Consider the following 62,876-nt stretch of genomic DNA (forward strand, 5'->3'; position numbering starts at 1 on the left):
AAAGGATAATAGAATATACCTTAGGATCCATCAGTATGAGCATTTGATATTTGGTTTGAGTGCGAGATGTAAGCGGTATAGTTTTTTCCGACAACGAAAACTTTTGCAGTCCAGTCAGATTCATCTTTGGTTATTTCAGGTATGAGTTTCTACCTAGGAAAATGACTGATATTAGCGATTACTTCATTGATCACAGAGCATAAATCATGGTTGATAGTGTTAAATGTCAAGTTGATAGATTTATGTGAAATAAATATATGTGCTTAGGAAAAAGAAAGTGAATGTAAAGGTATGCAAGGTTTTTTTTTAGAAATGGAAATAGGAAATATTCAAAGAAAAATTGACGTTAACCATCTCAAATTTTCCAGGTTTAGAGAAAAAGAAAGATTTAAAATAAAAACAAGGGATGATATTCTCTAAAAAAAATTTAAAAAAAAAGAAACAAGAAAAACAAGTATGATATTACCATGTTTAATACATGTAAGCATATGAGATAATTATATTATCATGTATTACTAAAATCAGGAACAAAATGTGTGAATTCTAAAAAAATATATATGTTATTCATATGGTGATTGTGTTTTTTTAGTTTACAAAGTAAGGAAACTATTTGTTGTTAATGTAAATTTGGGCCAGTTACTTAATGTAATCCAATTTTTAATCATAACTATGATGAACGTTGTGCCCAAAATGCATATTTTGAGGAATATAACATAGAAACCTAAAGAAATTGTTACAGGAGTTTGATAACATAAAGGTTTTGTTGAACGAACCTTGATGTATCCATGTTAGTCTGTTTTCAAATTGTCGGAAGCTCTTAATTACGTTTGATTTGTGTAAAAGAAAAAGTAGGTTATTTGTAAGAAGTGACAAAGTGTTACGCTGTGAGTAGGGATGGCAATTTCGTATTCGTATCGTAATCGTGTCGTGTTAATCGTGTTTGTATAAATAATTGTTAGAACCAAATCCGACCATTTATTAATCTTGTTTGAAGTTTAGATCCAAATCCGACCGTAAAGAGAAACTGCGTCACTCAGAGCGAGTCAATCTTCACCACCACCACCCTATCAAAATTCAATATATTAGTATTGCTCAAACTTATACACTTTTTATACATACACAGCTTAGGTTTTTAAATCAAATATAACTAAGAGCTAGATTGACACCAAACCAATGCCACCAAGAGCCTCTAATTGAAATGACGTGAACCATCACCACCCTATCACCAAGCTTGTAGACCAATGATACACGGTGATCATAAGAGACACGGCAATAAATATATAGCTGATTGGGATCTTTAATGAGATAGCTCAATGCTAAACCAAATACGTGGAACGTAAATTGTTTAGTAACCACAACGAACAAAACTAGCTATTAACTAAAATATGGCAAGTCTTCTTGTAAAAATAATTAAAACAACATAACCTCAGCAATCAACAACCACCTCAGAACAATCAGCAATCAATAATCAACAAACGAAAATTGGTAGCTTGATATATTGAATCATAGAATCATGTCGACAATCACCCAAAGCACAAATAATTACATAACCTCAGAGTATGAAGAAAGAAAAAACCTCTCAAGAGACAAATATTTTTTGAACTGCTGACCAATCTCCGGGATCGCCTCGAACGCCCAATATTGCACCGCGTGCAAATTCCCTGATAAGGAATACTTCGCCTCCTTCTGTAGGACATTCTCTTTGAGAGATTTCTCCTTTACTCGTTCGTAGTACCGCAACAAATTTACCGAGAGTGAAGACATCGTCTCAGCCCACGAGATGTTCCCCCATGGCAGAGAATAGAAGAACGGTAAATCTTCAACCATGTATAGGTACTTGTCGTTGATTGCCTTGTTGTGTTATAGTCCGAGGAGATATCCCAAGACAAACACATATAATCCAAGCTTGTACGCGTCGTTTGGATCTTGACATGTCTTGAACGCGCTAATCAAGATGTCGAACTTGGCGTTTGACACGCCGTTCAAGTAATCTTTAATGAGCTTATCGCTCCTCCGCTTATTCTGCTCCTCTTTCGATGGACCATCTTCCATGCTCATTCCGGTTATCAATGCGTATTCGAGTCTCCCGAATCTCACGCGTTTATTTCCTATTCCGAAATGAATCTCCCCCCTTTTTGTTGGGTTGATCTTACCTAGAAGAAGAGAGTGTAGAAGTACCGTAGAAAAGTTTAGTGTGCTCCCTTCGAAGAATTGAGCGAACGGACTCTCCGCGACCCTTTGAAGTAGACCGAGATCGGTGAATTTTTCTTTCACCGTCTTAAAATGCCCCAAACCACCATATGTGATTCGACCGGCAAAGTCGTGGTCGCATAAATACGTCAATTTATCCTACATATTTAATTATCACAAAATATTAATAGAATTAAACATAACTCCAAGAATTCATAATTAAAAAAAAAAAACAAACTTCATAACTCCAAGAATTCATAATTAAAAAAAACTAATTACATAAAACAACTAATTAGTATGGTGTTCATCATTTAAAAAACAAAAAATTGGCTACTTAAGCCACCTAAACTATAAGAATTGTAAATTAGTCAACCTTTGGTAAATAATTTGTAAATAGCCAACTTGCATACGTGACAGCCTATTAACTATCTAAAATATATGTTTGGTTGTGTTAAATAAGGCTTTTATTAATTTGTTAATAAGTTTACTTGGCTATTTACAAGAAATTAACCAAAGGTGGGCTATATCTCAATCCACTATATCCGTGTGACTATATAACTTAATAACCCTTTAAAAAATCTACTTACAAAAAACAACTAATTAGTTTGTTGTTCATAATAAAAAAAACAATTAATCATTAATTAGAAAAAAAACAACTATTTATGATGTTCATAATTAAAAAAAAAAACTAATCATTAATTAGACAAACAACTAATCATTAATTAGATTAATTATGTTGTTCATTATTAAAAACAATACAAAAAACTCTTTTTATTTATCTTAAATTATTTTTAAAAAAAAAAACTGTCGGAACTCGTCGGCCATCGGAGACTGTCGGAAATTGTCGGATCCGACAGTTTCCGATGAATTCCGATGGTATTCATCGGAAATTCCCAGAAATTAAAAAAAAAAAAAAAATTCACCTCAAAATCTCATTCAAATCAACCTAAAATAACTAATAACCACTCAAATCTTGTATCCTATCATTCCTACTCTAATCAACCCATGAAAAAACTATAAAAAACTAACATTTTTTGTCATTTGGTGAAGGTTGGAGCTATGGTGGTTTCGGTCTTTTCGGTCGGAGGTGTGTCGGAGCTTCGGTCGGAGGTGTGTCGGAACTCGTCGGAATGGGTGTGGTTGGCGTCGGATTTGAGGGGCGTCGGATTTGAGGGGCGTCGGAATGGGTGTGGTTGGAGAGAAAGTGAGAGAGAACTTGAGAGTGAGAGAGTGAGAATGAAAGAGATTAGAGTTTATTTTGAAATGAGGATATTTTTGTCTTAAAAGTGTCCAAAAGTCCAATTTTGAATATATTTTAAGTAACGGGTCTAATGGTGATATATTCATAGTTTTTGGGTCTATATCAAAATCTGTAATCCAAAAGATTTCTTTCCGGATCGAATTTTATTATTTTTGTTCAAGTCGTCGATTAGTCCAATCATGTTGTCATTTCTCTTCTCTTCATAATTTCATTTTTAAAGCAAATGTATATTATATCTGATATAATATATCATGACACAAAGCAAATGTATAGACTCCACTGGATGTATCACACGAGGCAGTACCGAGCAATGAAATCATTGCTTTGTTCTAATTGAAGACTATGCTGATCAATTTAGGCAGGGAAAATATGTGAAAAATATAACATACATAGTATCTCTCTCAATTGTCTTAAAAATAAATAGTATCTCAACTGAAGGTGGAATCTAATTAAGTGGCTGATATATCATAAGATCAAGCAAGGGCTAAGAGAACCAAACAGCAGGAATATGAAGATACTTGCACAAAAACTATTTATCTACCCTTCATTCTAGTTACATTTTATATACCTTAATAATACATAAACGTCTTTCTTTCGGTCCAAGAAACAACATTTCATCTCAAAAAAGCTTAATAGCCTTTACTGCTTCACACAAATCAATCACCATGTCCTATAAGGCTATAACTGCATCACACTAGTCAATCACTGTCTTTAATAATTCTCAACATATAAAAATCTGTAATCCAAAAGATTTCTTTCCTGATCGAATTTTATTTTTGCTAAAAGTCTTTCCCGGTCGATTAGTCCAATCATGTTGTCATTTCTCTTCTATTCATAATTTCATTTTTAAAGCAAATGTATATTATATTTATATCTGATATAATATATCATGAGTCCATGACACAAAGCAAGTGTATACAGACTCCACAGGATGTATCACACGAGGCAGTACCGAGCAATGGAATCATTGCTTCGTTCTAATTGAAGAGCATCTGGATTCGGCCTCGGCCAAATTGACGTGCTCAAAAAGTTATCTCATGCCTTGGTCATTTAACGGCTACTTCCATACTGATATTTAGATCATTCCCAACACTATGCTGATCAATTTAGGAAGGGGAAAATATGCGAAAAATATAACATACATAGTATCTCTCTCAATTGTCTTAAAAATAAATAGTATCTCAACTGAAAGTGAAATCTAGTCAAGTGGCTGATATATCATAAGATCAAGAAAGAGGCTAAGAGAACCAAATATCAGGAATATGAAGATACTTGCACAAAAACTATTTATCCAGCCTTCATTCTAGTCGCATTTTATATACCTTAATAATACATATACGTCTTTCTTCCAGTCCAAGAAACAACATTTCATCTCAAAAAAGTTTAATTCATATACGTGTGTTTTGAAACAGAGTGTTACCTTGGCAAGCAAGGCAAAAATTCAAAGATCCATGGCGGAGTCCTGTTTCCCAGTGATTCTGACGAATATGTCCTTGAGGTCCTCGTGGCAGAGCATCTGGTTGAGCACAGCGTCCTCGGTGGGCGGGCCAGAGGCGGAGGCGGAGGCGGAGGTGGAGGGAGAGAAGACGAGGTCGGAGAGCTTGCTCTTTGCCAGCTGGCGGCGGTGCTTGTCCTCCTCGACGGTGCCGGCGGCCACGAGGTGGTAGACGTGGACGAAGCGGGTCTGGCCGAGTCTGTAGGCCCGCCTCGTGGCCTGCCTCTCGACGGAAGGGTTCCACACGGTGTCCAGCATGACCACCCTGGAGGCCCCGACGAGGCTGATCCCCTCCCCGCCCGCCCGCGTCGACACCAGCATCACCCTCGCGGGCCCGCCCGCCGCGTTGAACCTCTCGATCGCCACCTGGCGCTCCCTCGCGCCCCGCTTCCCCTCGATGCACAGGACCTCGCTCTCCTCGGCCCACCCGAGCTCGGCCCTCAGCTGGGCGGCCACGAGCGAGAGCGGCTCCAGGTACTGGCTGAACACCAGGACCCTCTCCCCCGCCGCGGAGCACATCCGGATGAGCTCCACCGCGAAGCGGGTCTTGACCCCTTCCTCGTGGCGGGCGCGGCACGCCTCGAGCGCCGCGGACTCGGCTCTCCCCGGGAAGCCGGCCACCCCGAGCCCCAGGGCGAGGCTGGGGTGGACGGAGATGAGGGACTCGGCGCGCTCGCGGCGCAGCGGGTCGCGGCTGGAGCGCGGGACCCGGCGGGCCAGGGAGAGCTGGAGCGGGGTCGGGCGGAGGAGGACCAGGGACTCGCTGATCCCCGGGAGGCGGCGGTGGAGGACGTCCCCGCGGTGGACGTGGACGAACGGTGCGATGACCCTCTTGATCTGGGCCGGGGCGAGGGCCCGCCAGTCTCTCCGCCTCGCGATCCCGGGGCGGGCCACCTGCATCGTGTTGAAGAGCTCCTCGAAGTTGTTCTGGAACGGCGTCCCCGAGAGGACGACCCGGCGCCGGGTCCTGACCCGCGACACCACCTGCCAGATGAGGCTGCCGTCGTTGCGCGGGATGTGCCCCTCGTCGAGGACGAGCAGCCCCGGGGAGTCGAGCAGGATCCGGCGGACCCCTTCTCTGTCCCCGTCCCACTCCGCCGACTCTCCGGCGAGCTTCTCCAGCATCCGGTAGCTCACCCCGAGCACCCCGCGGCCCTTCCACCACGAGAGGAGCTTCGCGGCCCGGTCGCCCTTCGAGTTGAGGTTGTGGAAAGGGGCGTCGCAGCGCCACTTGCGGAGCTCGGCCTCCCAGGACAGGAGGACGCCGCAAGGGGCGACGATGACGGGGCGGGCCGTTTCCGGGCGGAGGCGGAGGAACGCCTGGATCAGGGCGACGGCCAGCCGCGACTTCCCCGTCCCCGGGGCGTGGGACACGATGCAGCCCCCTCCGCCGCCCACGTCAGCGGGGTCCACGTGGCGCCACGCGAACTCGAGGGCCTCGCGCTGGTGCGGGAACATGGTGCGCTTCGCCCCCGGGATGAGGTCCCACACCGTCTCCACGCCGGCCCGGGGCTCCTTCCGTGACCCTTCTTCTCCCCCGAACTCTTCTAAGAAAGCCGATGATGATCGTTTGCGGTCCTCGAGGTCTCTGTAGCCCGACCGCGCTTCCCGGTTCTTGCCCTGGTTTCGGGATCCCGCCAAAAAAAGAAAAGAAAAAAAGGAAGCTGCTTTACTTGACTCTTAGGCTATCTATCAACCGCTTAAAAAAGATGCTTTGGACTTACGAAAGGTGAGACAACGTGTTTGATACCGACGATGAGCTGCCCGCAGTAAGAGCACACGATTCCGAGCTCTTCGTCCAATTCCTCTTCGTGTTGTCCGAGAGCGCAGCGCATTTCGAAGTCGAGGCACTGATCTTCCTCAACCTGTGAAGTTCAGAAGAAAAAAAATTCATTTTTTTTTTAATTTCTGAGAGAATGATTAACTCGAAAACAGGACTTTACCTTGTTATCTGCGGCGGAGGATGTGATGTTCTTGGACTCCAAGGAAATAGCGCATTCGCGCCAGAGCTCGTCGAGTTCCGTCTCGGGCTCTGCCAAAGGTTTTGATATCGGCCGGAACGAGAACTTGAGAGGGAGCTCGGGTACGTCCTCCTCTTTCTTCTCCCCATCCTCTGCCGGGGCAAGACCCTCCGTGGAGTTTTTGTCCCCCAAGTTGGTCATGGAGTTTATCAAGAAATTGAATGCGCTGAAACCGTTCTCTTTCTTCTTCCTCGGCTCATTCTTCTTCTTCTTCTCTTCTTCTTCCGCTTGTTTTTCTTCTTCAGTCACGGCTTTCTTAGTCTCCAGAGTAGATTTATTACTACTACCCAGGGATGTTTCTTTAACGGGCGACTTATCCTCATCATCGTCATCTTCATGTCTCTCACGATCGTCATTATGATCACCTTCATAGTCATCATCATCATCGTCGTCATCGCTGTCGGTGTCATCTGTTTCTGACGAGCTTTCGGAGACAATGACACGAGGTTTATTTTTCTTCTTCTGCTTCTCTTCTTCCAAACTTTCAGCATTTGGCTTTTTCTTTCCCTTGTTCCTATTTTCTTCTTCTTCTTCCGAGTCCTTCACCATATTCTTCTTCTTCTTCTTCTTCTTCTTCTTCTTCTTCTTCTTCTTCATCACCATCTCTTCCTTGTGTTCTTCATCATCACCATCGTCATCGTCGTCATCACTTTCTGATCTGTCACTTTCCGACGAGCTCTCTGGTGAGACATCAACAATGGGTTTGTTGTTGTTGTTGTTGTTCTTCTTCTTCTTCTCCTCTTCCCCATAGTTCTTCACTCTAGGCTTGTAATTGTTGTCTTTCTTCTTTGCCGCAATCTCTTCTTCTTCTCTTTCGTCATCGTCATCGTCATTGTCGGAATCCAAAGAAATGTGGACCGAAACACCAGCGTTTGGTTTTCTCTTCCCCTTCTTCCTATTTTCCTCTTCTTCTTCTGAGTTATTCACCTTCTTATTCGTCATCTTCTCACTGCGAAAGTCGTCTCTCTGCCGATTTCTCTTCCGCACAAACGCAGTATCTTTCTTCTTCTTCTTCTTCTCTGTTTCCTTGTCCCAGCGATAGACTTTTTTCATTGTTGCCTTTTCTGCAAAGTAATCGGAAGAAGAAGAAAAGGGCTCTCTCTTCACCTTCATCTTTTCTGCAACTTTTCTTTTGCGGCCATTGGAAAAGCCTGGACTCACCTCGTCAGAGCTATCAAGCATCCTAACACCATCAGAAGAAGAAGACTTGCTTCTCTTTCTCTTCTCGTTTTTCATCTTCACAGCTTTGTCCCTGAACCGATTTCGTCCCTCGTCTTCCGAAGAAGAAGAAGAAGAAGAATAAGAATGATAACTTTTACTGCTTCTCTGTTGCCTTTTCGTAGCACTCTTTTTCCAATCGCTCACATCATCTTTATCAGAGGCTTTACACTTCTCCACTTTCTTCTTCATCGAACTTTTCCGTACGCCGATGGAGAACCGATCTGGTCCCTCGTCTTCCGAAGAAGAAGAAGAGGGCTTTCGGCTATTTCTCTGTTTCCTCACTTTAGCGCTCTTCGTCTCCGAGCCGTCATGGGAAGAAAGAGAAGACCTTTCTCTCTTTCCGCGTCGCTTCGCATCCGAAAAGCCGTTCTCTCCGTCTTCCTCGTCGCCGTCAATGCAGAGCGGGTTCTTCGAGCTCGAGCCACGTGGCACGTATCCGCGTTCTTTGCGTTCTTTGACCCCAGAAGAAGAAGAGCCGTTTCTCAGATTCCTCATCTTCGTGTGAATGTCTTTGAAGAGCTTGGCTTCATGAGAACGAGTTCTCCGAGCCACAGGGAGTGTGTAGTCCATTATTTGTCAAACCAAAAGAAAACCTGAACGCACGGCACCAAGAAAAGAAATAAAGAAATTATTACAAAACATTAATAACAGAGAGAGAGAGAGAGAGAGAGAGAGAGAAGGATTATGGAGAGAATATTTGCCGTGCACAGAAAAAAGATTTGTTTATCGGAAACGATGAGGTTTTTTCTGGCAGGAACAGTGTGAAGAGAAGTGGTAAAGGCGAGAGAGAGAGAGAGAGAGATAAAAGAGCGCGAACGTACAGTAATAGGCTATTGGTCTTTTCGGTCTTTATGGTCTTTCGATTTTAATTAGGTCTTTAGGTATTCTCTTTCCATATTAAACAAAGAAAGTAGAAAGTGGAGTACAAAAGGTCATCATAGAAAAGGTAATTATCGTAATTGAATTTGTAACCATCTCAATATTATTTTTCCTTTGTTTATAATGGGTAACCTGCACCTCTGCAGAAATATTTCTTATTGTGAAAGAAAATACTAATCTCGTTCATTATTGACAGTTTCTCTCTCTTGCTTCATTTACTCTAGTATTATAATCTTCTCTGCTTCTTAGTTTGTAAGAGGAACCCATATCGTCTGTCCACTAATGTTGTCTCCCTCTATGTTCCTCCATTGAAATAACGAGACGTTGATATCCCATCACCACATTTAATTTTTACTCTCCTGTTTATTAGCCCCCCGTTCACAATTTTTACACTTAAGTACCATATTGGGATTCCTTTTTTTTTTTTTTTTTGTTAGCAACCATATTGGAATTCCTAATCCACATTAAAAAAAAGAAATAGATTAAATTTAATATGACCATCTTCTCTCCTTCTAACCAAAGAAACATTTTCGGTTTTATAAAAAAATTATGATTATTTAAACATAAATTAATGTGTAAAGTCTCCAATAACCAAGATTTTGTGATCAATTTGATTAGAAAATATAAAAAATGAAACAAATTTTTATTACTAATTTTAGAATGAATGAATGATTAAAGCTAAATATAATTATGCATAATATAACCCTTCTTTAACTATGAGTTATGGCTCTGCGAATGGTTGCAATGGTTACGCGTGCCTCCTGAAAAAATCAAAGTTGATCTCAACCGATTAGGGCCGAGGCTCACATCACAACCTCGCTATAAATAAAGCGATTCGCAAATTCATTCATCCTTGTCACCCAGTTCTATCATGTAGAAGTAGGACAACGAGTTACGATACATGATTTGGTCGGGACGAGGGTGCTTTACATTTTTTGGGAGATATTTGGCCATTCAACTACAGTCCTATCGACATCCTATTGCCTGACGTCACATCTCATCTCATCGTCCAAAGGTTGATCAACATAACACACTTCTTATGCCAATAAAAAAAATGGTGCACTCATCACACTTGTGGTTAAAAAAAATGAGAATGAATGTGGTATGGACATCCTATCTCTATTTTATATTATTGTTATGCCGTCATTTTTCATAAGACAAAAACGACATTTCTAGAGCAAAAACGACAAGAAAAATGTCCAATGACTCAAACGGCTCTTAAGGCTGAGCCGTAAAATGGCTCTAGAAGCTGAGCCACAAATGACTTTGAAGGCCGAGCCTCTAACGGCTCTGAGCCCTTAATGTTCCCAGCAAAACGGTTCCAGAGGCTGAGCCACAAATGGCTCTGAAGGCAGAGCCCTAACGGCTTTGAGCCCATAATGTTCCCACAAGCGGCTCTGAAGGCTGAGCTATAAAACGGCTCTGGAGGCTGAGACACAAACAGCTTTGAAGACAGAGCCTCTAACGGCTATGAGCCCCTAATGTTCCCACAAGCGACTCTGAAGGCTGAGCCGCAAAACGGCTCTGGAAGCTGAGCCACAAATAGCTCTGAAGGCAGAGTCTTAACGGCTCTGAGCCCCTAATGTTCCCACAAGCGGCTCTGAAGGATGAGCTGCAAAACAGCTCTGGAGGCTGAGAAACAAACGGCTTTGAAGGTAGAGCCTCTAACGTCTCTGAGCCCCCAATGTTACCACAAGCAGCTCTGAATGCTGAGCCGCAAAACGGCTCTGGAGGCTAAGCCACAAATGGTCTTAGGCAGAATCCCTAACAGCTCTAAGCCCCTAATGTTCCCACAAGTGTGAAACCACAATCTGAGACAATTAACTCTCCCTATAAATACCATCCATGATGAAGAAGAGAAAACCCAAGTCTAAGGAAAAAAAAACTACCACTTCTATCTCTTTCTCTCCATCTCTCTCTATAGAAAAAACCCGATGCAAAAGCAAAAGATTTATTTTCAAACACCCAAAAAATTTAAGAGAAAAAGAACCACAAAGCTTCAAACACTCTCAAAGCACTCAATACGCCCAAAAGATGAAAAAACGATAAAGACGAAGATGGCAAAAAAATCAAGAAAAACACAAAGATGAAGATGGAAAGAAGAGAAGAAGGAGTCAAGACGAAGAAAAGATAACGAAGAGTAGGCGAGAAATCCGAAGAAAACAATGAAGTAGGCGAGAAGTATATAATCACCAATCCGGAAGACTCTCAAGAGGAAACAAGCCTTCACCGCTCTTCCGAGACCCGAGGAAATGTGACCCCGACAACACAAGATCCAGACATGTCGCAAGCTCGTACCCCGACGCGTGTCCCGTGAATTTTATCCGAGAAATCGCATTAACAATGATCATGCAATGATTTTAGATCCTAGAATTAGAATTAAATTTTATAATTTTTTTATATCTCAATGATAGCATGGAACTGCATTACAACCGTGTGATTATTTATCTATTTTTTCAAAATTTATATTAGATTAACTAATTTGTTATCGAGAAATAAAATATTTTGAATTTAGTAATAATATGAAATCTTTATCTTAACAATCTCTAAAATTATGTTTACAAATTCTTTGTTAGGTCAAATTCTTTGTTAAGTGAAATGAATTTTGTAATTATAAAACAAATCTTATTATGTTTACGAATCTTATTCTGAATCTCAACTCTCTCTCTCTCTCTCTCTCTCTCTCTCTCTCTCTCTCTCTCTCTCTCTCTCTCTCTCTCTCTCTCTCTATATATATATATATATATATATAATTACAAATTCTTTGTTAGCATAATAGCTCCATAAAAAACAATATTGTATATGTTTGTGCTATACAATTTGCTTGCAAGTTTGCAATTTTTAGTACTTTATTAGGTCAAATGACAGATAGACACAAAGAAATTTGCTTTGACTTGATGTTGTACTATATATAGGACTCATTTCCTTGTATTTGATTATCTCATGTCGAGGAATATATGCAATGCCAAATTCTATAGGCAAGTGAGAAAAAAGTGGTGTTTCACGAGTGTATATGTGGGTGAGGAAAAAATGGTGTTTCGTGAATTTTTGCATTAGCTTTGTAATCACTCCATTGATCTAAAAATGGTATGTGTTTTGTGTAGTGTTATAGCTGCCAAGCATACCGCTTATTGTGATTATAGCTTTATGTAGTGGCCTAATGTTTTTCCCACTGGTCGAAGATGCTTGGATAAATTTGCCTTTCGAGAATATGTTGGAACTTAATCAATGGTGGGAATTCTCAGATATTTAAAAAAAAAAAACTATATGCTCTCACGACATGCGACACCGGTATTTTGAATATTATGTTGTGGGACATTTGGTCTCGCCGAAATAAGCATATCCACGAGAACCAAAATCCTGAGATGGTTGGGGCCTTTGCAAAGGCGGTCTCCCACTCCGACGACTACAACCGCTACAATTTGGCTTTTCCTTGCCCTTTCAATCTCGTTGTTGTAGCGGTCTGGTCTCCTCTCCATTCCAAGACGTGGAAAGATCAACGTTGATGCTTCCTTTAACGTAAACTCAGATTAATGTGGTTTAGGTGGTTGTGTTCGCGATGCTTTTGTTGGTTTCCATCTCGGTTTCAGCAAACCCGCTCCGTGGCCTCAGTCAGTCCTCGCAGCGAAACTTTTCTCAATCCATGAAGGCATTATTCTGGCGTCCAAATTTGGTTTCCTCTAATGCGAAGTGAAATCAGACTCGAAAACAGCCATGGATCTTTTGACAAACAACAAACTTCATGCTAAAGAAGAAGGTCTATTGGTTGAGGATATGACGAGTATTAATTCTCTTTGTAATTTTAAGATTCTGTTTGTTCATAGACCCAGGAATTCTGTTGCTAATCGTTTAGCTTCTTTAGTAGTTAATATCAATCTGTCTTCGACGTTGTTTGATTCCTCAAACTGTATTGCAGGTCTACTCTTGACAGATAGTTCCTTGCTCCATGAGAGATTATACAGTTCCAGTTTTTTTTTTCAAAAAAGAAGGCATTACAATCGCTTCCATTATTCCTAAAAGAAATTCTTTTTATTTTATTTTAAAATGTTAAATAAGTGAGAGAAAAATGGAGTTTTAAGATTTGTAAACAACTGGCCTACTTATAGAGAGGACTTTTAAATTATAGCTCAACTATCTATTTATTTAGGGAAATAGCTCATATTTCTCTACTTCCAAAACTTCCCTTGGTTTCATAAAACTTCGTTCTTATTTGTTTTCTAATATCAAATTTTTTCCAGTTATTCATCATCGGATTTGAATCATGGAACTGTTCGCCACATCAGAGACATGTATTTTGCCTTTTCGAATGGTAAATAATATTTACTATCGAAAGATCGGACTGTAAATATTATTTACCATTAAAATTATCACGCGATTTGTAATCAGGATATTCGACGACTCATTTGGTATAGATGTTTAGGATCATCGATTTCATAGATGTTCTTCTATTGTTCTTATATTATCTGTTTGTCTAGGTTAGTCATTTAATCCTTCTTAGTTTCTATTTGTCTAGTGTAGCTATCTAGGTTCTTTGGTTTCATAAAACTTTGTTTTTATTTGTTTGTTAATTCCAAATTTTTTCCAGTTATTCATCATCCGATTTGAATCATGGAATCATTCGCCAAATTGGAGATAGGTATTTTGGTTTTTCGAATGGTAAATAATATTTATTATTGAATGGTCGGACTGTAAATATTATTTACCATTAAAGTTTCAGAGTTTTGGTGATGGTATTCTATGGGTTAATCAAATTGGAAATAATATTTACCATATTTTATAGTTAATCTAACAGAGAATTGATCAGAGATGTTGACTAGGGTTTCGATTATGGTGTTCTATGGGTTAATCGAATTGAAAATAATATTTACTTACCATTTTTTCCAAGTCTGAGCACGGGGACGTCTTCGTCGGTTTCGGAAGTGGCGAAATCAGAAAGTTGGTGGCGGAAAAGGATGTCGGAGGCAATATTGGAGGATTGAAGGACTCGAAATCGACGGAGAGTTCGGAGACAATATCGAAGGATTGAAGGATTCGGAGTCGGAGACGAAAATTTTGGTGTGTATTTGATGAGGGGTAATATAGGAATATAATATTGTTTGGTAGTGGATTGAGCTAGTTACCTAATTTAAGTGATAGTTTGGCTAAAATTTTAAAGGAGGTGACCAATTTGGGCAAGATACCTAACCGGCCCTTTAAAAAATTTATAAGAGTCGAAGTCAATAAAAAAACAATAAAAAATATATATACAACTCAATTATATATTCTAAAATAGATTTTGTCATTTTTATTAATCTGATGGTAGCCTTGAGAATTTGGAAAAATAAAATCATATGGACGTTGTCCATTTTTAGGTTTTAATTTAATTTAACCACTCATTCATATTCTATTTAGGTTTTATTAATATAACCACTCCTTCGTATTCTATTTAGGCTTTTAATTTAATTTATTTACTTTTCAATTTTTGTCCCTTTTTTTTCAAATTTGCCATAACTACAAAACTTTTCAAATAAATCCCTTAATATAACATTAAAAAATAATTATTTAAAAAAAATAGAAATATTGAATTTCATATTCCATTCCAACTAATTATTTTAAAAAAATAGAAATATTGAATTTCATATTCCATTCCAACTTTTTATGGAAAATAAATTATGAAATTCATAACAAGTTTGAACATAATCTTATAGGGAAACTTGATAAAGCAAGCTTAGTGTAGCATGTGATTTGAAAACCAAACCATATTTTGGTTCCCTTAGGAAAACCAAGCATATCACCATGTAAAATGTCAAAATTACCCTTAAATGATTTTTTTTTTCAAAATCAATCATTCACTCACTCCAGTTGTCTTTTTCAATTCAGAAACCAAAACAAAAGAAAAAAAAACGTGCAGCCCACAGCCAAGCACCTTTCCCTTTCAAAAAAAAAAGAAAAAAAGAAACCATCCTCAGAGCCACTCAGCCTAGCCCGCAGCCGTCGTCGCCACTCAGCCGTCGTCGCCACTCAGAGCCCTAGCCGTCGTCGCCAGTCTAGCAATCTCGCGAACCAACAGAGCCCTCCAGCCGAGTCGCGAACCAGCCGAGCCCACAGCCAAGCACGCCCATCTCCACGCTCGTTGCAAACCCCAACGCACGGCAAACCCGAAGATATATGGGTAAGTTTCGATCCCTAATTCGATGATAGTTTGAGTTCGTCATGTTGGATCCAGAAAAAAGTCCGAAATTGTTGTCTGTAATTTCGAAGTTTATAGTTGTTATTTCGATTTCATTTCGAAGATTTCGATTCCCAGAAAAGATTTCGTTTAAACTCAAATTTTTTGGGCCTTCTATGTAGTTAAACAGTTGAGAGAAGAAAAATGGGTAAGTTTCGATCCCTAATTCGATGATATTTTGCAAGAGAGATGTTTGATTTACTGAGAAAAAGAGTTTGAGTTCGTCATGTTGGATCCAGAAAAAGTTCGAAATTGTTGTCTGTAATTTCGAAGTTTATAGCTGTTATTTCGATTTCATTTCGAACTTTTTAACCTGTACAGATTTGACTTCTAATGTATACTTTTTAACTTCTTAACAGGTTCAAACGTTAATATATGTTGTTTATTTGATGGTACTTGGGTGAACAAAGGTACAAAATAGGAATATACTAATGAATCGCGATTCGAACTCCGTGCACTCGCGAAAGACATATCTCGGGCGGAGCTATTAATCGCTATGTACGAAGCTTTTTGTGTCGACGAGTCGTTATACGATTTGAAACTTGAAGCTGCGTATGTTTGGGCTGGAAGACCAATGCCTCCTCTCATTTTGGCATCGGACGCTAGTGTGACGGCATTTATGTTAGAGAATTCTGGTCAATCCAAGCTGAGGATTTCCTTATGCGTAACCCCCGTGAAAAGAAATATTGTTGATGCAGCTCTTGATACAACTCCAAGCAGGGCAGTTTCACCAACCCCAAATTCTCAGGTAGCATGCTTAGGTATTAGCGTCGAGGTGAATGATTTTCAGGCGCCATGCGATGAAAAGGGTGATGAGGAAGGTAAGGATGGTGATGATGAGGAAGATGAAGATGGCGATGATGAGGAAGATTTTGATGCAAGCGGATTCTATTGTGAGGATGATCCGGTTATGAATGATAATGATATTCCCATGTCAGAGCCAGTATCGGCGACGCCTCATAAGAAGTCAAAATTATGGGATGCACATGTTTCAATTCCCGATTCGGAGTAAAATGTAAGTACGCCTTCATCCACTGGCAGTTCTTCGGACATATGTGTTGGGCAAATTTTGATAATAAGTTTGATTTGAAAACTAAAGTTGCCATGCTTGCAATGAGAAAGAGCTTTCAGTATAGGGTCTTCGAAACAAGCAGGAGTCGGTGGGTAGTCAAGTGCAAAGCTGGTGATTGTACTTGGAAATTGAGAGGGAATAAACTACCAAACAGTGATATGTTCGAAGTGGGTGTGTATGTTTCTACACATACTTGTTCGATTGATGCCCCTGCTAGTGGCCAACTTCAAGCTGCACCATGGATTGTAGGACATGTTATCAAGCATAAGTATAGTCTTCAATCGACATCATATACACCAAGGAACATCATAGAAGATGTACGAAAGGAGTATGGGATAAATTTGAGTTACGAGAAGGCTTGGAGATGCAAGGAGACGGCAATTGGGTACATAAGGGGTACACTTGACGAGTCATACAAGCGGTTACCTGCTTACTTCTACGCATTAGAACAAAAAAATCCAGGTTCGGTTACTGACCTTGTTCTTGACTCCGGCAGTCGATTTCGGTACTGTTTTTGGGCCCTTGGAGCTTGTATACGGGGATTTGCATCATGTCGACCTGTGATATGTATCGATGGTAGTTTCTTGAGGACAAAGTACGGAGGGCAGATATTATCGGCGATTGCATTAGATGCAAATGACCAATTGTTTCCACTTGCATTTGCTGTTGTAGACACCGAAAATAATCACTCTTGGACCTACTTCCTTCGGAAACTGAGAGAGACCATCGGTTCCCCGCCAGATCTTTGTTTCATATCAGACAGGTACTTAATTTCGAAGATTTTAGTTTTGTTTCGACAATTTTGGAATGTTATTTCAGAGATTTTAGGTTTTCTGAGAAGTACATTTCGAATATTTTAGTTGATCTAATATTTATGTTTCAAACGCTTTGTTTTAGGCACGCGAGTATCCTTCATGCTATACCGGTTGTGTATCCAGAGTGTTATCACGGGATCTGCTACCAGCATCTAAGTATGAATGTTGCTCATGTGTTCAAAACCGATGTTTGTGGCCCAGAGATGTATGGCGCATGTTATGCTTGGAGAAAATCTGTTTTCCATGCTCAATTCGAGAAGCTAAGGCGTAAAGATCCAAACCTTGCTAAATATCTGGAAGACATTGGAATTGAAAGGTTTGCTCGGTCGTACTTTCCTGGAAAAAGGTAAGTTCACAAGCAGGTAGTACTTTATTTCGAAGATTTTGGTTTGTTTCTTAGATTTACAATGCGACTTCGAATATTTTAACAACAGGTACAATTTATTGACGAGTAACTACGCGGAAAGCTTCAACAAGAGGATAAAGGACGCTAGAACATTCCCAATTTGTAGCATGGTGGAATGCATTCGATTTACTCTTCAAGAATGGTTCTTCAAGCGAAGAGAAAAATCTGGAAATGCGAAGACCAAACTGAGTCCAAAATTTGATGAGGACTTACGACTTCAAGTTCAAAAGGGTCGCCATTTGCAATATTCGGGGGTTACGCAACATGAGTTCTTAGTACTTGATGGAGACGAGGATGGCACGGTAAACATGTTGATAAAAGAATGCACATGCGGGTTGTTTCAACTTCTTGGTCTCCCTTGCATGCATGCGACGTGTGTCGCAACAAAGCGTAACATCGATGTGTATTCATTGTGTCACCCTTTCTATCGAGTAGAAAGTTGGAGAGCAGCCTACATGGATGCTGTGTACCCTTGTGGTCCTGAACACGAGTGGAATGCTCCAGAAGAGCTGTTGAATATGGAGGTCAAGGTACCTGTTGCGAAAAACCCCGCCGGTCGGCCGAAGAAGAAGAGCAAAGGAGGACGGCACAAGATCAAACGTTTGCCGTCTCAAGGTGAAGTCATTGTTGTTCAGCGCAAATGTAGTATTTGTGGAGGTAGAGGACATAATAGGAAGTCGTGTACTTTTCGTCAGTAGTATTGGATTTCAGACATTTAAGTTATTTTATGTGTTTGATTTCAGAGTTTTCAGCTAATTTTTATAATGGATTTCAGACATTTCAGTTATTTTATGTGTTTGATTTCGGAGTTTTCAGTTAGTTTATTTGCTTGATTTCAGACATTTCAGTTATTTTATGTGTTTGATTTCGGAGTTTTCAGTTATTTTATGTGCTTGATTTCAGACATTTCAGTTATTTTATGTGTTTGATTTCAGAGTTTTCAGCTAATTTTTATAATGGATTTCAGAGTTTTCAGCTAATTTTTATAATGGATTTCAGATATTTCAGTTGATTAATTTCAGACATTTCAGTTATTTTATGTGTTTGATTTCGGAGTTTTCAGTTATTTTATGTGCTTGATTTCAGACATTTCAGTTATTTTATGTGTTTGATTCGGAGTTTTCAATTAGTGTATGTGCTTGATTTCAGACATTTCAGTTATTTTATGTGTTTGATTTCAGAGTTTTCAGTTAGTGTATGTGCTTGATTTCAGACATTTCAGTTATTTTATGTGTTTGATTTCGAAGTTTTCAGTTAGTTTATGTGCTTGATTTCAGACATTTCAGTTATTTTATGTGTTTGATTTCGGAGTTTTCAGTTAGTGTATGTGCTTGATTTCAGACATTTCAGTTATTTTATGTGTTTGATTTCGGAGTTTTCAGTTAGTTTATGTGCTTGATTTCAGATATTTCAGTTATTTTATGTGTTTGATTTCGGAGTTTTCAGTTAGTGTATGCTTAATTTCATAAATTTCAGTTATTTTATGTGTTTGATTTCGGAGTTTTCAGTTAGTTTATGTGCTTGATTTCAGACATTTCAGTTATTTTATGTGTTTGATTTCGGAGTTTTCAGTTAGTGTATGTGCTTGATTTCAGACATTTCAGTTATTTTATGTGTTTGATTTCGGAGTTTTCAGTTAGTGTATTGAAAGATCTCAGACATTTCAGTTATTTTATGTGTTTGATTTCGGAGTTTTCAGTTAGTTTATGTGCTTGATTTCAGACATTTCAGTTATTTTATGTGTTTGATTTCGGAGTTTTCAGTTAGTGTATGTGCTTGATTTCAGACATTTCAGTTATTTTATGTGTTTGATTTCGGAGTTTTCAGTTAGTTTATGTGCTTGATTTCAGACATTTCAGTTATTTTATGTGTTTGATTTCGGAGTTTTCAGTTAGTGTATGTGCTTGATTTCAGACATTTCAGTTATTTTATGTGTTTGATTTCGGAGTTTTCAGTTAGTGTATGTGCTTGATTTCAGAAATTTCAGTTATTTTATGTGTTTGATTTCGGAGTTTTCAGTTAGTTTATGTGCTTGATTTCAGACATTTCAGTTATTTTATGTGTTTGATTTCGGAGTTTTCAGTTAGTTTATTTGCTTGTTTTCAGACATTTCAGTTATTTTATGTGTTTGATTTCGGAGTTTTCAGTTAGTTTATGTGCTTGATTTCAGACATTTCAGTTAGTTTATGTGCTTGATTTCAGACATTTCGGGTTACAAACCAAAATATCATCCAAAAAACTAGTCTCCAAAGGGACCCCCTCCAAAACTACCAAAGTAATTATCAAGAAACATTACAAACCCAATTTTCATCCAAAAAACTAGTCTATGACAGTATCAAAGTAATTTTCATCACCCCCTTTTCAGGCTTTTAAGTTTGGCTGTGTTCAACGGAGTGTAATCATCATGCTTTATGGGCCGCTTGCTCTTTCTCTTCGAAACTACACAATTCAACATAAAATAATTAAAAAGCACATAAACCATGAAATATAGGCAAAACAGTTTGAAAATTGAGAACTTACCATAGACGCGGACAGATTCTTTCGCCGGAGGGTTGACGAAGTCGTCGTCGTCGTCATCGGGGGCTGCCACAGAGGTTCCCGTCTTGGGGGCTGCCACAGTTCTCGCCGTCTCTTTCGCCGGAGGGTTGACGAAGTCGTCGTCGTCGTCAACGGGGTCTGCCACGGTGGATGCCGTCTCGGGGGCTGCCACAGTTCTCGCCGTCTCTTTCGCCGGAGGGTTGACGAAGTCGTCGTCAACGGGGGATGCCACGGTGGATGCCGTCTCGGGGGCTGCCACTGTGCTTGCCATCTCGGGGGCTGCCACAGTGGTTTCCGTCTCGGGGGCAGCCACTGTGCTTGCCGTCTCGGGGGCTGCCATGGTACTTTCCATCCCTCCGTCTTCATCTTCATCGTCCTCACCGTCATCGTCTTCCTTGTCATCATCTCCATCGTTGTCATCGTCTTCATCTTCATCGTCCTCACCATCATCTCCATCGTTGTCATCATCTTCATCGGCGTCTTCCTCACCATCTTCTTCTTCTTCACCATTACCGATATCATCATCATCCGGATGGTCCAAAGTTTCGTCATGAATATTGACAGCTTCGTCAGGGTCAAAAAATAAACCTTCATCATTCTCCACTGCCCAAAATTATGTAACAAAACACCAAGAATTAATAACTAATCTTCGAAACAGTATATAACAAAAGCCATAAAACTCCGAAACCAGTAACAAAATACAATTAAAAACTACGAAATACACAGTTGAGACAGATTACCATGTGGAGATGGTGACCTCCGCCGTGGATACTGCTCCGGTGGATACATCTCTTCCTGTGTAGCGCTTCCCGGGACGACACTTACCAAATAATTGAGTTTCTCAGTCGTGTCTTTTTGCCACCTCATGATTTGCTTCCTCATGCGCTTCTGCTCCCTACACATTTTCTTAACATTATGCTCCACATCGGTCAAACGCCGTTCTAGCATTGAAAACTTCTCATCTCCAATTGGTGGGCCAACGCCCTCTTCGTTCACGTACGCAGACTTCTTGTGCGCTACAACAGAACTGTAACCCGGATATTCTGGTATACTAGATGGGTGTCTCTCGAGTATGGAGAGATACTTCTTCTCACCATCGGTAGGCTCAAGCGTCGGTGTTGCCTCCACCTATAAAACAAAACTTCGAAATTAATCATACATAATAGTTGTAAAACGTCGAAATGAAGCTGAAAATGTACATAAAATCTCCGAAGAAAAAAAGTTAGAAAACATACGCTTTGTCGGATTAACTTTTTTGTGAACCCCTTCTGTCTTGCTTGTTTCTTGCTCACCCATTTGAGCATTCTCGGAATGCTATCTCGCTCAATTTCTTGCCATACTCTACACCGATAAACTCTATGGCCTCGTACGCCCAAAATTGAACCGCAGGGAGAAACCCTTGGACCGCATACTTTGTGTCTTGAACCTTCTTCTGCTTCTTACCTCGATTCTCGTATAAGCTACGCAGGTGTTTCGGGTCCGTCGCTAGCAACCCCTCGAGAGTGGCAGCCCAACTAATGTGGCCCCACGGAAACGCCATAAAGTATGGGAGCTCATCAACCATACTCAACAACTCCTCCCAAATACCTTGCCAACTATCCTTTCCTCGTATGATGCCTTCCACAATCAAACACAGTCCGAGCTTGTACAAGTCTTCTTTGTTCGTGCACGTGTTAAAAGCTGCCTCTAAATCAGCAACAGACGGTGCCTTGTGAAGTTTTTTGTCGTTGTCATCAACGTGTTCGGGGTCAGGAAAATACGTCTTCAACAGACAGTTGCTTGAAAGGTGCTTCTTGAATTCTTCCGTTGATGGAAGCGTACTAAACTTTAGTCCGGTCATCAAACCAAACTCGTTTCTTCCGAAACGGATAGGATTCTTACCGATACCAAAGTAAATTGCATCCTGACATCTTTGCTGGATGCGTCGTTGGAGAAGTTGGTCTATAATCACACCATTAAAGTTGAAACCCGTAACGGAAGGGGAATCGATCCAACTAAATTGTGTGTCCTTCAACCTAGCATGTAATCCGAATACCATAAATCGTGTGCTTATTACCTTCAAGAACCCGCTGCCTCTGAAACTTATTTGACCACTGTACTCCTTACAGATGGGAACTAACAATTCATACTTCGGTGCCTACAAAAAAATGAGAAAAGTTCGAAATAAAGAATCAATCACAGAAAACTTACTGAAAACTCTGAAATCCTGTACATAAACTAACTGAAAACTCTGAAATCCATAAAAAAAAGATAACTGCAAACTCTGAAGTCCTTTACATAAACTAACTGAAAACTTTGAAAATCATTATATAAACTAGCTGAAAACTCTGAAATCCATTACAAAACATAACTGAAAACTCTGAAATCCATTACAAAAATTAACTGAAAACTCTGAAATTCATAAAAAAAATTAACTGAAAACTCTGAACTCATTTACAAAAGATAACTGAAAACTCTGAAATCATTTACATAACCTAACTGAAAACTCTGAAATTCATTACATAAACTAAATGAAAACTATGAAATCCATTACAAAAAATAACTGAAAACTCTGAAATCCATAAAAAAAAAAATTAACTGAAAACTCTGAAATCATTTACAAAAGATAACTGAAAACTCTGAAATTTATTACATAACCTAACTGAAAACTCTGATATTTATTACATAAACTAACTGAAAACTATGAAATCCATTACAAAAAATAACTGAAAACTAAATGAAATCCATTACAAAACATAACTGAAAACTCTGAAATCCATAAAAAAACATAACTGAAAACTCTGAAATCATTTACAAAAAATAACTGAAAACTCTGAAATCCTTTACATAAACTAACTGAAAACTCTGAAATCCTTTACACAAAATAACTGAAAACTCTGAAATCCTTTACATAACCTAACTGAAAAAATCCGAAATCTCTAATCAAAACTACATCCCAAACTTTCAAACCGATAATACCCAATATTTCATATCAAAACAATCTTATTCACCAAAAATTCATCGAAAACTCAAAACAAACTCAAAACAATGGGACACATGAAAACTCTGAAATCGTTTACAAAAAATAAATCCATTACATAAACAAAGCAAACTTGAAAGATCGAAAACTTCATAGCCAAAAAATCCGAAATCTCTAATCAAAACTACATCCCAAACTTTCACACCGATAATACCCAATATTTCATATCAAAACAATCTTAATCACCAAAAATATCATTTTCATAAACTTCAAACACTCAAACCCAAAATCTTCGAAACATATTCTAAACAACCCTAACAAGTCATAATCGCAGATTTTGAAATAATGTCATCTAAATAAATATGAAACCATTAACAAACCCTAAAACAATGGGACTCAAAACAAACTCACCATTTTCGTCTGGTTCGCGACTCGTCTGGACTGGCGAGGAGGGCTCGGTTGGTTCGCGACTCGGCTGGAGGGCTCTGTTGGTTCGCGAGGATGCTGGACTGGCGACGAACGACCGAGATGACGAGTAGGGCTGGACCGACGGGGAGAAGAGAAGAGAAGAGGGCGATGGATTTAGGGCGGGACGGGCTGAGCGACCGGGAGAAGTGAAGAGAAAGGGAATTTGGGGCTGGGCGGGTTTTTTTTTTTTTTTTTTTATTTATGTTTTTGAATTGAAAAGAGAAAGGCACGTGTGATTTGGGAGTGGAGACAAATAAAGGATTGATTTTAAAAGGAATTTTAACTTAAGGGTAATTTGGACAATTCAGGTGGCCAAACGCTTGGTTTCTCTAAAGGATCCAAAATATGGTTTGGTTTTCAAATCAGATGCTACACTAAGCTTGGTTTATCAAGTTTCCCATCTTATATCTCATAAAAAGTTAGGATTTTTTATATTTAATTTAATTTTTTTTATTATGGAATATGGACAAGTTGGATGCCCAAATGCTCGAGATTGGATGGTACCAACCAGACATTTATAAAAAGAAAAGTATAAGCACAACATTTCTTTTAAACACAAGGTATATATATATATATATATATATATATATATATATATATATATCTATAACATAGATAATAAAGAGGAACTCCCTCACAACTCTCATACACAGGCCGCCACGCGGCGGTTTTTTTTTTTTTTTTTTTTGCCTTTGTGCGGTTCCAGTTTTTTTTTTCTTTACCTTTGCATTTTTTTTCTTTTTTCTTTGCCTTTCTTTTTTTTTTTTTTATAGTTTTTTAATATTTTGTAAATTTTTTTTTTATTTATATTGGGTTTTTTCTCCCTCTTTCATCGATGTATTTTGTATAATTTTTTTATGTATTTTATAATCAAAATTACCGATACTATCAATAACATACATTATTTTGGCGGTATGTTAGTTTTATATTTTCTTTATTAAATTCTATTTCTTTTTCTCTTTGATATTTATTTCTCTTCACCTTATATGTGTCTCCATATTTCATTGGAAAGCGAATGCACGTCTTATTTACCAATGAAAGCCTAATCGATGTGCAAAATAAATTTTTTACATTTTCTTATTCGTTCATTATTTTTAAGGGTTTTTCTTAATTATACTATATCTTTTTTTTTAGTTTTTTTTTCAATCTCTTTTGTAAATTTTTTTTATGTATATTGTTTTTTTTCTCCCTCTCTCGTCAATATATTTTGTATAATTTTTTTTATGTATTTTATAATCATAATTACTGATACTATATTATACTATATCAATAACATACATTATTTTGACTGTATGTTAGCTTTATATTTTCTTTATTAAATTCTTTTTTTTTCTTTTTAATATTTATTTCTCTCCACCTTATATGTGTCTCCATATTTAATTGAAAAGCGAACGCAGGTCTTATTTACACAAGAAAATCTAATCGATGTACAAAATAATTTTTTTACATTTTATTATTCGTTCATGATTTTTAAGGGTTTTTTCTTAATTATACTATATCATTTTTTTTAGTTTTTTTTAATCTATTTTGTAAATCTTTTTTTTTAATGTATATTATTTTTTTTTCTCTCTCTCTCATCAATATATTTTTTTATAATTTTTTTATGTATTTTATAATCATAATTACTGATACTATATTATACTATATCAATAACATACATTATTTTGAGGGTATGTTAGTTTGATATTCCCTTTATCAAATTATCTTTCTTTTTATCTTTGATATTTATTTACTTTCACCTTATATGTGTCTCCATATTTCATTACAAAGTGAACGCAAGTATTATTTACCCATGAAAGTCTAATCAATGTACAAAATAAATTTTTTACATTTTATTATTCGTTCATGATTTTTAAGAGTTTTTTCTTAATCGTCAATTTCTTTGGTGCCCATTGTTTACGATTCTTGATAGCACAAATTAACCTCTACAAATTTTACTTGCTATTATCATTTATAATTAACCTCTACGCGCGAAAATAAAACTAGTATATATATATATATATATATATATATATATATATATATATATATATATATATAATTGTTGGAATACTGGGCCCTCCGAAATTTTTTTTTAATGATATTGAAGAAAATATTTTATAAAAAAAATTCATAAGATTAAAGGAACTATCCCTCTTCGATAAAATCCTAAAGGACTACATACAAGGGCGTTTAGAAAAGCTTCATGCAGCTGGTATCTACAAAGAAACAATCTAATTGATCAAGGTGCACAATGAGAGTCGTATACATACGATTTTACATTTTTCAACAAATATAATTAATTACCGTAGTCTATATATATATATATATATATATATATCATTTTCTTATTTTTAAAACATAGTGATTGTTGACGTGCGAACTCACCTCAATGCAGTCTCAATTATTCACGAAGACCAACCGATTTGAGGTTTGTTAATGGGCCTCTGCATCCCGTTATGAACTCGAATCCAATCTTTGGAAATATTGAAGTAACGAAATAATTTTGCTAGCTAGAACATAATGAACAATTGGCGCATAGCCTTTAATTGAATTGAATATGGAAAATAATGTTACGTAAGAACGAATATAAGCTCAAAAATATAAATCGACGGAGAACAATAATTGAATAGCTGAAGGATCAATGAGCTCAGAACAATAATCATGTGCACGTGTGTAAAGGGAAAAGATGCCTTATTTCTTCTCCATATTTATGGTAATCAAGGATGGTCAACTAGCTCCGATTCTTCAAAGGCACGTGTCTTGGATCAGTCTTCTTTCTATTGCCATGAGCCATGTATCACGTCTGACTCAGTCTTGGAAGAACCATTGAGAAGATCGTGTTTGACTGACCTTCAACGACCTCATCTTTAGGAAACCGTTTGAGAGAGTCTTCGTCGGACCCAGCCGAGCTAAGATGGCCTTAGTTCATAGAGTTGCTAATGACGAGCTGACTCGAAAGAAGCTCAGTCAACTGTTACTTAAAGACTTGGATGTCTCAGTTCAGTGGTGTTATCATGGGCGCCGTACCTTTGGACTCCGAGATTACGCTATAGGCTTAGATTGAATTCTTCGTTTGGGCCCGTGCAGATATTGATGAGGGACGAAGTCCAATATCAATAGTCATGATATTAAACAAAAAAAATAGTGTTTTTTCAAATGGTAAACAATTATTTAAATTTTTAAGATTTTTTTTATAGATGAAACTCACAATGTTAAACAAAGATAGAGCTCAAAATATTAAACAATTTTTTTTTAAACAGTTTTGTAAAATAAATTATTCTTGTGACAAAAAATAAACAATTTCAAACGTTGCCTATTTAGCAATTTCAAACGTTTAAGTTAGCTATTTTCCTAATTTTTTTGAAAAAATAAACGATATTCTTGCGATAAGTTTTAAAAATACACTATCAAATGCAATTTTCACATTTTAATTGTACATATAAAAGAAATTAGTTTAACAGGATATGTAAACAAATCATTATGCTATGGAAGTTATATCTCATATAGTATTTGAAATTTATTTAAGAATAATGTGTCTAAGATGTTTATAACATAAATAGTATTTTTTCAAGTGATAAATGTTTACAAATTTCTTTTTTAAAAAATGTGTTCATTGTTTTGGCCTTATGGTATGGAAGTTATATCTCATATAGTATTTGAAATTTATTTAAGAATAATGTGTCTAAGATGTTTATAACATAAATAGTGTTTTTTAAGTGATAAATGTTTACAAATTTCTTTTTAAAAAATGTGTTCATTGTTTTGGCCTTTTGGGCTCTATTTAACTTTATTTATTGTTTACAATTTCATTTAACAGAAAATAATCTCAAATAACTTCTTATTGTTTTTTTTTTTTTTTAATATTTTTCAAAAGATATAGAACAACTATTATTTTGTGCCGTCTCTATTTGGTACAAATAAATTTAGCACTTATTCTTAGTTCCAAACTGAACCTAATAGCATTAGCAAGTGTGTGATGTAAGGTAGAAAGTTGATTTGACCACAATTCTGGCACTATTTGAAACGGAAAGTTCCGATTTATTAAAGATAAAATTTTGATTCGGTCGAAACAAAATTTATGTTCCGACCCATTTGCCAAATTTATATTTAGTTATGCTCGATCATATGGTCTAACTATTAGTCAAACCGCAGATGCTCTTAATTGTTGATCCATCGCGCCCGTGATAAGTGAAAATTTTGTACAAATACGTGTACGGATGATTGAAATTCCATTAATTTTGAGCTACTTTAAAAAAATAAAAAATTAGCTACGTAAATCACCTAGAATGTAGAAATTGTAAATTAGCCAACATTTTATAAATTCTTTGTAAATAGTCAACTTGCATATGTGATATCCTATTAACTGCTTATTTTTTTTTACATGTTTTCCTTTTGTTGATTTCGGCCATGTGTTTAAATTAGGCAGTTTTTTTTTTTTAATCAAATTTTTTAAACAGATTAGGAAGTTTTTTAACTTGAGAATTTGAATTTTCCAGCAGAATTTGAATCTTTCCAGGCGCTTGTTTCTAGTTGATTTGTTTTCTAATTTCGGAAATTAGCAGTAAATAAAAATCAGATAATATTTTCCATTTATTGAAAATCTGTTATTTATTTTCGGCATATTTCTTGATCTTTTTTTTTTTTTGCTGCCAATTTGACATTCAAATTGATTTCCTTTTCAGCGTCCTTTCTCAATCCCAGAATTTTAGAACCTCCAAAATAATCCCAGATTTTTTTTTCAGTTTATTTACACGAATATACTGTAAATATGCTTGTATTTACAATTAATTTACAATGAAACAATTTGCTTTTACTGCATTAACTATAAATCAACGTCGTATTTACACTACTGATTCTAACTATTTTCTCTCCTTTTGTAGGCTCGTATACTGTAACCGAGACTGGACCCGATAGTACTTTTAGGTACTTTTTTCTTGCATTTGGTGCTTCGGTACAAGGATTCCAATTTTGACCATTTCTTTCCTACTGTGTACAGGATATCAGTACTTCCTGGAAAATAACATATCAATGCACGCATGCAAAGAAAATCCACAACATGTTAATTAGTAAATATCAAAAGTTTTTACAGTCATGTTATAACTAAAGACAAAACTGAGAAAAAATTTCAAGACCCAAAAAATTTCCAGATTTACAAACCCATATGGAAACAACATTTACAAAACCATTTAAATCTTCCATCGAAACTCATTTTCACACCTTTAAACGATCGCTTTTTTCGTTTTATCTAACCCAACACTAGAACCCACTTCCTGAAATAAAGAAATTTGTTTCCGATGAAAAAAAATTCTCAGACCACCAAATTTTTTTAAATAACGTTGTTGCATGTAAGTAAATCGTTAAGGCTTACCTAGTTTATGAGCCATCGGGTTAGAAATCCCCATCCGTTCTTCAATCGGCGCCAATTTTGTTTTTTGAATTCGAATCGCCTCTTAGGGTTTTCGTTTGAGAGGTTTTTTTTTTGGTTGCGTGAAGATTTGATTTTGGTCAGATGGTTGATTTATCATGTTAATTGTTATCCCTCGATTTGCGCAATATAGTTATGGTCGATAAATTTTATTTCCTTTTTAATTAATGGGTTGTAAATTTTGAGAGGGAATTGACTGAGTTATAAACGTCTTTTTCTATGCTGTAAATAATGGGCCCTGACTATTTACAGGACGTTAACCAACCACGGGTTATTTTAGAAAAATACTACAGCACTATGACTATATAGCTTAATAACCCATAAAAAACTCCAATGAAAATTTCAATTTTCATTTTTTAAGCATTTCAAAAACGAAACAACACTGATTTGATTATAACAAATACGAAATGTGTTATTAAAAAAATATTTATTAATCCAATTTATCAATGAAAAAACACTAGCAAATTCACTTTTATATAATAATAATTAATAATAATACCGAAAGAATGGTACTCTTCTGAATTTTTCACATAGCTGCTCATTTTAAGCAGAAGAATAAACCTAGTCACTGTTCTCTCTCTCTCTTTTTCGCTCTTCTTTCTAATCCAAACCCGTTGCCTCCGCCGCCTCCGACCTCATCTCCGCCGCCACGCGACTTCATCTCTCTCTCTCTCTCTCTCTCTCTCTACACCGCACTGGTCAGCGACGAAGGTGAATTTGATTTACACCTTCCTTTAATGCTTTAATTTAAGTGTCTTTTCCAATGAACCTCTGTATATTTTGAAATCACTGACACGATTGAAATTGTTGTGATTTTCATATATCCGAAACGATTTATTAGAATATTGAATTGTGACTTTTTGTTGTTAAGATTTTGGGGGAGTAATGGAACACGGATCATTCTCAGATCACTCAAAATCAACTTTCTCTCTCACAGACGAAGATCACACACTTGCTAATGCTATTAGGTTCAGTTTGAATCAAGAGTAAGTGCTAATTTTCTCATACAATCTTTTCTTTCGCAGAATGTTTAGCAAATGGTTCTAAATCAAAAGAAATCCTGGCCTTAATCAAATCGCTTTATTTTCTATGAAGTACCTTTAAGATGATCCTAAACGAGCTTTTTTCTTTTCTGTATAACTTCTATGTGAAGTCCTAGGGTTTCGTTCTGCGGATACAGCATTCCTCATCCTTCAGATAATGTAGTGAATATCAGAGTTCAGACCACAGGTACTCCCATAATTAAATATTATGAATGACTTTTGGTATTTGAGTATAAAAAGCTGACTTGTTGATTTTCGTATTGTTAGTTATCACTCATTGATAAAAGCTTAAGCTTACATCTGATCCTTGGGTTGTTTTAATGATGTTAATTGCTGATAACTGAGTTGATTCTCTATAATCTTAAGATTTTCATATTTGATTTGGACGTTCTAAAGCTTCCCAAATGTGACACAAATCCTTTATTTTTTTTCAATTTTTGTGTTAGTTATCAGTCCTTGATAAAGCTTAAGCTTACATCTGATCCTTAGGTTGTTTGAAAGTTGTAAATGGCTGATAACTGAGCTAATTCTCTGTAATTTTAAGTTATTAGAACTTGACATGGCGATTCCAAAACTTCCCAAATGACACACCCTTTTTTGTTTCTTCTTCTTTCCATTTTTTTATTGTTTCCGAAACTTTGCAGGTGCTCGGGCCGGAGATGTACTGAAAGACTCTTGCCAAGATCTAATGTCGATGTGCCAACATGTTAGAAGCACTTTCAACAAGGCTGTTGCGGAGAAGAAAAAAACAAGCATGTAAAAGATGAGTGTAAATTAGTATCTGAAGCCATCGAAGCTTAGAAGATGTCAGTTTTGTCAGTATGTTTTGTTGAAGATCAATTGATACACATTGCTCTTTTTGAAGGAGTGAGTCCAAGCTTTGTGTATGTATTCCTCTGCGTTTAGGCTAAATATCATTGGACCTTAGGGGTGTTGTTAGTATGGTGTGAACTTCTTTGTAAGAGTAAATTTTCTTGGAAATTATTAAGTGGTTTCCAGTGGGGATAAAGTGATGAGTAAAAAAATGTTTGAAATTGGTCGAAAATCGTATGAAATATTTGAAAAATAGTAAAACAACTTTTGAGAGAGGAACAAGGCTGGGGAAAAAAATTTCGGCGAAAAACACTCACAGTTGGGGAAATGGAGAAATTAGGCGAAGAAACAGGGAAATGCCATAAAAACTAGGGGTGTACATCAAAACCGCCAAACCGAACAACCTGATCATCCAAATCAAACCGCATTATTTTTTAAACCGCTCCATTAAAACCCGATGAAGTTTGGGTTGTAACCAACCCAAACCGCAATTGTTTCGGGTTGGTTTGGTTTTTTATAGTCGTGAGATTGGGTTGAACAAAACCAACCCGATAGTGTTAATTCTTTAATTTTTTAAGATTGAAAATACTTTATATGTACTATTGTTAAAAAAAATATCATTTTTCTAATCATATTATAATTAAATAAAAAAATACTCAATATTATACTTTATTATTTGTGACTACATGAAAATTGGGTAGTTAAAAATATGCGTAAATTTTATTTTAATATGTAAATTTTCTAAAGATAAGTTAAATTTTGATTTTATTTGACAAAACTTTTTAGATATAATATACGTATATGATTTTCATTCGATTTATAAAGTCATTTGTTGAGAATTATAATCCGAAAAAACCAATCCAAACCAACCCGATTATTTTCGGGTTGGTTTGGTTTGGTTTTACATCTCAATCGGGTTGGTTTGGATTTTAAAACTAAAAAATTAGTTGTAGCGGTTCGGGTTGATATCACATGAAAAAACCGACTAACCCAACCCGATTACACTTCTAATAAAAACTTTACAAACCTAAACCTAGAATAATATTTACAATGAACAACGGCGAGAAAGAGAGAATGATGAATGAAGGCGAGGAAGATTGGCTAGCGATGGTCAAAGCGCGGGCGAGGAAAGTTGGAGATGGCGACAACGAGTGCAAACCGAGGAGAAATTAAGGAGATTAGAGGGAAAATTATTTTTGAAGTTTTAAGAGTAGTTTAAATTATTTTTTTGAGAAATGCAGGGAATTTCCATTAGAAATCAGGTAAAATACGCAAAGATACAAGAGAATACATTTTGATACAAGGTGCATCACAGACCTAAGTCGGAATGAGTCTAACACTAAGAACAAGTGATTGCTCATCTTATGCATACTTCCGACAAATGGAAGAATAAAAAGCACAATTAAAATCGAGCACACATACAGCTCTTCTAGAATACCTATAATGATTGATGGAAAAATCCAATCAACTGATGTCCGATGACCATGAAGAAAACAAATCTTCAGCCTATATATAACATCTAACAGAAAATCCAAACTTGGATGGTGGACGACGGCTATTTCGTCTCCAATAAAAGACAAACCAAACAATACACAATGACATATTAAGTTGTTCACACATAATACAACCAAAACAAAATTGAACAAAAGTTGCTTAAATGAAAACTAATGGTAAAATCCAACAAAAAAACAGACCATCAAATTTACAATCTACCCAATATTCGTCAGTGTCTAAACTCCATCTCAGCAAGCAGAGGAATCAACAAGCAGCGTAGAGGATGAGATCCACCTTTGCAACCAGCGAAAGAACCAACGATTGCCGGAGATGAGGGAGAGGCGACCAAAAAATGGAGACTGGTGGCGGTGACCAGAAATGACGTCAGAGGCAGTAAGAGGATTGATGAACCGATGTCGAAGAAAATACCTTATTTCTTGATGAAAACAACAAAACCCTACGTTTCTATCTCTGGAGAGAGAGAGAGAGAGAGAGAGAGAGAGAGAGAGAGAGAGAGAGAGAGAGAGAGAGAGAGAGAGAGAGAGAAGAGAGAGAGAGAGAGAGAGAGAGAGAGAATTAAGTTAAAAGTGACATTATTTGTAGTTTGGACTTTTCATATGGGTGATAAGGTTATTTAAAATAACGCAATAGAGTACACTGTTTTGTCATTGAATGTTCCAAGGTGTAGAAGTTGTCCATGAAGAGAAAATTGTCATACAAACATCAGCATTATTACAACTCTGCTGATCATCCATGTATTTTAGGAATCAAATCAAAAAGAAAAAAGGAAACACAAAACATAGATTTGTGACACAGGAGCTGCGTTAATAGCATGAAAAAGAAGCCAAAATCGCTTCCGCATTTTGTCCGAAACCCATTGGAGAGAGCGCTACAAGGTGCGGTGCCGAGATATTTGTACACCAATTTGGTCAAGCATTTTTATTATTTGATTTAATATAGCATGTTTCTCAGCTTCATGTAAAGCTAGTTTCATCGAAGTCCAAGTGCCTTGGGTCGAGAAATCATTTTACTCGATCGCGGTACTTGGACAAATAAAACTCAAAGCAACTTATCAAAGCTTTTAATCTACAAAGACAATTCATTTAGCTAAATATACACGATGAGCAAGAGAATTTACTAGCAACCCGAGTACTGACACCAAAAATTGAAGAAATAAGTCTGCATGTTACGATATAAGAGATTGAATATTGAAACTTGCAACTTAGACACCGATAATTGATCTCAACGAAACTCAAAATTCCTTCAACAAACACAAAACTCAGTACACATTTCATAACAAAACCTTTGGGTAGCAGAACAAAGAATGACTCTAGCTTTGATGTTTCTTGGCAATTGATTGCTCCACAAGGTACCTATACATGGGAACCTCGGTTAGGATTGACGTAATACACCACACCAGAATTCGGGTGTTTCATGCATGGACAAAATTAATCAGGTTAAAATAAAAATCATTTTTCACCATAAAGACAGATTCACCAAAAAAAAAAAAAAAAAAAATTAACTTCCGGCAGAGACAGTCAACCAAACCAAGTAAAAACAAAGAAAAAAACAACACCAAAAACTAGTGCTAAAACGGTTGTTCCACTTCATCTAATGACAATTACTCTTCCATGTCATTTTTTTTTTTTAAGAAACAGCATTCAATTGGGATAAAAACAAAGATAATAGACCAAGTGATCAAGTCCAGGCAAAAAAAGTTCATGAGCAATAAGTGTAGGGCAAGCTATCGATATCAGGGCAAGATAATTGGAAGATTCAGAGCTAATACAAGAGAGACCTAAACATTAGGTAACTGATAGGAGAATAAAGCCTCTTCTTATTTTTTTCAGTAGTTTCTCAATTATTTAATTTAGTATTCTTATTTGTATTTGATGTATGACCAAGCTGTTACCCTTGTTGGGCCAGCTTGGGGTGTATTTTCGTCATTTCACACTGTTGTATAAGAAGGGATCGGGGCAGAATTAGAGGGCATTCATTGAGTGAGGTCATTAATCGGTACTCTCAAAAGGCCAGGTGACCCTTTGTAAACACCATTTTTTTATCAGTCAAAAACTTACTTCTCCTATTTTCTGTTTGTACTGGAATGATATAATATCACTACAGGTTTTTATCATTTTATAACCTTGTGAAGGAAGTAACAACAAAAAAAAAAGGTCTAACAAGCACTTACTTTCCCGTGTAGAATCCGGCAGAATACCACGCATTCAAAACATCACTAAGATCAGTATCCGAGCTAGCAGATTGTATCGCATCCTTCACTTCATTCTCTCTCCCTTCATTAGCTGCCCAAATTAAAACAAGTTTTTTATGATGAACATCAAATTGGTTAAAAAAAAAAAAGAACACCAATAATTTAATTCCTCTCAAATTATTACCTCCGTTGAGATTAGAGTCGTCCGCGATTTTCGTCCTCAGAGAAGATATCGCTCTCTCTGCGGCTCCCATTGCAGTCCCAACTATGTCCGGCTTCGTACCACTCGCGGGCCCACAAGTCGGAACCGAAGGGCACGGAGCGTCGCAGCATTGACCGACACAAGGGCAAACCAAAGGGAAGGTTGACCCGTTTGTCCACTGCGTCGCGGTAGTAGCAGAGTTATAGGCTCCATCGTTGTATTGGTAATTCCAGGCGCCGTATTGGTGGAGCTGATTGATGACATTTTGCCTCTGCTGCTCGAGCTCGTGATATTGATTCAGTAACTGATTGTAATCCTGCGAGCCTTGCGAGGCTTCGACGTGGGAATCGGAAACGAGTGGTTCTACGGATTCTACGGTTTGATTCTCTTTTACTAGAGAAGGGTTGCTAATTTCTTCGGCTTCTTTGGCAGCGTTTAGCTGGATGTTTTTCTTCTCGTTCTCGTCCTCCTGTCTTTGAAAGGACCAAAATGACAAAACTAAATGTATGTAGGATTGTATATAATACAATACAATTAAAAAAAAAAATTGAGAACTATAAACATTGATGGCAAACACTCTGCGATTTCAGAGCAACGTGATTGCTTCTTTAAAGCAGAACTCAAACATATACCCAACAAGACACGAGTAATTGATAAAAAGGATGCGGCGATAACGTAATTCATCTAATGGGTTTAGAATCCAACAACTAAATTCCTAAGATATATGCATACTATGAAAGTGAAACAGAACACATCAAAGAAAACGCTTTAAACCAAGTGAGAATGCAAACCTTGTATCTTCCTTATTCTCAACACTAACATCACAGATGCTTTGATCTCTGCTGACGATGTCATTCGACACATCACTCGCTTTCTTTATATTCATCTTCTGTAAAAAAAAAAAAAAAAAAAAAAAAGAAGGAAAAAAAAAAGAGAGAGAAAGTTTTAGGCAAAAACAACACACTACTCGGTGAATCATAACCGCAGCCCAAAAGTATGTATTAAGAATGCTTATGATCCAATCCTTGAAACAATTCTTTTATGCTTTGCTTATATATGCGACTCTTAAACTTTTCTTATATGTTCCGATTCAGTTATGAGTTCATCATGTGTTCTTAAACTACAAATAGACATTAAGAACTAAAAAGATGATTTTTGGGGGGAAAAAAAAACTTATGCGTCTCATCTCAATGTAAATAGACCCTAAAGCTGAAGAAAAAGTAGAGTCAATCAACACAAGTTTTTAAATATAGTTATATATATATATTTATATAAAAGAGAGAGAGAGAGAGAGAGAAAGAGAGAGAGAAGAAATCAGTTTCATTTCCGTCGCAGAGGCAAACCAAGAAAATTTTCAGATAGGGGATGATAAATAAGCCTCGAAGCATCCCCAAAAGTAACACAAGAACCAGAAGGGAAAAGAAACATAGAAAAAAGAAGCTTAAGAGAGAGAGAGAGAGAGAGAGAGAGAGAGAGAGAGACCTTGTAGGTAGTAATCGCTTCGTTGAAGGCAGTGACGAGAGCAGAATCGTCCCACAAATCGCCTTGCTTTGCCATTAATTTGTTTTTTTAGAGACCTTCGGGTTCTTGGAATCAGAGTTTCAGAGTCGAATAAAACGAAGTTAAAGCGAGTGACACTATGCTCAAAATTTAGGGACAATGAGTGTAGTAGCCCAATGAGCCCACCAATATTAGTAAAATAGCCAAACTTTGAATAAATTAAAGGAATAGCCCATTTAATAATTGACTGTCCAAATTACCCCTCGCACTAAATTTACCCAATCCTAAACCTAAATTCGTTCGGTCCTTGTCCTAAACCTAAATCCATTTCACGCCACCACGAGACCAATCTCCGCCGATCCAGTCCACATCGCCGCCGATCCATTCCACGCCGCCGTGTCGTCGTCGATCGTCGTCTATCCAACCAGCGCTTCTCTCTCGGCAACACGTAGAGCCCTTACGGTGATACTCCAATTGCGCGCTGACACTCTTCGCGAAGGTCAGATCGGCAACAAGGTCAGATCGCGAAGGTCAGATCGGCAACAAGGTTAGATCGCGAAGGTCAATCTCATTTGCAAATTCATCGAGGTCAGTCTCACTTGAGTTTTGAAAAATATTACAATATAATCGGGGGCGCGTATAGTCTCAATGCTTATTCTGTAATTAACTGCATATGTTAATAATAAACTGAATGCTTTGCTTAATGTAGGTTAATGAATACAATGAATAGGTTAATGAGTTATGGAATTGCTTTGCTTCGGTTGAGTTATGGAATTGTTCGCATTAGGTTAATCAATTAACTGAATATGTTAATGAATACACTGAATTGGTTAATGAGTGATGGAATTGCTTTGCTTCGGTTGAGTTATGGAATTGTTCGCATTAGGTTAATCAATTAACTGAATAGGTTAATGAATACAATGAATAGGTTAATGAGTTATGGAATTGCTTTTCTTCGGTTGAGTTATGGAATTGTTCGCATTAGGTTAATCAATTAACTGAATAGGTTAATGAATACACTGAATTGGTTAATGAGTTATGGAATTGCTTTGCTTCGGTTGAGTTATGGAATTGTTCGCATTAGGTTAATCAATTAACTGAATAGGTTAATGAATACACTGAATTGGTTAATGAGTTATGGAATTGCTTTGCTTCGGTTGAGTTATGGAATTGTTCGCATTAGGTTAATCAATTAACTGAATAGGTTAATGAATACACTGAATTGGTTAATGAGTTATGGAATTGCTTTGTTTAATGTAATGCTTGCATTAAGTTCATTAATTAACTGGATGAGTTAATCAATTAACTGAGTCATTGTGTTATGGATTTGATTTGCTTAATGTAGTGAACTGAATGCCTGCATTAGGTTAATTAATTTACTGAATGCTTATTAATTTATGAACTGATTTTATTATTCATTAGGTATTCAACTGATGAATCTGGCCATAGAGTTTATGAATCTGCCTGCATAAATCTGAAGGAAAATGGGGGTAAGCAACTGCGAAACCGGCAATCCCCTTGCCTCGAGCAACCGTGCATTCATCGATTCCGATATATTTGTTGTCATGATGCTGTAACGCTTTCCCGGGAAAAGTGCACGCGACCATCGTAAGGGGTCAGCATCTTCTAGGTACTTTTTGATGCCCGGATCAATTCTTTCCAACAAAGTCGTAAACTTTTCAAACTCTTGAGTTTTGTAAGCCTTTGCACATGTTTTGAAGAATGGCTCAATGGCGCCGTGATGGAACCTAGTCTTCAAATTGTTGCATAAATGCTGCATGCATATGGCATGTTTGGCTAATGGAAAGACATTTGAAACTGCCTTAGGAATGCTAATGTGACGATCAGATATGATTACCAAGTCGTCACGATCACCCATACACTCTTTGAGCTTAGAAAGAAACCACTCCCATGATGAATCGTTCTCCGAATTAACGATACCTAATCCAAGTGGGAATATGTGATTATCGCCATCCAAGGCAGAAGCAAGAAGCATTTGACCTCCAAATTTACTTTTAAGAAATGAGCCATCTATGGAAAAAACCGGACGACAATACTTCCAGCCGGCTATGGATGCACCAAAAGAAATGAAGAAGTACAAAAACTCTCCGCTTGGTTTGATCTGTAAATCAGTAAATGTTCCTGTGTTGACAAAAAGTAGGTAAAATAATTACAATATCTCTGTAAAAGAGAGAATAGTTTCTGTTTAGCATTGTTGTTTCAGTTAATTAATTAATTAATGAAGAACAGTAGGTTAATTAATTTACTGAGCCTGAATGATGTCAAATGGTTTACCTGGATTCCTTTCCGTCATCATCTTTGCAACAAGAGGAAGCAAAGAATATGACTCCTCGGGACAGCCTCTTATTTCTTTAAGAGCAAGTTGTCGAGATTTCCATGCCTTGTAATAAGAAATTTCGACTTTTCCCTTAACCAACATGGTTGAAATCACATCTTTCGGAGTAACATGACTAGCACTCCTATTCAATAACTCTGTTTTGATGCATTGACTGACCAAGGAAGAGGTAGCTTGAACATGACGATTAGAAAAGACTTCCATCCTATGATCCATAGAGTGCAGACTAGTGTACTTGCGTACAATCCAAAAATGACAATTCTTGGAAGACACCGCGTTCATCATCCATGGACAAGAAGGTGCACAACATATCAAATTGAAACGAGTACTTGAAGATCTAAGGACTTTGTACTCGAAATGATGTGTAATAGCATATAATTGCATGACCTTAATCATATACTCCTTAGACAAGAAAATATCATTCTCTTTGATATCAAATGACGTAGAGAAGTTGTCAAAGTTGATATCATCAATGATCGAAACCTGTTTTCCGATATCAACGGTATCAATTGAAGATCCACTGCCGGAAGAATCGTAAAGAATTAACCCAGCCGTGTTTTCTAAGCAAAAATTGAAACAAAAACAGTTATACAACTACAAAGAAACCTATATGGTTTTAGTTAATCAAATTTACTCAAACGATTAATTAAATTAAATGAAAACCTTGTAATTCATCGGATGCACTTCGAGAATGAGATTGTGATGCCATTAACGTTAGTGTACTGAAAAATATGAACACTGAAGATTTAATAAACATAAATATACAAACAAATACTAAACGAACAAAAGACACAAATAAGAAATCAGTAAATTAAATTAACTCATCCGGTTAATTAATAAACGATTCGTCCCTAAAATAAAATAAAAGCTTGATTTGTCTAAGAACGATGATGAATCAACAATAGGATTGACAGAACACACCGAAATTGAATAAACGAAACATCAATAGAGAATTTTTTGTAATTGCTGTATCAAATACAAAACCACAAAAAAAAACAGCGACTTACTAGGAAATTTAGAGAAGATCGTTCGTTATGCAATGATGATGATGATCGCAAAAGCTTGTTTGATTGTGAAAATCTCGGAGAAAAAAGCCTGTTTGATCGCAAACCACAAAAAGCAAAAAACAAAAATTCAGAGAACACCAAGCTTGTTTGAGCGTGAACGATCTTGCGATGATGATAAGAATCAGGAAATTCAGAGAAGATCGTTCGTTACCAGGACAAACGATCTTGCCACGATGATGATGATCGTAAAAGCTGGTTTGATGGTTGGATTCTGGACAGAGAACGCTCAGCTTGTTTGTTTGAGCGTGAATTTGTTTGTTTGAGCTTGTTTGTTTGAGCGAATTGTTGGAATCGATCTAGGGTTTAAGAAAATAATTAACGCTTCGGTAAGCGGCGGAATTTTAAAAAATTTCTTTTACAAGTAAAAACGGTTTTTTACTAACCTAGACAAAAGAGCAAGTACATGTAATTAAAAACTATTATAAGCTAAGAAGTTTACTAACCTTTCTTGAAGCTTGATCTTTGAGTAGCTCTTAGAAAGTTGCAACGCTCGTCTCCCCTCGCAGCACGTCTCTCTTTCTTTCCTCGGCACCTCGAGCAACCACGAAAGTTTCTATCACTAAATCACTCGAGAGAAAAGGAATTAGTGAGTGGGCACTTTTAAACACTACGACTTAAGAACGAGTCTTGAAGTCGCAGAGCTAAACTCTAGGTCAAATGAGGACCTAGGTGCCAAGACAAAAATCGAAAATAAACTAGAGAGAGAGAGAGAGAGAGGAGTTCGGCCAAAGTTCTAGAGAGAGAGTCTCTCAAATCTCTTAAACTTGGATGAATGAAATGTGAGGAACGGGGCTCCTATTTATAGGAGGATGATTACCTTCAAAAGGTAGTTTCCTCTTTTCCTATTGCCTTGCACGTCCAACATGCCTCATGAAGGCTTAGGATTTGTTTCCTCATTTGATTTCTTCTTAGTTGGCCGAAAATGCACTTTCCTTCTCAAGGAAATTTGTTTCCTCTTTTTCTTTTGGCAAGTATCTTCATACATCAATGCACAAAATAAACTCTCTTTCCCACTATGGCATGAACGAAATTCAGCCTTATTTTCCTTGGGTTGGACGAAATTTGAGCTTCTAGAAGGAGCTTCTAGATGTTTCTTCATTTGTTCATGACAACATAAGAAAAGTCCATTAAGAATTTTCAAGTAAAATTCTATGAAATGAAATTAATCCTCAAGGCCCAATAAACTATTAATGGCTGAGTGTTTTAAGTTTCATTTGTCATCAAATGACCTTGTCAAAAAAAATTATTGACATTCATTTCGTCCTATGTCCAAAAGGACAAAAATACCCTTTTGACAATTTTCGGAAAAACTCGTCTCGTTTTTGTTTTGGCTTAGCTTCTAGTTTAACTATTCCTACTCGATGTGATTCGTGACAGTGACCTCATGGATCCAAATGAACAAAGCTTGAGCTAAATACTTGGACTCAAAAGTTCTCAAACATTTTCCAAGTTTAGTTTAATGTCAACTGACTCCACTAAAGAGTTGACACTGAAAATCTCTCGGTTCAAATGAATTTATTTTCTACTCAAGAATTCAACCTAATTGTAATGAGCGGATCCACATAATATTATCAGTGTTTACCCTTCATGAATATCATAAGCTAGTCGGGATTTACAAAATTACCATTTTACCCTTCTAGCTGTTATTTCCTCAACTCCTTTGTCGCTTGTGAATAAGTTAGAAACAATGTATTGACGAGGAGCTAACAAGTCACATTGTTTCATCCAAAAGAGTCAAGACTCAATTTGGACACTGGCCAGTTCATTTATGCACACTCTAAGGAACAAAGCATGAGGTGATATACATTGCATTTCAGCAATCTTGTACATGAATTCCATATCTATGAGAACTTCACAAAGTTACTCATGACATTCTCACAACTTAGTATTTCACCAATAGGCCTTGTTCGGAATCACATAGTGAGTCCGAGCTCTGACTTTCTCAAATGAGAATATTAAGGTGTGAAATGGCATGTCTCATTTCAGGATTAAGGTACGCACGATGAAATTCATACATAGTGACTTCGAGACATAAGAGGTTAAATGGTTTGTTCTTATCTTGTCTCTAGAAGTGCACTGGTCAATTCAGTACCTTCGGAAGATACCTAGAAGAACTATAGAGTCTCCAACTCTCAATGCCTCATAACCAGACATCATAGATTCTTCTAACAATCATACTGAGGTCAATAGTCCTTTGACCCTTAGATTGCGAATATATCGTTTTAAGCAAACTACAAAGAGTTTGTTCATGCAAATCTACATTTGTCTCTTCGTAAGTTGTTTAGTTTGTTTATGGACTAAAGACTAAGGTTTTATCATAAAGCTTCAAACAAGGAAGATTGGATGAACGTTTCAACTTTTCATTAATGTGTTGGAATCGATCTAGGGTTTGAGAAAATAATTAACGCTTCGTTAAGCGGCAGAATTTTAAAAATTTTCTTTTACAAGTAAAACAGTTTTTACTAACCTAGACAAGTGCAAGTACATGTAATTAAAAACCAATATGAGCTATGAAGTTCACTAACCTTTCTTGAAGCTTGAACCTTGTAGAAGCTTTTGGAAAGTTGCAACGCTCGTCTCCCCTCGCAGCACGTCTCTCTTCCTTTCCTCGGCACCTCGAGCAACCACGAAAGTTTCTATCACTAAATCACTCGAAAAGAAGGAATCAGTGAGTGGGCACTTTTAAACACTACGACTTAAGAACGAGTCTCGAAGTCGCAGAGCTAAACACTAGGTCGAGTGAGGACCTAGGTGCCAAGACAAGAAATAATCGAAAATAAACTAGAGAGAGAGAGAGATGATTTTCGGCCAAAGTTCTAGAGAGAGAGTCTCTCAAATCTCTTAAACTTGGATGAATGAATTGTGAGGAAATGAGGCTCCTATTTATAGGAGAGGTCTCACCTTCAATAAGGTAGTTTCCTCTTCTATAGAATATCACATATTCATGAGCAAAATAACCCTTATTTCCCATTCCTCTTAGGCGCCCAAGGCAGCCTTCTAGAAGGCTAGGATTTGTTTCCTTTTTTGTTCCTTGGCTTGCCTTTTACTCTTATGGCCGAAATTCTATATGCATCCTTATGCAATTTGTTTCCTCTTTTTCTTTTGGCAAGTATCTAAATACATTTATGCACAAAATAAACTCTCTATCTTGGGTATTATGGGCGCCCAACATGTTCTAGAAAAGGCTTCTAGAATTTTCTTCACTTGTTCATGACAACATAAGAAAAGGCCCATTTAGAATTTTCAAATAAAATTCTCATGAAATGAAATTAATTCACAAGGCCCAATGATCAAGTCATGACCGAGTGAAACATGTCACAAAATGACCTTGTCAAAAAATTTATTGACATTCATTTCATCGTTTGTCTCAAAAGACAAAAATACCCTTTTTCACTATTTTCGTTCTTGTTTTGACTTAGCTTCCAGTTTAACTATTCCTATCGATGTGATTCGTGACAGTGACCTCATGGACCCAAATGAACAAAGCTTTAGCTAAACACTTGGACTCAAAAGTTCACAAACCTTTTCCAAGTTTAGCTTAATGCCAACTGACTCCACTAAAGAGCTGACACTGAATATCTCTCGGTTCAAATGAATTTATTTTCTACTCAAGAATTCGACCTAATTATGATGAGCGAATCCACTGAATATTATCTATGTTTACCCTTCATGAATGTCATCAGCTAGTCGGGATTTACTAAATTACCATTTTACCCTTCTAGCTGTTATTTCCTCAACTCCTTTGTCGCTTGTGAATAAGTTAGAAACAATGTATTGACGAGGAGCTAACAAGTCACATTGTTTCATCCAAAAGAGTCAGGACTCAATTTGGACACTGGCCAGTTCATTTATTCACACTCCAAGGAACAAAGCATGAGGTGACATACATTGCATTTCAGCAATCTTGTACATGAATTCCATATCTATGAGAACTTCACAAAGTTACTCATGACATACTCACAACTTAGTATTTCACCAATAGGCCCTGTTCGGAATGACATAGTGAGTCCGAACTCTGACTTTCTCAAATGAGAATACTAAGGTGTGAAATGGCATGTCTCATTTCAGGATTAAGGTAAGCATGATGCAATTCATACATAGTGACTTCGAGACATAAGAGGTTAAATGGTTTGTTCTTATCTTGTCTCTAGAAGTGCACTGGTCAATTCAGTACCTTCGGAAGATACCTAGAAGAACTATAGAGTTCCTAACTCTCAATGCCTCATAACCAGACATCATAGATTCTTCTAACAATCATACTGAGGTCAATAGTCTTTTGACCCTAAGATTGCGAATATATCGTTTTAAGCAAACTACGAAGAGTTTGTTCATGCAAATCTACATTTGTCTCTTCGTAAGTTGTTAAGTTTGTTTATGGACTAAAAGACTATGGTTTTATCATAAAGCTTCAGACAAGGAAGATTGAATGAACGTTTCAACTTTATTAATGAATGAATAGGCAATTACAAGCAAGAGTCTTCGTAAGACTATATGACATCAAATGTACATAAATAGACACTACTACTCTTCTTGTGGGCACCATTGACAACAAACTCCCACTTGACTCAAAGAAGATGTGAGTAGTCCTACATGCCTAATCCCTTTCGCAGTTGGTCGAAGACCATGTTCGCTAGGGCCTTGGTGAATGGATCTTCCAGAGATCTACTTCACTCCACGTCTCCGCGTTGCGCGATCTCTCGAATCAAATGGTATTTCCTCTCAATATGTTTAGAGCGCTTATGGCTTCTAGGTTCCTTTGAGTTAGCGACAGCCCCACTATTATCACAATAAAGGGTCATGGGCTCGTCGACGTTTGGAACAACTTCCAAATACTTAAGGAATTTCTTAAGCCATACAGCCTCTTTGGATGCTTCACAAGCAGCCACATATTCTGCCTCCATTGTGGAGTCAGCAATGCAAGATTGCTTAATACTCCTCCACACGACAGCTCCACCATTAAGGATGAACACAGATCCCGAAGTGGATTTCCTGGAATCCTTATCCGCTTGAAAATCGGAGTCGGTATATCCCGTCATAGTCAGGTCAGTACCTGAGTATGTAAGCATCAAGTTCCTAGTTCTTCGAAGATACTTAAGAACATGCTTAACAGCAATCCAGTGCTCGGGTCCAGGGTTGGATTGGAAACGACTAACTACGCCAACGGCGAAACATATATCAGGTCGGGTGCAAAGCATAGCATACATGAGGCTTCCTACGGCAGAGGCGTAAGGAATTTTCCTCATGTCTTCAATCTCTTGTGCAGTCTTGGGAGACTGGTCCTTAGAGAGTGAAACTCCATGCCTAAAGGGTGTTTGACCCCTCTTGCAGTCTTGCATCGAGAAGCGATCCATCACCTTATCAATATAAGATGCTTGAGAGAGCGACAGGGTCCGGTTTTTCCTATCTCGAAAGATTTGGATCCCCAGAATGTACGCGGCTTCTCCTAGATCCTTCATATCGAATTGCTTTGCCAGCCAGACCTTAACCTCAGATAACTTACCCACGTCATTACCAATGAGTAGTATATCATCGACATATAGTACCAGAAACACAACTTTACCTTCATGTATTAACTTGTAAACACAAGGCTCATCTATCGACTGTTCAAAGCCAAGGCTTTTTACAGTTTCATCGAATCTAATATTCCATGACCTAGATGCTTGCTTTAGTCCATAAATGGATTTAAGCAACTCACAAACCTTGGTCTCTTGACCTTTATCCACGAAACCGTCTGGTTGAGCCATGTAAATGCGCTCGTCAAGATTGCCATTTAGAAAGGCTGTCTTGACATCCATTTTCCAGATCTCATAGTCGAGAGCTGCAGCTATGGATAGGAGTATGCGGATGGATTTAAGCATTGCGACTGGCGAGAAGGTTTCTTCATAGTCAATCCCTTCTTGTTGGGTATAACCCTTTGCCACAAGTCGTGCTTTGAACGTCTCGACGTTCCCATCAGGACCCCTTTTCTTCTTGTATATCCACTTACACCCTACGGGTTTAATCCCTTCAGGAAGGTCTACAAGTTTCCAGACTTTGTTGACATACATCGAGTGCATTTCAACTTTCATGGCGTCAAGCCAAAGGTTTGATTCAGAACAAGCCATCGCTTGGCTATAGGAAACAGGGTCATCCATGTCGGAGACGGCTACAAGAGAGTCTCCATAAGACATGTACCTGTCAGGCTTTTGAGTAGCCCTCCCACTACGTCTAAGTACTACTTGACGAGATTCTGATGAGTTAGGTTGTGTTTCAGTTGGGGTAAGAACAGTTCTTACAGATGAGGTAGAAGCTTCCTCACCCAACTTTTCTTCAAGCACAATTTTGCTTCTAGGTTTCCCATCCTTCATAAAGTCCTCCTCAAGGAAACGAGCATTCGTGCTAACGAAAGTCTTATCGTCCTCGGGACTATAGAAAGTAAAACCTTTGGTTTCCTTCGGATATCCTACAAACAGGCACAATTCTGACCTACTAGCCAACTTGCTAGTCTTTTGCCTCAGCACGTGTGCAGGGCAACCCCAAATTCGGATGCGGCCAAGATTCACTTTACGGCCAGTCCATCGTTCATAAGGAGTACCAGGAACCGTTTTGGACGGAACTTGGTTCAGAATGTAGGCGGCTGTTTCGAGGGCATATCCCCAAAAGGAAAGCGGGAGTGATGAGTAACTCATCATTGATCTAACCATCTCCATAAGAGTTCGGTTTCTTCTCTCTGACACTCCGTTTTGTTGAGGTGTGCCAGGTGCGGTAAGCTGAGAAGCGATACCTTCTTCTTTAAGAAAGTCATCGAACTCTCCAGACATATACTCACCACCTCGATCAGATCGAAGGGTTTTGATCACTTTGCCAGTTTGCTTTTCCACTAAAGCCCTAAAGACCTTAAATACGTTAAAGATCTCGGATTTGTGTTTTAAGCAAATAGACAAACCCATATCTTGAGTAATCATCAGTGAAGGTAACGAAGTATTCGTATCCTCCACGTGCCTGTTGGTTGAGCGGACCACATACATCAGAATGTATTAGTTCCAGCAACTCAGTGGCTCTTCGACCCTTATCGGAGAAAGGTCGCTTAGTCATTTTTCCTTCTATACAGGATTCACAAGTAGGTAGTGAACCTATTGCAGAGGCTTGGAGTGGACCATCCCTCACAAGTCTCTTAATCCTATCTAGACTGATATGACCAAGTCTTAAGTGCCAGAGGTATGTTGATTTTGTTAGATCGGAGGATTCAGAAAGTTTGATCCTCTTTGGCTCCCTAATTAGATCGTTATCTATTTCGGTGTCTAAAAGAGAAGGTTGAGTGGGATAGATGTAAAAAAGACCATTCTTCATACATGCATCAGTGACGAAAGAATTAGAAAAAGAAATACGAATTCCATTCTTTATAAACTTTAAACAATAATCTTGCTCACAAAGACGAGCACCGGATATTAAGTTCTTCCCAAAGGTAGGAACAAAATAAACATTATTCAAGTTTAAAGTGCGGTCTTCAAAAGACAGCGTCACGGATCCCACAGCCTTCGCAGACACCAAGCTCCCATCACCCCATTTGAAACAGAACTCGCCTTCCTCTAAGCTTTTGGTTTTCTTGAAACCATTCAAGGAACAACAAATATGGTTAGTAGCAGCGGAGTCAAGAATCCACGTTGATACATTATCAGCTACTAAGCATGCTTCGGTAACTAGTACAATACTATGTTCCTTTGCTTTGAGATTGGCAGGACAGTTCTTTTTATCGGCCTTGTGAGGTCTCTTCTTAGTTCCAGAGGCGGAGGCTCTTTGCTCAGTAGCATGTGCCTCTCCTTGATTCCTCTTTCTCTTAGTGAGACCTACAGCAGTGTGAAGCTCCTTCATAAGCTCGGTAACAGTGTACTTTAGCTTTTTTATGGAGTAGTTCATCTTGGAGGTATCAAGAGATGCGGGGAGAGTTTCTAAGATCATATCTATGACATTCTTCCCATCAATCTCAGATCCTAGGATTTCCATTCTATTCAGAAAACTAATGATCAGTATCATAAAGTCTCTAACAGGACTCCTAGCCTTCACATGACAGTTCATAAACTGTCGGACTGCTTGTAGCCTTGTTTGACGCCTTTGCCCTCCAAACATCTCAAGGAGATTGTAGAGCATGTCAGCGGTAGTCTCGATGTCACGATGTTGCTCTTTCAGCATATTGTTCATAGATGCCAAGATATAGCACCTCACAATCTCATCGGATCGAAGCCAGGCCGCTAAGGCGTCATTGTCCTCTTGAGTTGAATCATCATTCGTCAGAGGAGGACACGGGGTGGTGAGTACCCATTTGTGCTTGTTAACGGTAGGTATTATTTCGAGGTTACGTTTCGAATCTACGTAGTTTTCGTTTTCGAGTTTGATCGAGGAAAGAAAGATAGAGAGATGGTTGAGACATATTGCCTATTAAAGTTGAAACAAGTTTATGATTAGTCTTTGGTTTAGGATTTAAGTTTCATTAAGACTTTTGTAAAATCCAAAGGTGTTATAAACCAAACGATAATTTACTCCCTCAAGAGAAGGCCGCAAAAAATCTCCATTTATAAGTAAATGACACATCATTAATGCTAAGCCAAGATGTCAATACATCTATACTAGCCACCTTGTAAATTGGTTTGATCACTCACATCCTTTCGCAGAGCCTCAAGGGAGGATACTAGGGATTGAGCCTAAGCGTGCAACCAACCACTTAGTCCAAAAGATCAGCTTTGAAAAACAATCCCCCAAGGGGAGGCCTTGCCATCATTGCATCACTCTCGGACGTAGCTCATTGAGCAATGATCGAAGCAATAACGCCTTGGAGTACTCACATTTAAGTGAGGGTCGCAAGAGCGGCTCTTAGTCCCACGTTATTGCATCTTTCATTAGTGTTGGGGATCGTGGGTTACAAACAACAAGTATAACCCTCCCACTTAGTTTTTGGAGTTGGTTCATCGACTCTTTTAAGTTCGGAAACAAATTTCCTAGTTAGAGAGCGACAGAGCGGACAACTAGAAGAGGATCCTAGATCGACATGTTCAGAGCAGTATTAGTGCATAAAGGCACAAGGGACATACTCGATCTTTTCCTATTTTCTATTTCGGGAAAGTGTGTGAGGGAAGTGTGAACTTCAACTCACTCGAACACTTGAAAGTTTGAGATTACACATCCTTTTATTTTTCGGCTTGTCTACAAGGAGACCTCCCACTCAAATTTTCAAGAGCATATAGATTTTGAACATATGTGATATAGATATAGTTTTGAAAACATTTTGAAAATTTATTTGATTTGGATGACAAAATATTTTCAAGTTTGAAAGTGAAAACGGTTTTTCAAAATTCAAACTAGTTTTGTAAAGATTCAATTTCAATTAAACTTTCAAAAATCAAAACATTTTAATCTTACACATCATGTTTATAATCATATGAAAAACATTTTTGCTCAAGAAAATTTTCTCATTAGAGTTCTATAACTCATGGTAGTGGGGTTTGAAAATCCGGATTTCTAAAAAACTGGAGTTTCAGACAGCCGCGCACCTCGGAGTAAAATCGCCATATCTGGCGGCTCCGATGTCCTTTTCAGCCGAAACCGGTGGCATTGGACAGAGGACAGACAGAGCTTTAATTTGATTTAAGAATCATTAAATTTAGATTTCTGAGCAGAGAGTTATGCCACTTTTAATGCGGGTTTACTCCAGCTCGAAGAAAAAGAAATAAATTAAAGCTTGGTCCTATTTAGGTGCGAAAAAGAATCAAGTGTAACGGAACGTTTTAAGATGTTGTTTAAAGCTTTTATTTGTGTTTTATTATCAAGGTAATAACATAGAATAAAAGAAATAACAACATGCATAAAACGATTCAAGTAAATAAACGAAACTAGCAAGAAAATAAAACTAGTCACAAAATTTACTCGAAAAATCTCAAACCTTTAAAACACGTTTTTCAATATAAAAAATTAAAAACTTTTAGAACTGATTCTAATGTGTTTTAACATCATCCCAAACTCATAGAAAATCAACATGGTTTTTAATTTAAGGCATGAGCAATAAATTAAAAAAAAACTAAGATTACAATTCTAACTTGTCACAAAATTAGTAAACTTTCGAAAACGATTTTCAAGCTCATAATTTAAAAACATGCACATGCATTCCTTTGACCATAGCTCTGATACCATTTGTTGGAATCGATCTAGGGTTTAAGAAAAAGTTTAACGCTTCGTTAAGCGGCGGAATTTTAAAAATTTTCTTTTTAAGTAAAACTAGTTTTTACTAACCTAGACAAGAGCATGTGCATGTAAATAAAAACTAATATGAGCTATGAAGTTCACTAACCTTTCTTGAAGCTTGAACCTTGTAGAAGCTTTTGGAAAGTTGCAACGCTCGTCTCCCCTCGCAACACGTCTCTCTTCCTTTCCTCGGCACCTCGAGCAACCACGAAAGTTTCTATCACTAAATCACTCGAAAAGAAGGAATCAGTGAGTGGGCACTTTTAAACACTACGACTTAAGAACGAGTCTCGAAGTCGCAGAGCTAAACACTAGGTCGAGTGAGGACCTAGGTGCCAAGACAAGAAATAATCGAAAATAAACTAGAGAGAGAGAGAGAGGATTTTCGGCCAAAGTTCTAGAGAGAGAGTCTCTCAAATCTCTTAAACTTGGATGAATGAATTGTGAGGAAATGAGGCTCCTATTTATAGGAGAGGTCTCACCTTCAATAAGGTAGTTTCCTCTTCTATAGAATATCACATATTCATGAGCAAAATAACCCTTATTTCCCATTCCTCTTAGGCGCCCAAGGCAGCCTTCTAGAAGGCTAGGATTTGTTTCCTTTTTTGTTCCTTGGCTTGCCTTTTACTCTTATGGCCGAAATTCTATATGCATCCTTATGCAATTTGTTTCCTCTTTTTCTTTTGGCAAGTATCTAAATACATTTATGCACAAAATAAACTCTCTATCTTGGGTATTATGGGCGCCCAACATGTTCTAGAAAAGGCTTCTAGAATTTTCTTCACTTGTTCATGACAACATAAGAAAAGGCCCATTTAGAATTTTCAAATAAAATTCTCATGAAATGAAATTAATTCACAAGGCCCAATGATCAAGTCATGGCCGAGTGAAACATGTCACAAAATGACCTTGTCAAAAAATTTATTGACATTCATTTCATCGTTTGTCTCAAAAGACAAAAATACCCTTTTTCACTATTTTCGTTCTTGTTTTGACTTAGCTTCCAGTTTAACTATTCCTATCGATGTGATTCGTGACAGTGACCTCATGGACCCAAATGAACAAAGCTTTAGCTAAACACTTGGACTCAAAAGTTCACAAACCTTTTCCAAGTTTAGCTTAATGCCAACTGACTCCACTAAAGAGCTGACACTGAATATCTCTCGGTTCAAATGAATTTATTTTCTACTCAAGAATTCGACCTAATTATGATGAGCGGATCCACTGAATATTATCTATGTTTACCCTTCATGAATGTCATCAGCTAGTCGGGATTTACTAAATTACCATTTTACCCTTCTAGCTGTTATTTCCTCAACTCCTTTGTCGCTTGTGAATAAGTTAGAAACAATGTATTGACGAGGAGCTAACAAGTCACATTGTTTCATCCAAAAGAGTCAGGACTCAATTTGGACACTGGCCAGTTCATTTATTCACACTCCAAGGAACAAAGCATGAGGTGACATACATTGCATTTCAGCAATCTTGTACATGAATTCCATATCTATGAGAACTTCACAAAGTTACTCATGACATACTCACAACTTAGTATTTCACCAATAGGCCCTGTTCGGAATGACATAGTGAGTCCGAACTCTGACTTTCTCAAATGAGAATACTAAGGTGTGAAATGGCATGTCTCATTTCAGGATTAAGGTAAGCATGATGCAATTCATACATAGTGACTTCGAGACATAAGAGGTTAAATGGTTTGTTCTTATCTTGTCTCTAGAAGTGCACTGGTCAATTCAGTACCTTCGGAAGATACCTAGAAGAACTATAGAGTTCCTAACTCTCAATGCCTCATAACCAGACATCATAGATTCTTCTAACAATCATACTGAGGTCAATAGTCTTTTGACCCTAAGATTGCGAATATATCGTTTTAAGCAAACTACGAAGAGTTTGTTCATGCAAATCTACATTTGTCTCTTCGTAAGTTGTTAAGTTTGTTTATGGACTAAAAGACTATGGTTTTATCATAAAGCTTCAGACAAGGAAGATTGAATGAACGTTTCAACTTTATTAATGAATGAATAGGCAATTACAAGCAAGAGTCTTCGTAAGACTATATGACATCAAATGTACATAAATAGACACTACTACTCTTCTTGTGGGCACCATTGACAACATAATGAATAAGCAATTACAAGCAAGAGTCTTCATGAGACTTTATTACATCAAATGCATAATATAAAGATTACAACTCTTCTTGTGGGCACCATTGACAACACGAATGTATATAGTGAAGGGTATAATTGTCAGCTGATAAAAAATGGGCTATTTGCTTAATTAAATGAAAATTGGGCTATTCCCCTAATAAGAAGTGTAAGGTGGGCTAGTGACAACAAATTTCACCAAAATTTATTTATTTAAATAAAAACCCTCGTTTTTCATCATTATTAAATAATAATAAAATTCAGAATAGGCAACGGGTAATAAATTGAAGAAAATATTAGGGACGTTCGTGAAAATCGACAAACCGAATAACTCGATCATTCAAATCAAACCTCACTCTTATTTAAACGGCCTCATTAAAACCCGATGAAATTTGAGTTGTAACCAACCCAAACCGTAATTATTTTGCGTTGGTTTGGTTTTTTATAATCGTAAGATTGAGTTAAATCAAACAAATCCGATGGTGTTAGTCCTCTAATCTTTTAAGATTGTAAATATTTTATATGTACTATTTTAAAAAAATATATCATTTTTAATAATATTATAATTAAATAAAAAATACTATTATACTTTATTATTTGCGAATATATGAAGATTTGGTAATTAAAAATATGCGTAATTTTTTTATTTTAATATGTAATCTTTCTAAAAATAAGTAAAATTTTGATTTTATTTGATATAACGTATTAGATATAACATACATATATGATTTTCATTCGAGTTATAAAGTCATTTGTTGATAATTATAATTCGAAAAAACCAACCCGATTATTTTTGGGTTGGTTTGGTTTGGTTTTATCTTTCAATCGGGTTGGTTTGAGTTTTCAAACTAAAAAATTAATCGTACGGTTCGGGTTCATAGCACATAAAAAAAACCGACTAACCCAACCCGATTACACCCCTAAAAAATATATGAAATAGTAAAAATTATCTTCAATAATAGTCCATTATTCAAATATTAAAAAACTAGTCCAATATCATTTGTATATTTGAAATTTTAGTCTAATTATCTAATTAATAAAATAAATTCATTTTAGAGAAGACAAAACGTATAAATTATATTATGAAAGAGTTAGACATTAGTGAAACCATATTTTTTTTATATTTAAATAAATGGACTATAATTTTGATTAAGAGTTTCCATTAAACTATTTCAAACTGTTAATTTTATTAAACTTTACTTCGTTGTCGCAAGATAATTATTCTTTTTATTACGGAAAAAAATGATTTGAATTCTTTTTTATATATTGTATTTTTCACACGACTCTTTAAAGTAAAAACGATAATACTACCTCAGTTTTATTAGACATTACTTTTAAATCTTATTTATTTATTTATATCTTTTAACAAAATCAAATATAACGGAGCTTTGAGTATCCAAAGCTTTCAAGGTTAATTAATTTATATCTTATCAAACGTAAGAGATTAAAAAGATTGACGGGTACATAGAAGAATAAATTATATAGGCCATAGATAAATCTTCTTAGTCAAAATAAAAAAGACATACTTAACGAGTACAAATCAAATTTATTACAATAAAATTGAAAAAAAATGACGGGCTTTCGAAATTAGATTAAGTTTATCTTTCTTATGATTTTTAAGGGTTACTTTTAAAATATTTATATGGTTTTCTTGTCTCAATGGATGGCTCGATAAGTGAGTTTTGGGGTTTTTCGAGTGGATTTTGGGGCTGTTTCGGTTGGAGTTCGGGGCTGTTACGGCGAGGGTGGCTCAATGCCTGAGGCGAGAGTGTGGCGAAGCTGTCGCAAGGGCTCGGTTGGAGAGAGAGAGAGAGAGAGAGAGAGAGAGAGAGAGTTCTATATGCAAGAGGCTCGACGTCGAGATCGAGATAGAGATGGTCTTGGGCGTGGTCCTCGGCGGCCAACAGAGTGGTCCTTATCACATTTCAATCGAGATGGATAAATTTAGAGGTAGAGAGAGAGAGAGAGAGATCGAGGGAGAGAGTATCAGAGAGTGAGAGATAGAGAGAGATCGAGGGAGAGAGGACCCGAGAGTGATAAATAGATATATATATATATATATATATATATATATATATGTAGAGAGAGAGAGAGAGAGAGAGAGATCAGTGGCAGCGTCGTCGGTTGTCTCAGACGAAGAAGAAAAACCGAGAAAGCAACGGTTAACGTCTCAGGCGAAAAGAGGCGAGGGGCAGAGGCGCGGCGGAGCACGCCCGACGGTGGTGGTGGTAGTGGTGCTTGTGGTGGTCTCTGATGGTGGTGGACTATTGTGGTGGTGGTGGTCTGTGGTGGTCGCGCAGAGAAGACGAGGTTGCGGAGGTGTTGGTGGTCCGGTGGGTGTCGATGGTGGCTCGGTGGTGGCGCGAATAAGAGGCGAGGTGGTGGTTTTGAGAATAAGAGATGTGGTTTTCAAAGTGAAAGAGGTAGATAAATCGGATTTAAGGTTTTTTGTATTTTGATTTCGAGTGAATGAGGCGAGGAAGAAGAAAGACTTTAAATGAATCTAACCTAACATTTGGATGCGACAAAAGATGGCCAACTTAAAAATCATTGAAAATTTTGCCACATCATTCACTGACGAAAATAAGAGGGGGGAAACAAACCCGCTCAAAATTTCATAACATTTGGATGCGACAAAGTGCACAGGGTCATGTTTGGATGCGACAATGTAGCATCTAAAGGTCAATAATCCCAATTAAAATGACTGAATTTCGGTAAAAGTTTATAAATTTTGAAATTATAAATTCTATTAAATACTAAACACATAAACAGATTCGTAAAAGGAAAAATTATACAAAATAACCATTTGAAACTTATTGATTAGCAAAATAGTCAAGGTTTCAACTTTTCAGCAAAATAGCCAAATTTACGTTTTCAAATATTTTTGATAGCCAAGATTAAATTTATTGACGATTATTATAAGCAATTTATCACTTTCAAAAAAATTAATCTTGGGTTCAAAATTTTTTTGGAAACTAATTTGTTACACATTTTGGCTATTTCACTCAATTAAGACAAACCTCGGCTATTTTGCGAATTCATAATTTTAAATTGACTATTTAGCTATGTCACCCTTTGTAAAAATAATACATTTAATTCGACTTTATCAGACACAAAATAAAATGAACATAAATATGCTTAATACTCCTCCTCATTAAATAAAAATAACACCTGTGCACTTTTTGTTGGTCTATATCATCCGTACACTTAAGTATTCTTAATTATATACTTAACCAATACTATAAACGTTTAATAATTTTAAAATTACTATCAACGTTAAGTAATAAACCTAATAATGTTAGAAACTCCTAATTAGTTAATTGGGGCAGTGCGGTGAAACATTTCCGAGGGTGGTGAAGTGAACGTTGTTGCAGACAGCCGTGGCATGATCTCCTCTTTCTTGTCTTCTCAAATCGATGTCTTGCAATACAATGCCTTCACACTTGTGCCTTTCACTACAATCCAACACTATGGCAACTCCTCTGTCGATCGTTCCTTTTATGTTCTCATACAACACGTCTTTCACTTCAACCGCCGATTCCTGAAAATGGATATCACACGTAAAAGCTTACTCTAGAATACTCCAAGAAGAAGAAAAAAATACAGAAAGAAGATTATGTCATTTGTAATTTAATTGTTACTTGGTCTTTGCAACCGTTTTTGTCGATGCAATAGTTCTGATCAATGATGATTGCATTGCGAACGTTGTGCATTTCAATGTCCCTGAATTTGATGTTGCTCACATTCCCTGAACCTCCCTGAGTTTTTTAGAAAAAAATAAAATAAATATGAGATGGTCGAAAATCAGATTAAATTGATGTTGCTTAATGTAGAAGATATTGGATATTAAATATTTAGGTCTAATATTTACCTGCCAAGTCTTGATTCTGACACCATTTGTGCTTCTGAAAAATCTGGCTCTGGTTACAGTCACATCAGAGACGTGTGCTTCGGAATTTCCATGTCCCAAGCTACCAATACTATACATATGAAAATGTAATTAGAATATGTTGATATTATTTTTTACTTGGTCAGAGAAACCATATTTTGTAAAATTAGTAAAAGTAATAACCTAATTCCATGACCCGGTCCGCATCTTATGTCTGAAGCACTGATGCCACTCGATCCACTCACAATAGATATACAATCATCGCCTATATATGTATCAAGCATTAAATTCAAGTTTTTATGTGAGAAATAATGAACAAAACTCAATATTAAAAAAAAAAAGTAAGATTGGTAGCTAGTAACTATTTTTACCCGTTCCTATGATGGCGTTGGAGACGTCGACATTCCGAGAGTGAGTGATATGAATTCCATCGGTGTTGGGACTGTTTCCCGGCGCGCTCACTGTCAGATTGTGAGCTTTGACGTTTTCACAGCTTCCAATTATCACTTGCATTTGTGGGGAGTTTTTTATTGTCATATTTCTCACTTCCAAATTTTGGCAATCGTGGAAAATTAGACCCTTAAAAAAAAATTAATATACAACAAAATTTAACTACCATGAATAAAAAAAACTATTCACTGTTTTTATTTTTATCTTTAATATAGATACTTACTGCTGGAGCATTCGTGCAAGGCTGCAAAATAAAACAGCGAAAATAGACTAATTAGTAATTAGATTAGGGCTTGAGTATATTTTATAACATTGTTTTTTTTACTTTTTGGGTAGAATATGGTAAGGATATCAAATTTACCCGTGACTTGTTCCATTTGCAAGAGTTTCGCCACCAAACTTCTCCGTTTCCATCGAGGGTTCCGCCACCTTCGACAGTCAAATCGTTGACTCTCTCAAACAAAATCCAACTTCTGTAGGAATAGTGTGACCGGTCCTTGGATGCTTCTATTGTCCCCAGAATCTATTACAATTATTATGATTAATTTAAGACTTTATATGAATAGATAGACTCTAAAACAATTGATACATTATATTAATTTACCTGAATTGTGACTTTAGATTTGCATTGACCGTTAAATCTAATCGGCCTAATGAGATAAGTCTTTTTAGGCACCACTAAGAAAATCTCTTCATTGGATGAACAAACATGTTGCCAAGCCCTTTCAAATGCCTGAAAGAAGAAAAACAATTTCAGCACGGCCTTGAAATAAAACAGTAATAGTAAAAACTAATAATTGCACTTAAATAAATGTGTGTGTTCTTACGTCAGTGTCATCGTCCTTGCCATTCCCTTTGGCTCCAAAATCGTCGACGCTAATTGAAGGGTGGTCAACAGGATGAGTCACCGGAGGTTGACTCGGAGTAGAAGTTGACCTTGTGATGACGTCGTCAGGGCAAAGAGGTGCAACGGCTCCGATTTTGCTAAACTCGACGTTTTTGCATGAAGCGCGGACATTGTTGTTGTCACCGCGGAGATCGACGTCTTGAAGAACGATTTCTTGGCATTTGAAGCTATCGTTGCAATCGAAATTCACGGCCACCGGAGAAGCGCTCGTTCCCGTTATGTTTTGGTATAACACGTCCGACACTTGGACGGCAGAGTTCTGTCACATTATTGATTATAAGATAGAAATTAGCAAAATAGTCAATAGTCAATACCACAGCGCATGAATTCTTAATGGAAAAATTAGTCCACATGGACTTCTTTATGTCACCTTTTAGTGTCCCTCTCTATAGTGAATCATTACATCTTTTTTTTTTGCTATATATTACTTTTTATTTATATCATAATTTAATTAGAGAGAAAAAGAGAATACAGTAATAAAGAAAATTAGAATCCAGGATTATTAACTTAGAAATATGAATTACTTACCTGCTCTTGGTCTATGAGGATGGGGTTTTGGACATTCGCCATTGCAATGTTCATGAATTTTATACCCGTAACGTTTCCTGAACCTCCCTGCATGTTATGTTATATTTTAATATGTGGTCCACAAATGTTATTACGTAACGTAGATAAGATAAATTGTAAATCATGTTAAGATAGTAGGAATTTAGAATGATTAATTACCGGCCAAGTCTTGATTGTCAGCCCACTAGTTGTCCCGGAAAATACGACTCCGTCCACAGTGACATCAGAGACATGCCCATCTGAATTCTGGCTACCGATACTAATTAATTAAACGAAGCAAAAAACAAACCATAGGTTAATTAATTTCACAAATAATGTAGGAAGTGCTAGTATTTAATTTTTTTTTTATAATAAAATTAATAATAATAATGTTACCTAATGCCGCGACCGGGTCCACAAGTGATACCGGAAACTCGTACGTTACTCGTGCCGTCGTTGAGAGCAATGCAATCGGCTCCGGTTGCAATGACAGAATCAGAGATGGTGAGATTGGTGGTTCCTCTGACATTGATTCCATCGGTGTTGGGGCTATTGGCCCAAGCAGTCACGGTGAGTCCGGAGACAGTGACGTTGTTACAGCCGTTGATTGAAATATGGGTTCCTTGTGCATTTAACGATCTCATATTCCTCACCACCAAATTTTCACACTTGTTGTATGTCACAGCCTTCACATATAGTAATTCAAGCTATAGTTAATTAATTATAATGTCATGACATTAAATTTTACTAATAATAATTTTTCTATGCTTTATATAAAAAAATATATATCAACGATCTTGCGGTATATCATTGCAAATAAATTCAACTAATAGTAATTTTTTTTTAATATAAAAAATATGAACGCGTTGTGAATTGTGATATGTAAACGTACCGCAGGCGCAAGTGGGCAAGGCTGCAATGAATTGATATAGAGAGAAAAAAAATTAGTCACCTTGTTGTAATTGCAAAATAAATATATATAATTTACGTCAGAATTATGATAAAGTTACGCACTTGAGTGTTATTAAGTTTGCATGGGCGGTTCCACCAAACACCGCCCCAACCGTTGATGGTTCCACCGGAGACGCCTTCCACAGTCAGATTTTGAACTCCGTCGAACACAATCCAACCACTTGGATTATCATCGCCATAATCCGAAATCTTTGTCGAAGCTCTAAAGATTCCAAGAATCTGAACCCTAATTTGATCGGCTTTGCAAGGACCCTTGAAAGTGATGGGTCTGAGGAGATAAGTGTTTCTTGGCACCACAAGGCTCACCGAACCCTCCGATGAACATGCCTCGTCCCACGCTCTCTTAAACGCCTATAATTACATATTCACGTATATTTTATATTCTTTGTTCTATATACGTACATTCTAAAAAGATAATAAGTAAGAGGTAAAATATAAACACGCGAGTACGCACCTGAGTGCTATCTGTGCCATTGCCGTTAGCTCCGAAATCATCAACCCTAACTATCTTGGGATCATCCTGTTTGAGACTTCTCTTGAAACCAAAAGCCCTAGCCAAGAAGCGATCTTCGAAATAATTTCCTTGACCTTGATCATCGGGGTGATAATCATAATAAGCTTGACCAGTCTTAGCCAAAGCAAGAAGGACCACAAAGAAGATCGCCAAGAACCGATTCGAAGCCATGGGATCGTCGTTGGAAGGATCAGAGATGGTTTTTGCGAGTGAGTGAGTAAGTACGTAGTATTTATATTCTATGCTAGCTTGTGGAACCCTAATTATTAGCTCTCTCGATGTGCTCTTATATATAGACGCGAACTTCATGTAGACTAAGGAAGGTTCCTTGGCGGTCAAGGATTTCGACTTCGCTTAGTAGGATTCAAATTATTATTCGATTTTAGGTGATTCGATATGATTTTGCAATATTTCCCATAGAGTAAATAAATGAATATCACTGTTAATCGCCTAAGCTAAATAGAATTACTCCTCAATTTCCGAGTGAGGATGAAAATATAAGATAGGGTTTGGTTTCAATTCGAGTATATCCTTATTAATGTATTGTTGGACTCGCATAATTATATAAATAAGGGTTTTTATAAGTGATTAGCTTTTTCAGGGGATAATTAAAATAATAGTTAGTGTGTATATAAATATATATATATATATATATATATATATATATATCTAAGAATATTTTTAACTAAAAAATATATATGTCTAAAAATATTATTAACTACGTGATTAATTATTATTCTTGTTACCGTTAATAAGATTAATTAATTATCTTATTACCGTTAATAATATTAATTATGTGATTATTGTTGTTCTTATTATCGTTAATATAAGATCGAGTATTGTTCTTGTTATCGTTAATAAGATTAATTATCTGGTTATCTATTGTTTTTGTTACCGTTAATAAGATTGACTATTGTTTTTGTTACTGTTAATAAGATCGATTATTGTTTTTTGTTACCATTTATAAGATTATTTATGAGATTAACTATTTTCTTGTTGTAGTTAATAGGGGAAATTGTGACAATAATACTCAATGTTTGGTTAAAATACTACTTATATACTCAATGTTTTTTTTTTCTTTGGCGAAAATACCACATGTTACGTTATAGTGGTTCTATCACTACTCGGACCGTTTAGTGATATAGACGGAAATCCACGTGGTTGGAATCTACCTATCTGATGAATTAAAATATCGATAAAATAGTTTTTTTTAAATAAAAATAATTAAAGTAAATATTTAAACTAAGTATGTTAAGTAAATATCAATATTGAATAGCCTTCGTTCTCGAAATCCCTAAATCCCCAAAACTTCTCTTCTTCTTCTTCTTCGATTTTTTAAATATCAATAATGATTCTTCTTCTTCTTCTTCGATTTTTTAAAAATCAATATCGATTCTTCTTCGTCTTCGATTCTTCGTGGTCTGCGGCAGAAAAACGCACGTCGAAATGCCACGTGGACCGCGCCTGAACCCGCTGTGCTTGGACAATGACGACAAAGACAGCGAAAGAGAAAGGAGAGAGAACGTAGTTTTTTTCCGTTATGAGGAAAAGCATAAAGAGAGAAAAGCTTTCTCTTTCTTCCATGGGCTCTTCTAGTCGCCGCGTCGGGATGAGAAAGTCTCCGTCTTTTTCATCTGCTCGTCCTAGGTTTCATAGCTCCGACAACGAGTACGAGATCTATGATTTCAAAGAAGAAGAAGAAGAAAAGAAAGAGATGATGATCAAGAAGAAGAACACTAAGGAACCGAGCAGTGTGGAAAAGAAGACGAAGAAGAAGGAGAAGATTAAACCGAGCTTCGAAGGGATCTATGGTTCCGAAGAAGAAGAAGAAGACAAGGAAGAGATGGCGAAGAAGTAGAAGAAATATTGATAACGATTATTTATTCCCCTTATTTATTAATTTAATTTACATATAATCAGAAACAAAATACAAAACCAAACATAAATATTACTTCTTCAATCTTGGGCGTTCATTCTTCACTTAACGGTCCGAGTAGTAACAGAACTACTATAACATAACATGTGGTATCTTTGTCAAAGAAAAAAAACGTTGAGTATATAAGTAGTATTTTAACCAAACATTGAGTATTATTGTCACAATTTCCCCTTGTTAATAAGATTGACTATTGTTCTTATTACAGTTAATAAGATTGACCATTGCTCTAGTTACCGTTAATAAGATTAATTATTTTTCTTATTACTGTTAATAAGATTGACTATTATTCTTGTCATTGTAAATAAGATTAATAATGAGATGAACTATTGTTCTTGTTACCGTTAATAAGATTGAATATTATTCTTGTTATCGATAATAAGATTGACTATTGTTATTTGTTATCGTTAATAAGATGAATTATTATTTTTGTTACAGTTGATAAGATTGACTACTGTTCTTGTTACCGTTAGTAAAATTAACTACATATGAGATTAACTATTGTTCTTGTAACTGTGAATAAGACTAACTATTGTTCTTTTTACGATTAATAAGGTTAGCTATGAGATTAACTATTTTCTTGTTACCGTCAATAAAATTAATTAACAAAATTATACGAAGGTTAATATTTTTTACTCTGATAATTAATAACACTAATTGTTAAGGGTATTATTGGAATATTGAAATGTAATCTTAACAAATTAGTTAATTTGTTTTTATTTTTATAAATATGTTAATAATTAACCTATAATTTTAAAAGAGTCGAGAGCTGTTTGGGCTAATTAGTTAATTTTTTTTTATTATAAATATGTTATAGCCTATAATTTTAAAAGAGTGGAGAGCTATTTGGGCTGATTACTTAGCCCGTCCTATGAAAGAATACACATTTCTTTCATCATTACAAATTAATATATAATAAGATAAGGAGTATTATATTTGTGTTTAATGATATACATATAAAGACTAAGAAAGAGTAGCCGTCACACTCTCTATCTCCCAAAAAAAATCAAGACGTAGACTTTCAATCTTCAGTGTCATCGCCTCCATTGGGAGAAGAAGACTCCAACGGCCTCGACCATGGATGACTCTCGACCTAGGGCAATGTACCTTTTTTTTTTTTTTCTTTTCTTTTCATGTTTTGTTTTTGCTTTTAATTATGTTTCAATAATACAGACTTATTAGATCTAATTTTTGTACCACCCGATCTTTAATTGGAGTGAGTTTGAATATTTCTTCAAATTCGAATATGAGATACGACATAGTATCAGCGAGTATCTCAATTTTGGACCTAATATCATCTCTAACCTAAAATAGTACAATTTTTATACTAAATAGTTTGACTATCAAAATCAAATAATACTTTTGTCTACAACTTACAAGACTATTTCCCGCACTAAAAAAAAATAAGATTTATTAGGTATATAGTCATATTTACAATTTCACGTTTTTATATAGTCAACCTTGCGTAAATACCAAGTAGATGACCACGTCTATGCATTTACACGTGTAAATTGACGTAAATACCCCACTTTTTTATTTCAATAAAAAGGTGAACTAAGAATGACACATTATGTTTGTGGTCATTTACCTAATATTTACGAAAAAGTGACTTTATAACAATGTGAAAGTGTTAATATAAGTAGTTACCTAATTAATTTTTTATTTTT

General features: G+C 36.7%; 6 protein-coding genes across 6 annotated transcripts; 2 read left to right on the plus strand and 4 right to left on the minus strand.

Moving 5' to 3' along the window:
* Positions 1-16,328: 16,328 nt before the first annotated feature.
* LOC149404693 (uncharacterized) lies at positions 16,329-18,266 on the plus strand. Its single transcript, XM_089607630.1, has 3 exons — positions 16,329-17,110; positions 17,245-17,508; positions 17,597-18,266. The coding sequence occupies exons 1-3, from the start codon at positions 16,329-16,331 to the stop codon at positions 18,264-18,266; spliced, it is 1,716 nt and encodes a 571-aa protein (XP_089463756.1).
* An 11,184-nt stretch (positions 18,267-29,450) lies between these two features.
* RPC14 (RNApolymerase 14 kDa subunit) lies at positions 29,451-30,992 on the plus strand. Its single transcript, XM_089605974.1, has 4 exons — positions 29,451-29,651; positions 29,812-29,926; positions 30,094-30,170; positions 30,628-30,992. The coding sequence occupies exons 2-4, from the start codon at positions 29,826-29,828 to the stop codon at positions 30,741-30,743; spliced, it is 294 nt and encodes a 97-aa protein (XP_089462100.1). The 5' UTR covers positions 29,451-29,651; positions 29,812-29,825; the 3' UTR covers positions 30,744-30,992.
* A 2,484-nt stretch (positions 30,993-33,476) lies between these two features.
* On the minus strand, positions 33,477-36,343 carry LOC149404695 (uncharacterized). The gene is made up of 5 exons (XM_089602254.1): positions 36,187-36,343; positions 35,496-35,593; positions 34,687-35,177; positions 34,482-34,593; positions 33,477-33,663 (listed from the first exon to the last, which is right to left on the minus strand). Exons 1-5 carry the CDS (start codon positions 36,259-36,261, stop codon positions 33,621-33,623), a joined length of 819 nt encoding a protein of 272 aa, XP_089458380.1. The 5' UTR covers positions 36,262-36,343; the 3' UTR covers positions 33,477-33,620.
* Positions 36,344-37,630: 1,287 nt separating this feature from the next.
* Positions 37,631-39,269, minus strand: LOC149404696 (uncharacterized). Its single transcript, XM_089607631.1, has 3 exons — positions 39,224-39,269; positions 38,500-39,120; positions 37,631-38,346 (listed from the first exon to the last, which is right to left on the minus strand). The coding sequence occupies exons 1-3, from the start codon at positions 39,267-39,269 to the stop codon at positions 37,631-37,633; spliced, it is 1,383 nt and encodes a 460-aa protein (XP_089463757.1).
* Positions 39,270-55,314: 16,045 nt separating this feature from the next.
* On the minus strand, positions 55,315-58,601 carry LOC149404697 (polygalacturonase-like). Its single transcript, XM_089607632.1, has 13 exons — positions 58,584-58,601; positions 58,187-58,476; positions 57,971-58,070; positions 57,773-57,859; positions 57,165-57,503; positions 56,942-57,070; positions 56,699-56,860; positions 56,561-56,581; positions 56,259-56,466; positions 56,071-56,152; positions 55,870-55,978; positions 55,640-55,756; positions 55,315-55,539 (listed from the first exon to the last, which is right to left on the minus strand). Exons 1-13 carry the CDS (start codon positions 58,599-58,601, stop codon positions 55,315-55,317), a joined length of 1,887 nt encoding a protein of 628 aa, XP_089463758.1.
* A 173-nt stretch (positions 58,602-58,774) lies between these two features.
* On the minus strand, positions 58,775-59,447 carry LOC149404698 (polygalacturonase-like). The gene is made up of 2 exons (XM_089607634.1): positions 59,217-59,447; positions 58,775-59,113 (listed from the first exon to the last, which is right to left on the minus strand). The coding sequence occupies exons 1-2, from the start codon at positions 59,445-59,447 to the stop codon at positions 58,775-58,777; spliced, it is 570 nt and encodes a 189-aa protein (XP_089463760.1).
* Positions 59,448-62,876: the final 3,429 nt, after the last annotated feature.

This window comes from Urtica dioica, chromosome 2 (assembly GCF_054948205.1).
Source record: "Urtica dioica subsp. dioica isolate 48M chromosome 2, U.dioica_male_clone48M_v1_H2, whole genome shotgun sequence".
NCBI classification, from domain to species: domain Eukaryota; kingdom Viridiplantae; phylum Streptophyta; class Magnoliopsida; order Rosales; family Urticaceae; genus Urtica; species Urtica dioica.

Coding starts and splice junctions, on each gene's coding strand:
- LOC149404693 (XM_089607630.1), top strand. CDS start 16,329: ATGTGTTGGGCAAATTTTGATAATAAGTTTGATTTGAAAACTAAAGTT. Junction 17,111..17,244: donor CTTTGTTTCATATCAGACAG/GTACTTAATTTC, acceptor GCTTTGTTTTAG/GCACGCGAGTATCCTTCATG. Junction 17,509..17,596: donor TCGTACTTTCCTGGAAAAAG/GTAAGTTCACAA, acceptor TTTTAACAACAG/GTACAATTTATTGACGAGTA.
- RPC14 (XM_089605974.1), top strand. CDS start 29,826: ATGGAACACGGATCATTCTCAGATCACTCAAAATCAACTTTCTCTCTC. Junction 29,927..30,093: donor AGGTTCAGTTTGAATCAAGA/GTAAGTGCTAAT, acceptor TTCTATGTGAAG/TCCTAGGGTTTCGTTCTGCG. Junction 30,171..30,627: donor TATCAGAGTTCAGACCACAG/GTACTCCCATAA, acceptor GAAACTTTGCAG/GTGCTCGGGCCGGAGATGTA.
- LOC149404695 (XM_089602254.1), bottom strand. CDS start 36,261: ATGGCAAAGCAAGGCGATTTGTGGGACGATTCTGCTCTCGTCACTGCC. Junction 35,178..35,495: donor GAGAATAAGGAAGATACAAG/GTTTGCATTCTC, acceptor GTCCTTTCAAAG/ACAGGAGGACGAGAACGAGA. Junction 34,594..34,686: donor CGACTCTAATCTCAACGGAG/GTAATAATTTGA, acceptor TAATTTGGGCAG/CTAATGAAGGGAGAGAGAAT.
- LOC149404696 (XM_089607631.1), bottom strand. CDS start 39,269: ATGGCATCACAATCTCATTCTCGAAGTGCATCCGATGAATTACAAG. Junction 39,121..39,223: donor TGCATCCGATGAATTACAAG/GTTTTCATTTAA, acceptor ATTTTTGCTTAG/AAAACACGGCTGGGTTAATT. Junction 38,347..38,499: donor GATGACGGAAAGGAATCCAG/GTAAACCATTTG, acceptor TTGTCAACACAG/GAACATTTACTGATTTACAG.
- LOC149404697 (XM_089607632.1), bottom strand. Junction 57,071..57,164: donor GCAAGGACGATGACACTGAC/GTAAGAACACAC, acceptor TTCTTCTTTCAG/GCATTTGAAAGGGCTTGGCA. Junction 55,757..55,869: donor TCAGAATCAAGACTTGGCAG/GTAAATATTAGA, acceptor TAAAAAACTCAG/GGAGGTTCAGGGAATGTGAG.
- LOC149404698 (XM_089607634.1), bottom strand. CDS start 59,447: ATGGCTTCGAATCGGTTCTTGGCGATCTTCTTTGTGGTCCTTCTTGCT. Junction 59,114..59,216: donor ATGGCACAGATAGCACTCAG/GTGCGTACTCGC, acceptor ATGTAATTATAG/GCGTTTAAGAGAGCGTGGGA.